The sequence below is a fragment of the Triticum urartu genome, chromosome 7 (assembly GCF_003073215.2).
Source record: "Triticum urartu cultivar G1812 chromosome 7, Tu2.1, whole genome shotgun sequence".
Classification (NCBI taxonomy): Eukaryota; Viridiplantae; Streptophyta; class Magnoliopsida; order Poales; family Poaceae; genus Triticum; species Triticum urartu.
Window position 1 is genome coordinate 649,539,564 of NC_053028.1, and position 72,089 is coordinate 649,611,652.

Below are 72,089 nucleotides of genomic sequence, written 5' to 3' on the forward strand. Positions count from 1 at the left end.
AATATCCTGGAATCCTCAAATGTCCTGTGATCAGGCACACATCCTAACCCTTATGCATATTGATGACTTAGATGTGCAACACATGAAGTAAAGTATATCTTCAATCAATGAAGACATACATTCTAAGTGTGAATACATTAATGTGGAATTTGACTTCGGAGCGCCACGATAATTGTGCGCCGTGTCTGGGTCTAATACTTCCTATACGGTGGGTAACGCCACCACCAAATGTTCTATTTTGAAGTGTTTCACTCATGGCGTTACCTTGCTATGTCTTCACATTTGGTTTGGCTTCAATCTCAACATGTCTTCATGATTATCTTCACTATGTTGATTATATATATATATATACTAGTGTTCTGTCCTCTACAGCATTCACTTATAGCTATGTCTTCTTGTTGAATCTTTTGAACTAAGTGAATGTGATCGGACCCTAACCTCTCTATGCTATCTATCTCAAACTCTATCTCTCCAAATCATATGCATTCTATTGAAACTGTCGAATGTCTTCTCTGCGTCCTTGTCAGCAGAAGATACAAAGACAAACCTTAAGTCCACTTTCAATGCTCATTCCTCCACATGAAACCCGGAGAAGTAGGAACGACCACCCGACAATCCAGGCGTGCGTGGGACGTGGAACAAACCCCAAAATTCTGCATGATGGCCACATGTTCCTCAGATGCGAATCGCCAGGGGCACCTGTGTAATAATGCAGTGTCGCCCCTGTACCTATAAATACACACTTCACGGCGGTCATTATCTCTTCTTCCACTCTCGCACGAACCCTAGCGCCACCGCTAGCCCTCGACGACGCCGGCGACGAAGCGCTTCGCTGCTGCAACCTCTCCGACGCCGTCTTCACGCCGACCGTGGACATCGTCCTCTCCGCCGTCGCCCTAGGTGTCCTCCGTCGCCAAGTTAGGGCACGGAAGATCGAACTGCTCGGCCTCATCTTCCACTCCGTCTAGCAGTTCTTAGTGTGGTAAATAAAACTTCCTTTTTACGACACCGTTGATCCTATGGCTTTGTCACTTTCTACCACAAGCAGTTTCTATTCACACAAGTTAGATCTCTCTCATACTGCATCTCATAACATGCCTAGTATATTCACTTATGCTTCACAAAGTAGTTAGATTCCTCACTTGTACTAATCTCTGGATTCGTACAAATCTAGAACCAACTCCTTATATATGAGTGAATGTCTTCGCACGATGAGGTCAATGTCTTCTAAACTGATTTATATTCAAAATCTTCTGAGAATGCATATGACCTCTTCCCCTTCCCTCGCACCTTAATGCTGTCACAGGTACATGTCCGTGGGAGAATCCCTTGGTTCTCATAGTCTGCATTCATTTGCAGAATTCTTACAGCATCATATAAATTCTCCCGAAGCAAGTTCCTGTTTGTCCAGCAAGCGAAAATCTTTGAAGCCTTTGAACGTGTTGAAGCCTTTCAGTTTAAAGTTCATGGCTTCAGAGAAATCAGCAAGGAAGGGTGGCAGAAAGCGTCATGGAGAAACATCTAGAGATCTGCCAGATGACCTCTCAGAACTGTACAAGACAGATCCTGAAGAGGATTACAATCAGCACAAGACCCGAATCCAATGGATTCGAAGATATTGGGCAGAACAATGGTTCAAATACCGATTTGTAACCCAGGAATATGCTGAGAAAAATGCCATCAAGAGACCGTGGGGAGACATCCTATACAAGAATCTTCAACCCAGGTCCAGAGATGAAGCCATTGAACAAGGCTTCTATCCATGCATGGTCCGTGGGCCACAGCCTGCTGATGCACACCCATCGTCACTACTATGGTGTCGTGACGACATTCTGTTCAAGCGCAACTTCCAGTTTGCCCAGAACTCAGCGAAGCAAAACAAGAAGACATTAGGACTAGACTTCAACCCTGGTCCCTCAGCTCCAAGGGCCGATGGCACACGAGATGCAGAACCCAATGTCATCGGTCCTTTCTACAACCTTGAAGGCCTCATCACCCATATCTTGGTTCAAGGGACTGCAGTGAATGAGCCTGCAGCTGACGCTAAATCAGATGAAGCGCCTGCAGCGCCGAAGCCAAAGAAGTTGAAGAAGCCTAAAGCTTCAAAGCCTGCCCCTTCACCAAAAATCTCACGAGCGAAGCCACTGGCAACTGCACCTCCTGAAGACAGTGTGCAGTCCGAAGATTTATCACGCATCTCCAAGCCCCAGAAGGTCAAGATGCCTCTGCCACACACCGGCCAAGAGCTAACAGCTGCTGCCATTCTGCGCAATGATGCCATTGATCTGTCAAGTGATGAAGATCTTGCAGATGACGCTCTTGAGCAACTCATCAAGAGCAAAGAAGAAGCAGAAATCGTCAATGATCTGCCTCTCTTTGATGTAACAGTCATTCACAACTTCATTGATGAATGGTTTGACACGCCAAACATCAGCTTCGACGATCTCCAACTACCCATTGGCCTCAGTGTCGCCTTCCATGGCGCCATTGCTTCAGAGTTAGCTATCGCCCAGCGCATTATCGAACTGAAGCAGAAGATTGACTTTGAGAAATCTCAGTTCAAGAAGCATATGGCCAAGCTCAGTGTGCAAGACGTGAAGAATTTCAAGATTATGCTGCACGAGCTCAAGGAAGCCTTTCTAAAGAAACGTGCAGAAGCTCAGGGTTCTCGTGAGCGCATGAAGGTCCTGGCTGATAGGTGTGTGCAAGCCTACAATGAGGCTGAGAAGCGCAAGGCCCTTGGGCGTCCTGGCATCGACCCTAGGATGGCTGCCAAGAAGCAGAAGAAGCCCGCTATGGCTGAACCTGAAGCACCAAGGCAGGAGGCAGATCCCCTTGTCTTCCCAACTAGCATGACTGGCCCGAAGCCAAAGGCCAGGTCAACCGCTTCAGAACTGAAGAAGACCAGGACTGCTGAGGCTGAAGCAAGGAAGAGAAAACATCCTGAAGCCTCTGCTACTGCCCCCGCCAAAAAGAAAAGAATGACCAAGAAGGAACGGGCTGCTCCCACAGAGCCCTTGATTGTTGAACCCATTTCCATGGTTCACCCCGACGCCGATCCACAAGAACGTCAACTGACTGTCCATGAGCCTGCTTTCACAGAGGCTCATGAAGCTGAAGACTTTCCAGTAGCTGATCCCCTCGCTGCTGAGGACATTGGTCACCATGACCATGTTGAAGATGATGCAGCCCTTCCTCAGCTAGAGCACCAACAGGTATCATCGCCTGTGCTCACGCACAGTGAACTCATCAGCATTGGTCATCCACTGACACCAATAGCACAGGATGCTTCGTGGGCGGATCGCCCACAAGAGGAAGAAGACTCTGAGGCCCAGCCAACACAAACTCCACAGGCGTCGCCCGCGTTGCGTAGGCTTCGCAAAGGTCCAAGGCCTCAAGTCTTTGCGTCTGAAGCTAAAACTGCTGAAGACATTCCGGCTGCATCAACCGATGAAGAAGAAGTACCACAAGCTGCTACTCCCCTGTCCCACCAAGAAGCAGTTCTCGAGGAGAACGTGATCATAAGCGACCCTCCAGCTCGTCAAGTGGAGGTTGAAAATCTTGCGGCTGCCACCACCAACACCACTGAAGCCACTGACGTTGTCATGGCTGAAGCAAATGTGGAGCCCTCACCAACAAAAGCACCAGAAGTTAGCGAAGCCACTAATCCCGCTGCTTCTGTTCCTGCGTCTGCTGCCGGTCCCCAATTCGACTATCATGTTGAGCACAGGCCTCGAGTACAGAAGTCAATCCCAAGATTGCTAAGGTTCCCAGGTCCTGCATCAGCACCTAGCTCCTTCAATATCAATGGCTTCAGAACAAACAACACATTCTTCAACAGCTCCAGGAACCCCTACTCCAGGGAAAGAATATCATCTGATCGGTTCTGGAGTTATCCGCAGCGAAGCTATTACTCATGCGTTCTTTACAACCAAGGTCGCATCTTCCCACACAAGTGCCTTGACATTGAAGCAATAGCTGGTCTGCCCTGTCTGGAAGAAGCTCTGGATTGCTTCAAAGAGGTTGGACTGCTGCCGTTCGTCACTAACCAAGAGCATTAGAATGAAGAGTTGCTGCTCCAATTCTATGCCACACTTCACATCCGCGGGTATAGCAGAGATCCGAAGACTTGGGTCCTGGAGTGGATGACAAGAAACGTTCATCACGAAGCCAAAGCCTTTGACATCATTGAGCTCACTGGTTTTCCCACTCCTGGCGATCTCTACGAGCATGGCTGTCAGCTTCATAGTGAAGCTATTGAGAGCATCTTTCAGAAGACTGAACCTAATATGAGTCAGATGCTCAGTATGATGAAGCCATTGCCCCAAGATGCTGCTTATCCCACGGAGTTCTTCGTTGAAGATCTTGAGTATCTGCCAAGAACCATTTATCACATCATAAGGCGAACTCTCTGGCCAATCAAAGGACATTCTCCCCATGCCAAGCTGGAAGGTGCAATGAAGACTTTGGTCTTCTACATTCTTCATGGAAAATGCTTCAATACACAGGATTTCTTCATTCGCCAACTTGCTGCATCTGGCTCTGATCTGTTTGGTTTGAAGTTCTACGCCCCTTGGGTGATGCGGCTGATCAAACTTCACTCCGCTATCTCATATCAGCCCTCGTCCTGCAACCATCGAATCTTTTTTCCTGATGTGGATATGTCTATTGAAGCCATCTATCCTGAGCCTGCCAAGGAACCTCTCAGTCTTCAGAATGCAGAGCATCAAAGTTTCACTCAGAACGTTGAAGGCGTTGAAGCCGTAACTCGTGTGTATCCTTTGGCTGGCACTACACGTGCACCGCATCCTGCTCTCACTGAAGCCACTGACAGTACAACGACTGCTCCACGACCCAAGAAGTGCACTCGTGTTCTCAACGACCGAGAGCTTCTTGTGGCTCTTCATCAGAAATAGGATAGGCATCATGACTGGCTGAAGCGTCAGATGCAAAGCCTCTTGGTGGATGTTAATCGCATTTGCAATCTTGCCACCAAGAATGCTTTTGTTACCCATGAAACCTCTCGCCGCACATGGAAAGGGCTAACACTGATGTGTTCTGAAGATGATCTTCAAGAGGATGGCTTCACTGAGCGATTCAAGTTTGACTCCACACCTCCTCAAAGGGCAGTGCTGCGACGAACTCCATCCCTTGAAGACTCTGAGTTCTCTTCCTCTGCTGCAACTGTGAATGCCAGAGTAATCGAGGATGAAGACGATGCTACTTCACCGCCACCTCCTTCAGCACGCTTTGACTCTGCTCCAAGCTCTTCAGCACCGCCAAACACAACCAACGACCCTGCTGCTTCACCTCCTCCTCATGGGAACGAGTAGATGCTCTATGTCTTCAAACCTTTTTGGTCCTTCCTGACAAAAGGGGGAGAAGCATATGAGGTTGATAGTCTTCAAGCGGGTCCATATGGGCGGGTGCTTTATATTTTGCTTCGTGCTTACAACTCTCGTTTTGCTACATTTGGTTCTTTGAGTTGTAACACTTAAACTCGATGGTCGTCTGCTGCTTATTTGCCACCTTGTGTTGCGATGATAAATTCCGCATGTGCGACGATAAATTCCGCACTTAGATCATTCTGCAGACATCCATTTTCCATTATGCATGTCATTATCTTCATATACTTTCACATGTATAGTGGATTGTCATCATAAGTTGAAGTGGATCTCCACAAGTACAACCTGCCATCTGGATTTGCATTCCAAAAGAAAATTACTTATATGCACATCTTCAGGGGGAGCCCTTGCAACTTATGAAGGCAATTCCTTATCCTTTACAATTTCACAGATTATATTCCCTGTTGAAAACTTCAACTAGTTTGTCATCAATCACCAAAAAGGGGGAGATTGTAAGTGCATCTAGTGCCACCCCTAGTTGGTTTTGGAGTATTGATGACAAACCTAGTTGAGGGACTAATGTGTTTGTGAGAATTGCAGGATAACACAGGTAGAAGTCCCTCATTGATTCGGTTTTCCTACCAGAGATGACCCCTAAAAATGTATGAAGACATTGAAGTCAAAGGTGGTATATGAAGATATTCACATTGAAGACTATGACAAGAGAAGACACCACATGAAGCCTATGGAGCTCGAAGAATTAGATCTTTCGTAGTTCTCTTTCTTCTGTGTTGAGTCATAGGAACCACCGTACTGTTAAGTGGGGTCCAAGAGAACCAGTCAGAATGACTGAAGTGATGCTTAAACAAAACCTATTTCTTCGAGTGAAGACTTTGAGAGCGAATCTTGTCCAGAGTCGGGCAAGTCAGCTTTGCTTGAAGCCCAAGTAAAGTTGCCGTGTGAGTTTGAAATCTGACCGTTGGAACACGTGTCAGTTCCTTAGTGACCCAGGGTCATTTCGGACAAATCAGGTCGGGTTGCCAAGTGGCTATAAATAGCCCACCCCCTACAACCATAAACGGTTGGCTGCTCAGATTCAGAGTACGGCTTTTGTCGTTTGAGAGCAACCCACCTCGAAGCCTTTGAGAGAGAATTCCTTGCGAGAATAAAGCCCTAACCACCCAGAGCCAAAGAGAATTAGGCATCACTTAAGTCTTCTTGTCTGTGTGATCTGAAGACTTATTACACTTGAGGACTGTGCATCCTCCAGCCGGTTAGGCGTCGCGTTCTGAGCATCCAAGAGACATTGTGGATTGCCGGTAAACGAAGTCTGTGAAGGTTTGGGAGTCTACCTTGAAGACTTACCAGAGTGATTGGGCGAGGTCTGTGTGACCTTAGCTCAAGGGGAATACGGTGAGGACTGGGTGTCCTGAGCTGTGTGTTCAGGACTGGGTGTCCGAGACTGTGTGTCCTAAGGTTTAAATACCTAGCCGCCCTAACCAGACGTACAGTTGTCACAGCAACTGGAACTGGTCCAACAAATCATTGTCTTCAGCGAGTCACTGGTTTCATCTTCCCTTCCCTTTACTTACTGTTACTCCTTGTGAAGTCATTGTATGTTCGCACTATCTTTTGTCTTCACTGAGTGACTGCATGTTCTGTGTGGCTTCACAATATCTTCCTACCTGATCCTTACTACATTGCTGCTATTAGTCATTGTGCTTTCACTCTATTGAATACTTGACTATGGCTTGCCTAGTGTAGTCTACCTTCCGCTGCAGGGTAATAGGTTTATTTCTATCGTTTTTCTTCATAACTTCCACGTTTTGAAGACTTCCATAAAAATGGCCTATTCACCCCCCCTCTAGTCGATATAATGCACTTTCAACACTCCTTGGCCGAAGTCGAGTCTAGACATTACAAAAACTTTTACTAACATGGTTGTGTGCCTTACGGGCCCACGTCGCCATCTGGGTGGTATTAGTATCTTTTACTCCTCGATCCTTACTCTAGGACTCTGAACTCTCTTCTACTCGGGTTAAACAATTTTACTAACTTTAACATTAGGATCCCATGAACACGTTCACCGCAAAGTTGGATTAGCCCTAGCTATTCTTTAGAGTAGTATATTGAACATTATCCACACTGTCAGTTGACTCCTTTGAGACATCTTTGTTTTCAGATGGAACCCACGAGACAGGTCGTGCGTCACACGACGGCCATTGGTGCCTCAGGATCACCTGCTGTGTTGGTTGAGACGATGACCTATCTGGGTTATCGCTGGCATCCTGAGTACACCGTCTATGAGGAGTATCAGGACTTCAACCAGGAGCAGTACCGTGCCATCGTCCACCTCTACTCCCGGGAGTATGACTCCATTACTGTGCTACACACTGCTCATGGTGTTGGATTGACTATCGACATGGCGGTCCACGATGCTGCTTATGCTGCTCTGACACGTCTTCGTGGAGAGTACCAGGAGTTGGACACCTCCCCCTTCAGGCACATTGCTATCGCCTCCGATGTTGGTGTGGAGGGATACTACACTGCTGCCTACTCCACTGTCACCCGAGAGCCCTTCTACCATCAGAACCTGGTTCTACATGCTGATGGGCTGGATAGAGCTAACCGAGCTCTTCGCCATGAGTTGTACACCACCCGTCAGCACCTGTATTGTGCTCTGACGCTGTTGCACCCCTCTGTCCGATCTGGTGATCTGTCGCGTTTTGTGATCTACCCTACCAGGATCGTGATGCCCAGTGCGTCGGCTGGCCAGATGTGGGAGGCTACCCTCCCGCACTTGGTCCTCTCCTATCACCTGTGCATCGGGTTCCGCACCAGAGTATCCGTGGACCCCAGGCTACTCGTGTGGAGGTCTTCCCTTTGTGATGTAGGCTTGCTTGTTAGTGTTAGATGCATTCGCCGCGAGCCTACGTGCCGCCTATGATGTTCTTAGTATGTGTACCGAACTCTATGCATGATCACTTTTGTAAGATGTGCCAACTACTATGCAGTATCTATCGTGTTCCTTTCATTATGCATGTTTCATCATGAATGATTCTTGTCCTCGCAATTTCTCAAATGTTGAACTACTCCTGTTATATATTAGCAGGATGGTTAGACCAGGTGGTCGTGGTCATGGTGGCAACGCCCCACCACCGCCTGAGTACATGGCTGGTATGATCCAACAACTTGAGATGAATCGCCAGTTCATGGAGAATATGATGGCTCAGTTTCCTCGCCCCAATATGAACCAGCAGCCAATCCTAGTAACTCTGCAGGATTTCATGCGCCTGAACCCAACTGTGTACCGCAGCTCAACTCAGCCTCTGGATGCTGATGACTGGCTCCGTGACATCACCTATGAGATGGAGTCTGCTGATGTAGCCCCTGCCAGCTATGTCACCTTTGCTTCCTTCTTCCTGAAGGGACCCGTAGCTCAATGGTAGGACAGCCACGGGCGTACTCTGCCAGTTGGAACAATCATTACCTGGCCAGACTTCCAAGCTGCTTTCCGTGCTCGCTTCATTCCTCAGGGAGTCATGGACCGGAAGAAGCGTGAGTTTCGCAACCTCACCCAAGGCAACAAAACTGTTGAAGCTTATCAGCGGGAGTTTCTTGACTTGTCCCGCTATGCTGAAGAAGACATTGCAACTGATGCACGCGGACAGGAGAAGTTCTGTGATGGCCTTCAAGCTGACATCAAGCTCGCACTTCTAGTGCATGACTTTGCTGATTTCGCCACCCTGGTGAATAAGGCCATCAATGTCGAAACTGGTCTGCAGGAATACCAAAGCTCTCACAGGCGCAACCGTGACACGGGCTCATCTTCGGGCCCACCCTCGTAGAAGCGTAAGATATGGATTCCCAACAGCATGTACCAGCCAGCTGCACCTGCCCCAAGGCAGTCCTATGCTGCACCTCGTCTGCCTACTCCTCCAACTAGGCAACCAAGGCTTCCAGCTCCACCACCCCAAGCTCTTGTTCCCACTCCCAATAATGGTTTGTGCTTCAGGTGTGGTCAACCAGGGCACCGTGCTAGGGAATGCAACCAGAACCAGAATCAACTGGCCCTCCCAACAACTAGCTGTGGAAGCAACCAGCCACGCAACAACAATGCCAAGTCTTATGGTCGTGTTCATGCCAACCACGTTGATCTCAATGAAGTTCTAGACCAGCCTGCTACCGTGATGGGTACACTCCTCGTAAATTCAGTACCAGCATATGTTTTATTTGATACAGGAGCGTCGCATTCATTTATATCAGCTGAGTTTGCATTCATGCATGGCATTAAATACGAAGAGATGAACACAGCGATTGTGGTACACACTCCTGCGGGCCAGTGTCAAACCTCTATGGTTAGTCACGACGTTCCCGTTGAAATTGAAGGACTGGAATTCCTTGCCTCTCCCATCGTACTGAAGTCCTGTAGCATCAACCTCATTCTGGGAATGGATTGGTTGAAAGCACATACTGCTTCTATAGTTTGCGCCACTAAGGTCGTCCATCTGCTACACCCTTCTGATGAAATAATTGCTTACCAAGCTCACCTAGTTCCGAACGTCGAGGCACGTCTTTATGCCTTGAATGCGTTGAACGCTGCACCACTCAAGGGCATTGAAAACATTCCCGTCGTTCATGAATTCCAAGACGTCTTCCCAGAAGATCTTCCAGGGATTCCCCCTGCTAGAGCTGTCGAATTCATCATCGACTTGAAACCCGGCACCACCCCTATAGCCAAACGACCCTACAAGATGCCGCCACATGAACTCACTGAGCTTAAGGAGGAAATCGACAAATCTCATGTCAAAGGTTTCATTCGCCCAAGTTGCTCTCCTTGGGGAGCACCTTCTCTCTTTGTTAAGAAGAAGGATGGGACAAACCGATTAGTCCAAGACTACCGTCCTATAAACCAAGCTACCATTCAGAATAAATATCCTCTTCCTCGGATCAATGATCTTTATGATCAACTGGCTGGTTCATCAGTGTTCTCCAAACTCGACTTGAGGTTGGGTTACCACCAGATCCGTGTTCGTGAAGAGGACATCCCAAAAACCGCCTTCGTGACTCGGTATGGGTCATACGAGTACACCGCCATGTCATTCGGCTTAACGAATGCTCCCGCCACCTTCTCTCATCTGATGAACTATATATTCATGGATTACCTCGACAAGTTCATCGTGGTTTATCTGGATGATATCCTTGTATTTTCCAAGAACAAAGAAGAGCATGTTGAACATCTTCGTCTTGTGCTGGCAAAGCTTCGAGAGCATCAACTGTATGCTAAGTATTCCAAGTGTGAATTCTGGCTCCCCGAAGTAACCTATCTTGGGCATGTCATCTCCAAGGATGGTATTGCCGTCAACCCTGAACAAGGTCAGGCTATTCTCGATTGGACTCCTCCGAAGAATGTCAAGCAGGTCCAAAGTTTTCTCGGTCTCGCCAGCTATTGCCGTCGATTCGTCGAGAACTTCTCCAAGATTGTCAGGCCTCTGACTAATCTGTTGCATAAGGGTGTCAAGTTCGAATGGACAGACAAGTGTCAGGAAAGTTTCCAGGCGCTCAAAGACAAGTTGACTTCTGCCCCAGTGCTTGCTCCACCTGATACTAAGAAGGACTTCGTCATTTACTGCGACGCCTCCCGTCAAGGATTAGGCTGTGTCCTAATGCAAGAGCGCAGAGTGATTGCTTATGCCTCTCATCAACTGCGCCCTCACGAAGAAAACTACCCAGTTTACGACCTCGAGCTTGTTGTTGTCATTCATGCACTGAAGCAGTGGCGACATTACCTTCTCGGTAATCGTTGCGAGATCTTCACCGACCACCAAAGTCTGAAGTATCTACTAACTCAGCCAGATCTGAACCTCCATCGTCAGAGATGGATGGAGACTGTTGCAGACTTTGACGTGGATATATCCTATACCCCCGGCAAGGCTAATGTAATGGCTGATGCCTTGAGCCGCAAGTCTTACTACAACCACCTCTAGGTTCACAAAGTTCAGCCCTCGCTTGTCGAAGAATTTAGGAAGCTGAACCTTCATATTGTTCCTCCTGGAGCACTCGCTCCCCCTCCCCCAGAGTTCCAAAAGATGAATCTTCTTGTTGTTACTAAGGGTTCTCTAAATACCCTGGCTGTCGTACCAGATCTCGTAGCTGGTATAAAGACTATTCAAGGTTATGACTCTGAAGTCCATAAGATTAAATGCCATCTAGCAGAAGGAAAGCCCTCATTCTTCACTATCGCCGATGATGGCGCCTTGTACTTCAAAGGCCGCCTAGTGGTACCATGTTCGAAGAAAAACCTAGATAAGACTAAAAGGGTTATGAAAGAAGCTCATGATACGCCTCTGTCCATCTATCCTGGTAGTACAAAGATGTACCGGGATATTCGTCAAAGATTCTGGTGGTCTAATATGAAGCAGGACATTGCTCGTTATGTTGCTGAGTGTGACGTTTGCCGCCGTATCAAAGCAGAGCATCAAAGGCCTGCTGGAACTCTGCAACCTATCTCTATTCCAGAATGGAAATGGGACCATGTTGAAATGGACTTCATCACTGGATTTCCCAAATCGCAGAAAGGTAATGATGCTATTCTTGTCGTCATTGACCGGCTTTCTAAAGTTGCACATTTTTTGGCGGTCAAAGAGACAATCACTGCTAGTCAGCTGGCTACTCTCTACATGTCCAGAATTGTTTCACTTCACGGTATTCCACTGGTTATCAGTTCAGACCGTGGCAACTTATTCACTTCAAGATTTTGGGCAAGTTTCCAAGAAGCTATGGGAACTCATCTGTCGTTCAGTACGACGTTTCATCCTCAGTCGCAAGGACAGGTTGAACGTGTCAACCAAGTTCTCGAAGACATGCTTCGAGCTTGTGTAATTTCCTTCGGCAAGAAATGGGAGTAATCTCTTCCATATGCCGAGTTCTCTTATAATAATAGCTATCAAGCTAGTCTGAAGATGTCCCCCTTCGAAGTGTTATATGGACGAAAGTGTCGAACCCCTCTGAACTGGTCAGAAACTGGGAACGTCCACTCTTCGGTCCGGATATTATCCAACAGGCCGAAGAACAAGTTCACATTATTTGCGAGAATCTCAAGACTGCTCAGTCACGTCAGAAAAGTCAGTATGACCGTCATCACCAAGACATGGTCTATCAACCTGGTGAAAAGGCTTATCTTCGAGTTACATCAATGAAGGGTGCTCACCGCTTCGGGATCAAGGGCAAGCTAGCTCCTCGCTATATCGGTCCCTTCACTATTATCGAAAGGCGTGGAAAAGTGGCATATCAACTGGAGCTTCCGCCGAACCTTTCTCAGGTTCACGATGTGTTCCACGTGTCACAACTCCGCCGTTGCTTCAAGGATCCAATCCGAGCAGTGGATCATGAAGTGCTCGAATTGCAACAGGACCTCTCCTATAAAGAGCATCCGGTCCGCATTGTCGACCAAGCTGAACGCCGCACACGTCAGAAGGCGATCAAGTTCCTCAAAGTCCAGTGGTCAAATCACTCTGAAGACGAAGCCACTTGGGAAAGTGAGGACCGCCTGCATGATGAATACCCCGCACTGTTTCCTTCTACCTCCTAAATCTCGTGACGAGATTTCTTGTAGTGGAGGAGATTTGTAACGCCCGGATAATCATGCTATAGTAATCCCACGCTAATCATGCCATGACACCTCGGTTACTGTTGCTAACCTCGCAATGATTCGAAACCTTTTCAAATTCAAATTCAAATTAATGTCAAACGACAAAGTTTTCAAAATATTAAACTAAAATGTTCGAGGTGTGCAGTTAAATGCCTGGGTAATTATAATAAAGCAAACACATTATTATAAAATTCCTAAATGATTTAAAATGAAATAAAACAGAAAATAAAATAAAAGAAAATGCAAAACAGAAAAGAGAAAAGAAAAACAAAAAGGAAAAGTGCCCCTGGCCCAACTGGGCCAACCGGCCCAGCTGGCCACTTCCGCCGGCCCGGTCGAACCGGCTCAACCGGCCACCCCTTATCCCCACTCCCCCAAACCCTAACCGTCACACCCCCCACTCCCCGAAAATATCCCCCTCTCTCCCCCGATTTGGATCGGGATCGAGGAGGAGGCGCCCGGCGCCGTCGCCCGTCGCCGCCTGGAGACCGCGCCGCCTCGGCGGACTTCCCCGCCGGCCTGCATCCTCTCCGCCGCTTGTCCCTGTCCCCCCCCCCCGACCTCCGTCGAGCCCACTGCCCCGTCTCTACATCCCCCCCGTGAGCTGCGCCCCTCCTCTCTCTCCCTCGTTCCCTGCTCGCCGCTCGGGGACGCGCCCGGACCACGCCCCGCCTCCCCATCGCGTTCGACCTCGCGCGCGTCCGTGCTCGCCGCGCCCGCACCGCGGCCGACGTCGCCCTTGCTCCTGGCCGCGCGGCCCGCAGCCCCCCCGCACGTGCCCCGTGCTGCTACGCCCCCGCGCCGCGTCCTGCATCGCCGTGTGCTGCTGCACGCTCCTGCTTGCTGCTAGCCTTGGCCGCAACGGCGCCCCACCGTGCTCGGCCACCTGCCGTTGCTCCCCGCCGACGCGCCGCCCTGCCTTCGCCCCGCTGCCGTCCTGGCTGCGCTTGGCCGTCCCCTTGCTCCGTCCCGCTCCTCTGACCACGCCGTCCGCGCCTTCCCCCTCACGCGCACGCGGCCGGCCCGCTATGCCCCACCACGGCGCCCCCTGCTGTTCTGCCACTGCGGCTCACCGCCGCCCCGCGCTCGTCCGCCCGATGGGCGCCTCGCCCGCAACGGCGCTCGCTGCCCAGCGCCCACTCGGGTGACACCCGCACCCGAGCGCCCGAACCCGTTAAGGCCCTGGGCCACTGGACAACGGGGCCCAGACCTAGAACGCATTTAAAAATAATAATTAATTAATTAAAGAAATAATTAACTTAATTAATTTTGATTAATTAAAATAAATAGCTAATTAAACTAATTACACATTAGCTACCTAATTAACCTGATCTGTTAATTAGATAATTAATTAGTATGGTAGTGGGGCTCACCCCTTAATTAATACTAATTAGGATAATTAATATGTCTAATTAAAATGTGTCACTGACTAGTGGGACCCAATGGTCAGGTTGACCAGTCAACCCTGTTGACTGCTGACGTCAGCATGACATCATGCTGATGTCATAAATCTAATTTCGAATTAAATTAAATAATTAATTAAATTCCAGAAATTAATAAAATCTTTAGAAAATCGTATCTTTTAATCTGTAACTCGGATTAAATTATTTTCAACATGAAAGTTGCTCAGAACGACGAGACGAATCCGGATACGCAGCCCGTTCGTCTGCCACGCATCCCTAGCATACCGAACACGCAACTTTCCCCCTCCGGCTCCTCTGCCTGAAAACACGAAACATCGGGGATACTTTCACGGATGTTTTCCCCCTTCGCCGGTATCACCTCATACCGCGTTATGGCACCCCTAGCACCGATACTTGTCATGTCATGCATCGCTATGCATCTGTTTGCTTAAATATTTGTTGTTTCTTCCCCCTCTTCTCTCACTAGAAACCAAGACCGACGCCGCTGCTACCCAGTACGACTACGGTGTTGACAACCCCTCTCTCTTGCCAGAGCAACCAGGCAAGCCCCTCCCCCCCTTGATCACCAGATATCGCCTACTCTTCTCTATACTGCTTGCATTAGAGTAGTGTAGCATGTTACTGCTTTCCATTAATCCTATCCTGATGCATAGCCTGTCCTTGCTACTACTGTTGTTACCTTTACCTGTAATCCTAATGCTTAGTATAGGATACTAGTTTATCATCAGTGGCCCTACATTCTTGTCCATCTGCCATGCTATACTATCGGGCCATGATCACTCGGGAGGTGATCACGAGTATATACTATATACTTTATACATGATACATGTGATGACTAAAGATGGGTCGGCTCGAGGAGTACCCGCGTTTGATTCACGAATTGGGGGCTGGAAGGACATACTTTCCCGACAGCCCTCTGTGTGGATCTTTGTGGCGAAGCGACAGGGCAGGTTGAGACCACCTAGGAGAGAAGTGGGCCTGGCCCTGGTCGGTGTTCGCGGTTATTTCAAGACAACACGTTTAATGAGATCTTGGTATTTGATCTGAGTTTGGCTACTGGCCTATACGCACTAACCATCTACGTGGGGACAGTTATGGGCACTCGACGTCGTGGTATCAGCTGAAGCCTTCGTGACGTCAGCGACTGAGCGGCGCGCGCCGGGTTGGACTGGAACGTCTGCTCTTGTATAAGGGAGGCTAGGTCTGCTCACCGGCCGCATTCGCAACGTGCAGGTGTGCAATGGGCGATGGGCCCAAACCCCTGCGCCATAGGATTTAGACCGGCGTGCTGACCTCTCTGTTGTGCCTAGGTAGGGCTGTGACGTGTTGATCTTCCGAGGCCGGGCATGACCCAGAAAAGTGTGTCCGGACAAAGGGGATCGAGCGTGTTGGGTTATGTGGTGCACCCCTGCAGGGAAGTTAATCTATTCGAATAGCCATGATCTTCGGTAACAGGACGACTTGGAGTTGTACCTTGACCTTATGACAACTAGAACCAGATACTTAATAAAACACACCCTTCCAAGTGCCAGATACAACGGGTGATCGCTCTCTCACAGGGCGACGAGGGGAGGATCATCGGTTAGGTTTATGCTATGCGAGGCTACTTGGTGAACTTACCACCTATTCTCTTCTCCTGCTGCAAGATGGACGTTACCAGAAGCGTAGTCTTCGAAAGGACTAGCTATCCCCCTCTTATTCCGGCATTCTGCACTTCAGTCCACATATGATACCCTTATTCCATTTGATACCAATGCATACATATGTAGTGTAGCTCCTTGCTTGCGAGTACTTTGGATGAGTACTCACGGTTGCTTTGCTCCCCCCTTTTCCCCCTTTCTATACTCAATTGTTACGACCAGACGTTGGAGCCCAGGAGCCAGACACCACCGTCGACGACGACTACTACTACTCGGGAGGTGCCTACTACTACGTGCAGCCCGCTGACGACGACTAGGAGTAGTTTAGGAGGATCCCAGGCAGGAGGCCTGCGCCTCTTTCAATCTGTATCCCAGTTTGTGCTAGCCTTCTTAAGGCAGACTTGTTTAACTTATGTCTGTACTCAGATATTGTTGCTTCTGCTGACTCGTCTATGATCGAGCTCTAGTATTCGAGCCCTCGAGGCCCCTGGCTTGTAATATGATGCTTGTATGACTTATTTTTATTTGTAGAGTTGTGTTGTGATATCTTCCCATGAGTCCCTGATCTTGATCGTACACGTTTGCGTGTATGATTAGTGTACAATTGAATCGGGGGCGTCACACGTTACCACTACTATCATATTGCTTTGCTACTAAATACTTTGCTGCAGATATTAATTTTCCAGGTATGGTTGAATTGACAACTCAGCTGCTAATACTTGAGAATATTCTTTGGCTCCCCTTGTGTCGAATCAATAAGTTTGGGTTGAATACTCTACCCTCGAAAACTGTTGCGACCGCCTATACTTGTGGGTAATCAAGACTATTTTCTGGCGCCATTGCCGGGGAGCATAGCTCTATTCTTTAAGTCACTTGGGATTTTTATCTTCTTATCATTATGAAGAACTTGAGAGATCCAAAAACCAAGATTTATCCCTCAACTACGAGGGGAGGTAAGGAACTGCCATCTAGCTCTGCACTTGATTCACCTTCTGTTTTGAGTAAGCTTGCGACACCTAGACCTGCTTCTGCTATTCGTTCTGATATGTCGCATGTTATTGATGATGCCACTTCTGCTATGCATGATACTTATGATGAAACTACTTCTATGCTTGATACTACTGTGCCACTTGGTGAATTTCTTGATGAACAACTTCCTAGGGAGAATGAAAATATTGAATCTGATAATACTGATGAAAGTGATGATGAAGATTCACCCGTTATTCCTAAGGGTTATGTTTTTGATAAAGAAGCTTCTTTAGCTATTTTAGCTTGTAAATATAGATATGAACTTAAGAGGTTATTAGCTAAATGGAATAAGCAATCTCTAAATGCTAGGATGAAACCTCACCCTGCTTTTGCTACTTCACCTATCTATGTTACCGATAAGGATTATGAATTCTCTGTTGATCCTGATATAATTACTTTGGTTGAATCTGATCCTTTTCATGGCTATGAATCTGAAACTGTTGTGGCACATCTTACTAAATTAAATGATATAGCCACCTTGTTCACTAAAGATGAGAGAACTCGCTACTTTTATATCCTTAAAATATTTTCATTCTCATTAAAGGGTGATGCTAAGATATGGTTTAATTATCTTGATCATGGTTGTGTGCGTAGTCCCCAGGATATGATTTATTACTTCTCTGCTAAATATTTCCCTGCTCATAAGAAACAAGCTGCTTTAAGGGATATATATAATTTTGTGCAAATTGAAGAAGAGAGTCTCCCACAAGCTTGGGGGAGGCTTCTCAAGTTACTTAATGCTTTGCCTGATCATCCTCTTAAGAAAAATGAAATACTTGATATCTTTTATAATGGACTAACCGATGCCTCCAGAGATTACCTGGATAGTTGTGCTGGTTCTGTTTTCAGGGAAAGAACGCCGGATGAAGCTGAAATTCTATTGAATAATATGTTGACAAATGAAAATAATTGGACACCTCCTGAACCAGTTCTGAACCAACTCCTGAGCCTATTCCTAAACCAACTCCGAAGAAAAGGGGTATTCTATTTCTCATTCCTGAAGATATGCAAGAGGTAAAGAAATCTATGAAAGAAAAAGGTATTAAAGTTGAAGATGTTAAGAATTTACCTCATATTGAAGAAATACATGGTCTTAATTTACCGCCTGTTGAAGAAACATATGACATTAATACATCTCCTATTGAAGAAACTCATGGTCCTAATAACCCGACACAGGTAGTAAAGGTAAATTCTCTCTATAGATATGATAAAGCTGAAATCCCGTTTACTAAATTTGCCAGCCCATGCTTAGATGAGTTTGATAAATTTATGGCTAAGCAAGAAGATTTTAATGCTTATTTTGGTAGACAATTGAAATACAATTCAAATATGCTTGAACACTTGGGTGATTATATAGCTAATGTCAAAGGTGAACTTAAACTTATTAGTAAACATGCTTCTATGATTACCACTCAAGTAGAACAAGTACTTAAAGCTCAAAATGATTTGCTCAATGAATTGAATAGTAAGAATAATGATAATGCTATTAGAGTTATGACTAGAGGTGGTAAAATGACTCAGGCAGAACCTTTGTATCTTGAAGGCCATCCTAAAAGGATTGAGAAATTCTCAAAGAAATAATATAGATGCACCTAGTCCTTCTAAAAGGAAGAAAAAGAAAAATGATAGGACTTTGCATGCTTCTAGTGAACCTATTACTGAAACACCTGAGAATCCAAATGATATTTCTATTTCTAACGCTGAAACACAATCTGGTAATGAACCTGAAACTAGTGATAATGTTAACGATAATGTTCATGATGATGCTCAACCTAGTAATGATAATGATATAGAAATAGAACCTGCTGTTGATCTTGATAACCCACAATCAAAGAATCAACGTTATGATAAGAAAGACTTTGTTGCTAGGAAACATGGTAAAGAAAGAGAACCATGGGTTCGGAAACCCATGCCTTTTCCTCCCAAACCATCCAAGAAAAAGGATGATGAGGATTTTGAGCGCTTTGCTGAAATGATTAGACCTTGCGTATGCGATTAACCGATATGCTTAAAATGAATCCTTATGCTAAGTATATGAAAGATATTGTTACTAATAAAAGAAAGATACCGGAAGCTGAAATTTCCACCATGCTTGCTAATTATACATTTAAAGGTGGAATACCTAAGAAACTAGGAGATCCCGGTGTACCAACTATACCATGCTCCATTAAAAGAAACTATGTTAAAACTGCTTTATGTGATCTTGGAGCCGGTGTTAGTGTTATGCCTCTCTCTTTATATCGTAGACTTGATTTGAGTAAGTTGACACCTACTGAAATATCTTTGCAAATGGCTGATAAAGAAACTGCTATACCTGTCGGTATTTGTGAGGATGTGCCTGTTGTAGTTGCAAACGTTACTATTTTAACGGACTTTGTTATTCTTGATATTCCCGAGGACGATAGTATGTCTATTATTCTTGGAAGACCCTTTTTGAATACTGCAGGGGCTGTTATTGATTGCACTAAAGGCAATGTCACTTTTCATGTTAATGGTAATGAGCATACGGTACACTTTCCGATGAAACAACCTCAAGTCCGCAGTATCAATTCTATTGGAAAAATTCCGTCGATTATATTTGGAGGTTTTCAATTTCCTCTTCCTACTGTCAAGAAGAAATATGATATTCTTATTATTGGGGATGTGCATATCCCCGTTGAGGTAACATAGTGTTATTCGAATCCGGTTCCATGTTATTCGGAATGAGTTCGTTAACAAGACGTGATCAACCTTGTTAGTGGATTCCTTTTGATGATCATGAGATGGATGAAACTAAAAGGCACAACCTTCTGTACCCTACTCTTACTTTCTGTTATTTATATTAAATAAAATAAAAATAGTATTTTCTGTCTGTTATCTGAATTATCCATGCAATATAAAAATATCCTGAAAATAAAAGTTCTCCAAATGCCCTGAAATTTAAATATGATTTTTTCTAGAATATTTGAGAATATTTGGCACTGAGAACACATCAGGAGGTGCTGGCACCTGGCCACGAGGGTCAAGGGCGTGCCCCCTGCCTCGTGGGCCCACGGTGGCCCTCCTCCACTTATTCCTGCACCCACACACTTCTTCTTCCTCCCGCAAACATGAATATCCAGCTCAAGCACGAGTTCTAGCTCATTTTGCTGCCATTTTTTATCTCCTTGCTCAAAGCACCTCTCACAAAACTGCTTGGGGAGATTGTTCCTTGGTATGTGACTCCTCCGTTGGTCCAATTAGTTTTTGTTCTAGTGATTTATTCATTGCAAATTTGTGCTGCCTAGGTGACCATGTTCTTGAGCTTGCATGTCAAATTTATATGGTTCCAAGTAGTTTTGATGCATGATATAGGCTCTAGGCACTTGTATGAGTAGTTGCTATCAATATTATTGAGTTTGGTTCACTTTTATTTTTGAAGTTACTAAAAATTTCAGAATTTTTCAGAAAATGATGAAGAGATTTTTGAGGGGCTCATCGAGCCGAAGCTCAAGGGAAAAGCAAAATGAAGAGGCACAGAAGCCTAAGTATAATATGCCTCGCACCGCGGAGGTTAGGCCGTGTGAATGGCCCTCCGATGATTTCTTAAGAGCCACCGGGATTTATGAGGATTTTTATGAATTGGCTAATAATGCAGGCCTCACTGACTTCCTCCACGACCAACGCGAACAGTATCTCTTACTCACCAATACTTTTGTGCAAAACTTCTACTATTACCTTGCCTGCTCCTTCCTTGTTTGATTTATCTGTAGGCCAGTACCTCATCTCGCCGGAGGACATTCATGCCTACCGGAACCCTGCACCAGCCACAGAGCCAGAGTCTGAACCACCAGTTGATCCTCCACGACAGTCTAATTACCAGTGGGATCCGGAGATGATTGCCAACCAGTGGCAATCAGAGTCTTCTTCATCGCAGTACGACCCCAACTACTATTATGGATATCTGCCAGGCCAACCGTGGCCATAGACCAACTTAGGCCAAAAGCCTAATCTTGGGGGAGTACGTATCTCTCACCGACATTACATTTATGTTCACACACTCATTGCTAAGATGTCGGTGCTCATACTTTTTCATTGTATCATCTCATTGTATCATCGATGCTAGTTTATCTCCTTTTTATGCTTTCTTCTTGTGTGTTTAATAAACCTTAAGAAAAACCAAAAAAATTAGTCATAGCTTTTAATTTGTTTAGTTTCCATGCTTGTAGTAGTAATTAAAAAGAAAACCCAAAAAGATTTCATGTTCTTCTTTTACTTGTTGGGAGCTTTCCTGTGTAAATAGTTTTATTTCTTTTCTTTTCTTTGGGGTTCGATAGGAGAAGACCATAATTAAATTGTTGAAGTGGCTCTTATATGCATAATTGTTGATCTGACAAAAGAGCCCATATTGCCTTGTATTCTCCTGTTTATTGAATGCTTGAAGATTCCAGCTTAGTCCAATGCACGCACACTATTATTATTATTCACATCGTTCGGTCGTGCAAGTGAAAGGCAATTATGACGATATATGATGGACTGACTGAGATGAGAAAGGTTGGTATGAACTCGACCTCTTTTGTTTTTGTAAATATGATTAGTTCATCGTTCCTGATTCAGCCTATTATGAATAAACATGTTTGCAATGACAACTAGAGATCATAGTTTCTTGTGCCATGCTTGATTAGCTATGAGTTATAATGGTTTACCTTGCGTGCCAACATGCTATTAAAATGGTTGTGATGTGGTATGATAGGGTGGTATCCTCCTCTGAATGATTTAAGTGACTTGACTTGGCGCATGTTCACGCATGTAGTTGAAACAAAATCAACATAGCCTTCATGATATTTATGTTGATGGTGGATTATATCCTACTCATGCTTGCATTCGGTGTTGATTAATTTTAATGCATGTTCATGACTGTTGTCGCTCTCTAGCTGGTCGCTTCCCAGTCTTTTGCTAGCCTTCACCTGTACTAAGCGGGAATACTGCTTGTGCATCCAATCCCTTAAACCCCCAAAGTTATTTCATATGAGTCCACCATACCTACCTATTTACGGTATCTACCTATCGTTCCAAGTAAATTTGTATGTGCCAAACTCTAAACCTTCAAATAAATATCATGTTTTGTATGCTCGAATAGCTCATGTATCAACTAGGGTTGTCCGTATCTTCCATGTTAGGCGGGTTATTCTCAAGAGGAGTGGACTCCGCTCCTCACTCACGAGAAAAATGGCTGGTCACCGGGATGCCCAGTCCCATGCTTTATGCAAACTAAATCAAAATAATTGCAAACAAAACTCCCCCTGGGACTCTTGTTAGTTGGAGGCACTCGTTGTTTCGAGCAAGCCATGGATTGATGCTTGTTGGTGGAAGGGGGAGTATAAACTTCACCATTCTGTTTGGGAACCGCCTATAATGTGTGTAGCATGGAAGATATTGCCATCTCTTGGTTGTTATGTTGACAATGAAAGTATACCGCTCAAAATATTATTCATCTCTATTTCAAAACCGAGCTCTGGCACCTCTACAAATCCCTGCTTCCCTCTGTGAAGGGCCTATCTATTTACTTTTATGCTGAGTCATCATCCTCTTATTAAAAAGCACCAGTTGGAGAGCACCACTGTCATTTGCATTTATTATAGTTAGTTTACATTGAGTATGACTTGACTGGATCTCTTTTACCATGAATTACAATGTTTAGTCAGTCCTTGATCTTTAAAGGTGCTCTACATTTATGTTTTGCGGCCTCAGAAAGGGCTAGCGAGATACCATCTTGTTATATCATATTATGATTGTTTTGAGAAAGTGTTGTCATCCGAGATTTATTATTATTGCTCGCTAGTTGATTATGCCATTGATATGAGTAAGCTTGAGACCTAAGTGTTATTCTGAATGTGGTTAGTCATAATCTTTGTTGAAAACTTGAATGCTGGCTTTACATATTTACAACAACAAGAGCAAACAGAGTTTGTAAAAGTTTTTCTTTATCACTTTCAGTTTGTTAACTGAATTGCTTGAGGACAAGCAAAGGTTTAAGCTTGGGGGAGTTGATACGTCTCCGTCGTATCTACTTTTCCAAACACTTTTGCCCTTGTTTTGGACTCTAACTTGCATGATTTGAATGGAACTAACCCGGGCTGACGCTGTTTTCAGCAGAATTATCATGGTGTTATTTATGTGCAGAAACAAAAGTTCTTGGAATGACCTAAAACTTCATGGAACATCTATTCGGAAAATATAAAAAATCCTTGCAAAAGATGAAGACCAGGTGGCCACCACCTGTCCACGAGGGTGGGGGGAGCGCCCCCCTACCTCGTGGGCCCCCTGGAGCTCCTCCGACCTCAACCCCAACTCTATGTATTTGCTTTCGGGGAGAAAAAAATCAGAGAAAAAGATTCATCGCGTTTTACGATATGGAGCCACTGCCAAGCCCTAAAACCTCTCGGGAGGGCTGATCTGGAGTTCATTTGGGCCTCCGGAGAGGGGAATCCGTCGCCATCGTCATCATCAACCATCCTCCATCACCAATTTCATGATGCTCACCACTGTGCGTGAGTAATTCCATCATAGGCTTGCTGGACGGTGATGGGTTGGATGAGATCTATCATGTAATCGAGTTAGTTTTGTTAGGGTTTGATCCCTAGTATCCACTATGTTCTGAGATTGATGTTGCTATGATTTTGCTATGCTTAATGCTTGTCACTAGGGCCCGAGTGCCATGATTTCAGATCTGAACCTAATATGTTTTCATCAATATATGAGAGTTTTTGATCCTATCTTGCAAGTCTATAGTCACCTACTATGTGTTATGATCCGTTAACCCCGAAGTGACAATAATAGGGATACTTACCGGTGATGATCGTAGTTTGAGGAGTTCATGTATTCACTAAGTGTTAATGCTTTGGTCCGGTACTCTATTAAAAGGAGGCCTTAATATCCCTTAGTTTCCGCTAGGACCCCGCTGCCATGGGAGGGTAGGACAAAAGATGTCATGCAAGTTCTTTTCCATAAGCACGTATGACTATATTCGGAATACATGCCTACATTACATCGATGAATTGGAGCTAGTTCTTTGTCACCCTAGGTTATGACTGTTACATGATGAACCACATCCGGCATAATTCTTCATCACTGATCCATTGCCTACGGGCTTTCCATATATTATTCTTCGCTTATTTACTTTTCCGTTGCTATTGCTATCATCACTACAAAATACCAAAAACATTACTTTTGCTATCATTACCTTTTGCTACCGTTACCACTACTATCATATTACTTTGCTACTAAATACTTTGCTGCAGATATTAAGTTTCCAGGTGTGGTTGAATTGACAACTCAGCTGCTAATACTTGAGAATATTCTTTGGCTCCCCTTGTGTCGAATCAGTAAAATTGGGTTGAATACTCTACCCTCGAAAACTGTTGCGATCCCCTATACTTCTGGGTTATCAAGAAGCTACTAAACTCCTAGATAATATTATGGTCAATTATTCTCAATGGCACACTGAAAGCTCTACTAGTAAAAATGTGCATGCAATAGAAGAAATTAATATTTTGAGTGGAAAGATGGATGAACTTATGAAATTGTTTGCTAATAAGAGTGTTCCTTCTAATCCTAATGATGTGCCTTTGTCTACATTGATTGAGAATAATAATGAATCTATGGATGTGAATTTTGTTGGTAGGAACAATTTTGGTAATAACGCATATAGAGGTAATTTTAATCCTAGGCCATTTCCTAGCAATTCCTCTAATAATTATGGTTATTCCTACAACAATTCTTATGGAAATTATAATAAGGTACCCTCTGATTTTGAATCTAATATTAAATAATTTATTAGTTCGTAAAAGAGTTTCAATGCTTTGATTGAAGAAAAATTGTCTAAGATTGATGAGTTGTCTAGGAACGTGGATGGGATTTCTCTTGATGTTGATTCTTTGAAACTTAGATCTATCCCACCTAAGCATGATATCAATGAGTCTCTCAAATCCATGAGAATTTCCATTGATGAGTGCAAAGAAAGAACCGCTAGGATGCGTGCTAAGAAAGATTGCTTTGTGAAAGCGTGTCCTTCTAGTTTCCATGATAATAATGATGAAGATCTAAAAGTTATTGATGTGTCTATTAAATCTTTGTTTTTCAATATGAATCTTGATAATGATGGGAGTGGAGATGATTCAACTTTAGTTAGAAGGCGTCCCAATGATTTGGAGTTTTTAGATCTTGATGCAGAAATTGATAAAAGTGGGATTGGAGAGGTCAAAACTTTGGATAGCAATAAACACACTATTTTGGATTTCAGGGAATTTAATTATGATAATTGCTATTTGATAGATTGTATTTCCTTGTTGCAATCCGTGCTAAATTCTCCGCATGCTTATAGTCAAAATAACGCTTTTACCAAACACATCGTTGATGCTTTGATGCAATCTTATGAAGAAAAACTTGAATTGGAAGTTTCTATCCCTAGAAAACTTTATGATGAGTGGGAACCTACTATTAAAATTAAAATTAAAGATCATGAATGCTTTGCTTTTGTGTGATTTGGGTGCTAGTGTTTCCACGATTCCAAAAACTTTGTGTGATTTGCTAGGTTTCCATGAATTTGATGATTGCTCTTTAAACTTGCATCTTGCGGATTCCACCATTAAGAAACCTATGGGAAGAACTAATGATGTTCTTATTGTTGCAAATAGGAATTATGTGCCTGTAGATTTCATTGTCCTTGATATAGATTTTAATTCTTCATGCCCTATTATTCTTGGTAGACCTTTCCTTAGAACGATTGGTGCAATTATTGATATGAAAGAAGGGAATATTAGATTCCAAATTCCGTTAAGGAAAGGCATGGAACACTTTCCTAGAAATAAAATAAAATTACCTTATGAATCTATTATGAGATCCACTTATGGATTGCCTACCAAAGATGGCAATACCTAGATCTATCCTTGCTTTTATGCCTAGCTAGGGGCGTTAAACGATAGCGCTTGTCGGGAGGTAACCCAATTTTATTTTTGTTCCTTGCTTTTTGATTCTGTTTAGTAATAAATAATTCATCTAGCCTCTGTTTAGATGTGGTTTTATGCTTTTAATTAGTGTTTGTTCCAATTAGAACCTTTCGGAAGACTTGGGGAAAGTCTTTGTGATCTTGTTGTAAAAAACAGAAACTTTAGCGCTCACGAGAATTGCTGCCATTTTTTATTGAAGAGTGCTACTTAGTTAATTATTTTTGAAGATGATTAATAGATAAATTCCTCACGTCAAGAAATTTATTTTAAAAAAAATTTGGGTTCCATAAGTAGTCGAAACCTACAGATTACTACAGATTGTTCTGTTTTTGACAGATTCTGTTTTTCGTGTGTTGTTTGCTTATTTTGATGAATCTATGGCTAGTAATAGAGTTTATGAACCATAGAGAAGTTGGAATACAGTAGGTTTAACACCAATATAAATAAAGAATGAGTTCATTATAGTACCTTGAAGTGGTAGTTTGTTTTCTTTTACTAACGGAGCTCATGAGATTTTCTATTTGAGTTTTGTGTTGTGAAGTTTTCAAGTTTTGGGTAAGATTTGATGGATTATGGAACAAGGAGCGGCAAGAGCCTAAGCTTGTGGATGCCCAAGGCATCCCAAGGTAAAATCAAAGGACAACCAAAAGCCTAAGCTTGGGGATGCCCCGGAAGGCATCCCCTCTTTTGTCTTCGTCCATCGGTAACTTTACTTGGAGCTATATTTTTATTCACCACATGATTTGTGTTTTGCTTGGAGCGTCTTATATGATTTGAGTCTTTTCTTTTTAGTTTAACACAATCATCCTTGCTGTACACAGCTTTTGGGAGAGACACACATAAATTGGAATTTGTTAGAATACTCTATGTGCTTCACTTATATTTTTTGAGCTAGATAATTTTGCTCTGGTGCTTCACTTATATCTTTTTAGAGCACGGTGGTGGTTCTATTTTATAGAAATAATTGATCTCTCATGCTTCACTTATATTATTTTGAGAGTCCTTTAGAACAGCATGGTAATTTGCTTTGGGTATGAATTTAGTCCTAATATAATAGGCATCCAAGATCGGTATAATGAAAACTATCATACAAAAAGTGCATTGGATATTATGAGAAGTTTGATACTTGGTAATTGTTTTGAGAGATGAAGATGGTGATATTAGAGTCGTGCTAGTTTAGTAGTTGTGTATTTGAGAAATACTTGTGTTCAAGTGTGTGATTCCCGTAGCATGCACGTATGGTGAACCGTTATGTGATGAAGTCGGAGCATGATTTATTTATTGATTGTCTTCCTTATGAGTGGCGGTCGGGGACGAGCGATGGTCTTTTCCTACCAATCTATCCCCCTAGGAGCATGCGCGTAGTACTTTGTTTCGATAACTAATAGGTTTTTGCAATAAGTATGTGAGTTCTTTATGACTAATGTTGAGTCCATGGATTATACGCACTCTCACCCTTCCACCATTGCTAGCCTCTCGAATACCGCGCACCTTTCGCCGGTATCACACCCACCATATACCTTCCTTAAAACAGCGACCATGCCTACCTATTATGGCATTTCCATAGCCATTCCGAGATATATTCCCATGCAACTTTCCACTGTTCCGTTATTATGACACGCTTCATCATTGGCATATTGCTTTGCATGATCATGTAGTTGACATCGTATTTGTGGCAAAGCCATCGTTCATAATTCTTTCATACATGTCACTCTTGATTCATTGTGTATCCCTGTACTCCGCCGGAGGCATTCACATAGAGTCATATTTTGTTCTAAGTATTGAGTTGTAATTCTTGAATTGTAAGTAAATAAAGTGTGATGATCATCATTATTAGAGCATTGTCCCAAGTGAGGAAAGGATGATGGAGACTATGATTCCCCCACAAGTCGGGATGAGACTCCGAACGAAAAAAATAGAAAAAGAGGCCACAAAAAAGAGAAAAGACCCAAATAAAAAAAGTGAGAGGAAAAGAGAGAAGGGGCAATGTTACTATCCTTTTACCACACTTGTGCTTCAAAGTAGCACCAAGATCTTCATGATAGAGAGTCTCCTATGTTGTCACCTTCATATACTAGTGGGGATTTCACATTACAGAACTTGGCTTGTATATTCCAATGATGGGCTTCCTCAAAATGCCCTAGGTCTTCATGAGCAAGCAAGTTGGATGCACACACACTTAGTTTCTTTTGTTGAGCTTTCATACACTTATAGCTCTAGTGCATCCGTTGCATGGCAATCCCTACTCACTCACATTGATATCTATTAATGGGCATCTCCATAGCCCGTTGATATGCCTAATTGATGTGAGACTATCTTCTCCTTTTTTGTCTTCTCCACAACCACCATTCTATTCCACCTATAGTGTTATATCCATGGCTCACGCTCATATATTGCGTGAAGATTGAAAAAGTTTGAGAACATCAAAAGTATGAAATAATTGCTTGGCTTGTCATCCGGGTTGTGCATGATTTAAATATTTTGTGTGGTGAAGATAGAACATAGCCAGCTTATATGATTTTGTAGGGATAACTTTCTTTGGCCATGTCATTTTGAGAAGACATGATTGCTTAGTTGGTATGCTTGAAGTATTACTATCTTTATGTCAATATTAAACTTTTATCTTGAATCTTTCGGATCTGGATATTCATGCCACAATAAAGAGATTTACATTGAGAATATGCTACAAAGCATTCCACATCAAAAATTTTGTTTTTATCATTTACCTACTCGAGGACGAGCAGGAATTAAGCTTGGGGATGCTGGTACTTCTCCAACGTATCTATAACTTTTGATTCTTCCATGCTATTATATATTCTGTTTTGGATGTTAATGGGCTTTATTTTACACTTTTATATTATTTTTGGGACTAACCTATTAACCCAAGGCCCAGTGCAAATTGCTGTTTTTTGCCTATTTCAATGTTTCGCAGAAAAGGAATATCAAATGGAATCCAAACGGAATGAAACCTTCGGGAGAGTTATTTTTGGAACAAACGTGATCCAGGGGACTTGGAGTGGACGTCAAGAAACAATCGAGGAGGCCATGAGGCAGGGGGTGCGCCTACCCCCCTAGGCACGCCCTCCACCCTCATGGGCCCCTCGTTGCTCCACCGACCTACTTCTTCCTCCTATATATATTCATATACCCCGAAAACATCCAGGAGCACCACGAAACCCTATTTCGACCGCCGCAACCTTCTGTAACCAAGGGGGCATCGATCACGGAGGGCCTCTACATCAACTCCATGGCCTCTCCGGTGATGTGTGAGTAGTTTACTTCAGACCTTCGGGTCCATAGCTAGTAGCTAGATGGCTTCTTCTCTCTCTCTCTTTGGATCTCAATACAATGTTCTCCTCGATCTTCTTGGAGATCTATTCGATGTAACCCTTTTTGCAGTGTGTTTGTCGAGATCCGATGAATTGTGGGTTTATGATCAAGTCTATCTATGAACAATATTTGAATCTTCTCTGAATTCTTTTATGCATGATTGGTTATCTTTGCAAGTCTCTTCGAATTATTAGTTTGGTTTGGCCTACTAGATTGATATTTCTTGCAATGGGAGAAGTGCTTAGCTTTGGATTCAATCTTGCGGTGCTCAATCCCAGTGATAGAAAGGGAAACGTCGTGTATTGTATTGTTGCCATCGAGGATAAAAAGATGGGGTTTATATCATATTGCTTGAGTTTATCCATCTACATCATGTCATCTTACCTAATGTGTTACTCTGTTCTTATGAACTTAATACTCTAGATGCATGCTGGATAACGGTCGATGTGTGGAGTAATAGTAGTAGACGCAGGCAGCAGTCCATCTACTTGTCACGAACGTGATGCCTATATTCATGATCATGCCTAGATATTCTCATAACTATGCTCAATTCTATCAATTGCTCGACAGTAATTTGTTCACCCACCGTAAAACTTATGCTATCTTGAGAGAAGCCACTAGTGAAACCTATGGCCCCCGGGTCTATTCTCCATCATATAAGTTTCCAATCTATTTTAGTTTGCAATTTTTACTTTCAATCTATATCATAAAAATACCAAAAATATTTATCTTATCATTATCATATCTATCAGATCTCACTCTCGTAAGTGACCGTGAAGGGATTAAAAACCCCTTTATCCCGTTGGTTGGAGGTTCTTATTTGTTTGTGTAGGTACGAGGGACTTGGGTGTGGCCTCCTACTGGAGTGATACCTTGGTTCTCAAAAACTGAGAGAAATACTTACGCTACTTTGTTGCATCACCCTTTCCTCTTCAAGGAAAAACCAACGCAGTGCTCAAGAGGTAGCAGCGCCGCGTCGTCTCCCCCTTGCCACGTGGCCTGGCGGGTGGGCCCGGCCCGTCAGCTTTCCTGTCAAAACGCGTTCAATCGACCAGTTAGTGCTTCCTGCAACAAAATTACTGAAAAACGGTGTTTTTCGCAAACTTTTATGAAAACGGTGGTCTTTCGCACCAAGTGACGCAATTGTGGTGGTTTTGGGCAATTTACTCCTTCAGGGAGGATGTCTTGACGTTGCAACACAAGGTTATCCTCCTCACTGTTAGCTATGGCCCACCTTATTACTCCTACCTTAGTTTTTCTTGCTCCCCTGCTTTGCTGGCAATTTGGCTGTTGCTTCTATGCAATGATGGTTGTAGGTTGCAGTCCACCTGAATAGATGCTTGCTATCTCCTTATTTTCTTCCTGGCAAGAACAAATTACTTAGCTTGGGTTTATTGCTGTGTTTGCATGTTTATGTTGCTCTAGCTGAAGGGTTAAAAATTGAAGTACCTTAGTGAAAGTCTGAGATATGCTTGCTACTTGCTTAATTTGATTTCCACTGCCATCTCACCCATCATCCCTTTATACTGATTGCGTAGATGCATGTAAATATATTGCTCTTATGATATATGTGTTGTATTTATTAAAAATAAGTTTTGCCTACTATATAAAAGGCCGAGGATAGATGTAGAAGGTGCAAGTCTTCTACTCTCTACTTCCTGAACTGGCCAAAGGATTCTTAAGTTGATTTCCACTACTAAATATTTCTTTATACATATTTCAACCTGATGTTCCTTCAAAGGTTATCATATTCCTTGCCTTTGGGGGAGGGGGTAGCTATTTTTGGTCATTCATTTGCCTTTATTGCTCTCCTATTACCATTTCCTTTCTGGCATATATTTTGTGAGTTTGGGCCCTCGCCTTAGATTTACTTAAGGAGCAGTTTCCATCATCAGTTTTGTTGTTCCGTTCCTATTTACTACTTCAGTGCTTTTTTCCTGCACCTGAGCTGGTGATTATGCCCAGCCTTTGTTTGTATTCCAATGGATTTGGTTTGTTAGTGATTTCCCCACTTACTGTTGTGGTGTTGTCGACTTCAGTCCGTCTGCTTGTCATCCAATTATGCTATAGGAATAAGGAATAAGTATAATGCTTATTCAAATCCACTTTGTAAACATCTCTATCCTGCTGGTACTACTACTTTTATGTGCTAGATTGCTTCCCATTTGTGTACCATTTTCATTCAATAAGCAAATTAATTTCTTGAACAAGTAATTCCTTTTCAAAAAAGTCCATGCGTGATTTTTTTTGGGTATCTGGTGATATTTCTTATGTGTGTAATGTAAGTCTGGTGATATTCCCATACAATGGTTAGAATGCCAGTAGACAGGACCATATTTCACATTTTGTGTAGTCCAACCAATAATACAGATGGAACCCGATGATGATTTTCAATATATTGTGATAGTAGTTTCCTGCATCGATTAGCTAATGAGCCATCCTTTCTTTTTCAACTCGAAGTTGTGCAATAGTTAAATAGATGTGTTCGTGCCATTTAGCCCCGACAACATTCAATTCAGTTAAGTTGTACATCTTTTGCCGACCCCTTTTTCTTGGTACTGATTGAGCTTTGAATGTTAATATTTTAATTTGACTGTGTTTTTTCCTTTAGTCCTTGCTCTTAATGTATAATGATCCTGATTGTGTGAGTTTATTTCCTGGCAGGGTAGTTATGATTCAGACCATTCCTTAACAAAATGTATATATGGCCTGACGGTATGAGTTCAGCTTGAGACTCTCAAGTTCGCGTCAAATTTATTGTTCCATTTTGGAACAGTGTACTTTCATGAGTATTTTTCTATTGAGTATATATAATACTTTCAGAAATAATCTTACAAAATGGAAGAATCGAGGAATTAATACATAGAAGTTACAACCATTGTTTTGAGTGATCTCTGAAGATGGATTGCAGGTAAGTGGATTAACAATTTTGTACTGATCCTGTTTTTGTTGAAGTGTTGATACTTCATTTTACTCAATCTTTCATATTAACCGTAAGTGTAAAGGATATCATGTTGGGTTGCATTTCCATGTGGGGAATGGATATCCTAAACCTGAGAAAGAACCAATGCAGATGGTAGTTTCTTAGGAATATGATCATGTTGTTACAGTAAAGATGGTTGTCTGTATTACCTGCTATAGTTCAGTTTACTACTGGGAATATCATTCAACCTCTGAACTATGTATTACAGCTACAAATTTTGCTAGGGAATCTGTCTCATTTTAATGTTGCAATGAAGTGGTTCAGATGGAGAGGCTTTTTTACTTCACTACTTTCTGACATATATAAGTCAATATTTGTTAGGTCTATTCCTGCCGAAAAATGTATGAAATGTTTGTTAGTGTCCTCTTCTGTAATTGGATTATATATTTAACTTCCATTTCTTAGCATTCGAATGGAGTGTACTAAATTGACTTTCATTTTTCTGTCCACTACTCACAAATTTCACTAGAAGCATCAATTTTTGCTGGTGCTGACCTGAAACTGCAGCCATGTGTTTGTCCAGTACATTATTTACAATGAAATATGGTAATTTGTGCCTAACCTTTTAGTAGTCGCTATAGTTCAGATGCATTTGGGTCGTAAGCAAATTATATGATTTGCAGCGGTGCTGCCTCCAACCCATATATGGAGAAGGTTCCGTAAACTGTGTATTTGAATATGCCTGATTTGGAAAGGAGATGGTCATTGGTTCATCTGCAAATGTGTGGATCTCCCTCCCTTTTGCTCGATTGCCCCACCTTGCTCCTTTGGCTGATTAATAGCTATTTCCGCAGCCCATGACGCTGGTTTAGGTTAGTCTTTCAGCATCTGTTTTCTTCATTACATGTCTTTTAAATTGTAGGATAGGCCCTTACAAATAACTTAATTAACTACATGTCTGCATTAATATATTTGCCTGATGGGTTTCCCTATTATGGCTCATGCATGGTCATAGATGTAGTTTGCCTTTCCTGTTGTTGTTTCTCTCAATATTTCTATCCCACTATAATGTATTTGTTATGAATGTACCTGTATATGAAAGATGATTATCTCCATTATTATTGTTCGTACTACCATTTTTATCCAAGATTTAAAACACCTAACGCATGCCCTTTTTGAAGTATCTTTAATGCAGTCTATTGGTTCTGAACATACTACCAACTACTAGCGGAGATAGCTATCTGAAATAAGCATGCTAAGCATGAACATTGTTCTACTTACGGGAAGAACCCTCAGGTGATGATAGGTCATGGTTCTTTGCCATTTCCTTTACAAAATCGGTTGAATCTTGTGATTCTAAGTTAATTAGTATCAAGTCCTATATACCTTTCTGTTTGTATAAATTCACAACTTTCATGGAAGCTCTTGAATTGCGAGTATTAATCTCAGGTTGCTGGGTATGTTTGCTGATAGTATGCTGTCATGCATCCACTGAGCAATTTTCTTGTGATTTTACTTGTGATGACACATTTCTAATCTTTCTTTGGGATACTGAAATATGGTTTGCCTTGGGAAATATCTGAGATATGATCCATGCTACTTTATTTGAATTGTTTTTATGTTTGCACCCTTGTTTTGATTTTAGTTATGATGTTCTCTTTCTTTTGGTTGCTCACCTGTGTTTTTTGTCGCCATTCTCCGTCTAGAGATCCAGGCAGCGTCCAGATTGCTGTGATCATCCTCCATCAAGAATGCCATGGGGTATTTTGGGCTCTCTTCTATGTCTCTGTTCCAGTGATAAACTACTGTTTGATCCTTTTTGTGTGTGGCATGTCTACTTATTTTGGGCCCTGTTAATTGATGCTAACTATGCTGGCCATTTGTGTGTGCCTAGGTCCTTGTGGGAGCTGCATACAAACCCGTGTGGATGTATTTGGTTGGTAGCTGCAACAGCCTGCCAATCGGATGAGAAGCCAAGGAGCCATTGGCGATGGTGTAGCTTCAGCATCCTGTCAATCGGAGGAGAGGCCAAGGAGTCATCGGCAAGAAGCAACCTTATCCTAGAACTTGAAGTGGAGTAATGGTTAATAATGTTTTATGGATCATATGTTTTCTTTTGTTCACACTTGAGAGCTACAAGCATTAAGTTGTTATGATAAATTATATATCAAAGTTTGCTCTGTCGGTGGCCATATATTATTATCCCTAGGAGTTGTCCCCTTTGTTCTATAGTAGCATAATTAGAGCGAGAAATGTAAATGTGATTGAATTATGGCATGGCTCTTACAGAAATATGTGAATGGGATCAGAATTGTGTATATATTATTGATTTAATATTTTGAAACTAAGCCATGTTGAGTGTGGAGTTTTATTTCATCTATGTTTGCACCAATGCAAATCATGAATTGTTTACTTGATGTTTGACACATGTCAAATATATATGTAGTCAGGAAAAGCCGTTAATCTTTTTGTCCCTGTAGCAGATAATTCTCCTGTTACTTGGACAAACAAGTGCAAAGGGAAGTGCAGGTGGAAGGGGTCATTGTTTGACACATCACAGGACAACAACATGCACGCCAGTGACCAATGAAACAAGGGACTTATGAATAAGATGAAAACCTTTCAGCCTTCTGTTCACACGAAAATACATTTTTGCTGATTTTGTGTTATTACCTATTTGAAAACAATCTTCCATGATTAAGAAAAAATATTTTCCTCTTTTTTACAATTGGAAAAGATTCAGTGTTGCTGCAGACCTGCAATAGCATACACCTCTTCGCAAACAACTCTTAAGTCAGCATCAAATGCTCCTAAATTAAGCAAAATAATTGGTTTTAGTTCCTAGTTTAAATTGGTCTTCGCGCCATTTGGCTATGATTACAGCTACTCTTTTTTTGAATGAAAGTTTACACCTACTCGGACTTCTAATTGCGGGCTCAACTATTTGGACCTCTTGATGATCTATTTTGTTGCATCCTTATGTTAAGCAAATTTTTGCATTTATTTCTTGGCTTGAATTAAAATTTAAAATTATGCCTTCATGTTACTCAAATAACATAAAAATTTATGCATGCTTCAGTATATATTTTGAAGATACGCCAATTTTATTTTTTATATATAAAAGGGTTATCCATGTTATCCTAGGTGTTTTTAATACCTAAGATTACTAACAAATGCAAATATTTTCAATGCGTACATGGTTTTAAATGGGTCTCTGCACCATTTGACGCACCGGGTCATCTAGTTGAATTAAACGCTAGATGGTCATGAGACCACATTGTGCACTGCAGAGTGCAGATATCAGGCAATAGCGGAAGGAACTAACTGGCATGCATTCAGTTAATTTGCGAATAACATCATACATGAGTAATAATGAACTAATTGTAGTATAAACTCCAAAACAAATCAAGTGAAACTCTCCCCGCCAAAAAAGAAAAAGAAATCAAGTGAAACTCCCTTTCTGTTTCGAAAATATTGTGATGCGAATTGGTGATGGTCTTCAAGGTTCTGCCTCTGTACCAACTTCAAACGGCAGTACAGATACTTCAACAATGGCAGCAACCAGTGTGCAATCCATCGTGACGAAACAAATGTCACCAAGGCATATAGGCGACGAAACAAATGTCACCGAGACTTCGATGATGGCAGCACAGAAGATAGAAGGAGAATAACGGTACACAAGAAGAATCTTGGCCTTTTTGGGGAGACTTGAGGCAGGTGCTTATCCTAAGATAGCAAATGTGCTTGTTTCATACTCCCTACTTGTCATCAAAATGAACAAAAACAGATGTATCTAGAATTAAAATATATCTAATACATCTTCTTTTATCCATTTTGATGACAAGTATTTCCAAACGGAGGGAGTACCTTGATGACGCTCCGGCACTTCACAAATGGTTATGGATAGTAACTAGCACTGATGTACAGATACTAAAATCATTTAATCCCCTGCAAAGAGAAGGTTGCATTATTGGAGTAGACAAGTTTAGATGCTTGCACTGCGGCTATATCATCTCTCTTTAAGCACCATATATCACTATCAGCATAGACACTATACATGGCTCCATAGTAGGCACTAGGCACTATATGTTTTAAATCCATTTCAAACGCTATGAAGATAAGCAACGCCACCTAAATAGGACGTGACAACCTATGTTCTACCTCTTATACATTTTGGAAGTTCAGTTTGAACTGCCAAAACATCTTACATTCAGGAATGGAAGGGGTATTACCCCTGTTGTCACAAATTACACCAACAACTAGAATGGCACGCCCAGAAAACATACCAGGATTCAATTAGCCAACAAACCTGTAATGCACAGATATGCTTAGAACAGACATGATGTTGCCAACCATTCAAATGACTGGAAGCCCATGGCAAAACAAACTCTTGTACGAGTTCAACAAAGAATTCAAGATACAATATATTAAAGGTTCCAGAACCAAAACATTATCTAGGGCAAAACATCATCCAAGGTAATCATCTAAATAAGAACACTCCCTTAAGATTCTGGAAATGGACCAACACAGTAGTAGCAAAGCTATGAGGAATCTTTGTGAAGCAGCTTATCGCTTCTTGGAGACACCAACAGTCTTTCCTCTCCTGCCGGTAGTCTTGGTGTGCTGACCGCGGACACGCACACCCCAGTAGTGACGCAGACCACGATGGTTCCTGGAAAAGAGCAGGGTTTCAAGCATAAGTGGTCGCTCACAATCTATGAGCTAGGACAATGCTACCGCACAGTGAAGTTTTAAGGAATCAGCCATCAGGCAAAAGCATACAGAACAGCTGGGTCACATACAAGGTACACTAGAAGGGTACACATGAATACTTTGACAGCCGGGTCACATACAAGGTACACTAGAAGGGTACACATGAATACTTTGACAGACGGGTCACATACAAGGTACACTAGAAGGGTACACATGAATACTTTGACAGCCATCAATACCAGATTGCAAGACATAACAATTATGAATCTAAGCAAGTCAACAAGGGCATAGGGCAGAATATAAAATCTAGATACAAGTAATAGACTGAATTGAACTGTTATAACATAGAGCTGGCAGAAGTTCCAGGTAATAACCATTCATACAAGCTAACATTCTGTATTTCTGTAGAAAGAAGCAACAACTGGCTATATAAAAAAAGCTAGTCCAAATTTGTATGTGCACAGGCACCGGAACGGCACGTCAGACACCCAACTGTCCTCCTCATAGTGCCAGCAACGCAATCACAAACTAAAATAAATAAATAAAAAATAGCACAGAAGCACATGTTCTCTCAGACAAATGCCTCGATTGTCCACATGGTTTGATAGAATGGATTATATCAGACTCATCATCTGTTTTCATCATCACAGAGTTCTAAGAACTACAAATTACAAAGGCAGGTGTTAAAAAAAGTGTTTTCAACAGAGCAACAGTCCTAACATGTTCTCTCAGACAAATGCCTCATTTTGTCCCCATGGTTTAATGGAATGGATTGGATCGGACATCTAATCAGTGTTGATCATCACTGAGAACAAAAGAACCAAATGATTGATGTAAATGGGGGTATAGTAACAGGAAGCTCCTGGTATGAGAGCAGCCAGTGTCGCAAAAACCCATTTCCTTCTCATTGTTAGCCAATCTAACGAGAAACAAGGCCATGAAAGAAGACCAAGCATCAGATACCTCATGGCATCCCTAATAACCCTATCCAAACAAAATTCAGTTCAGTGCTAAGATATGTATGGACAAGTTGAATGCAAAAGCCATCTCAAAGAATGGCTTGTGCCAGAATCTTAGCCCAAAGATATCTCGGCAACGTACAGCGCTGATTTACACTATTATAAGAAGCGCACCAGAGACTCTAATTTATTGCCTTCAGAAGTTTGAGATTGAATCAAATGAAAAACAAGAAACAGAAACTACTGAGCATTACTTGCTACCCAGACATTTCAGACATTCTAGTGTTTAGGAGATTTGACTTGAGCAGAAAACTACGTCAATCAACAACCCTAGCTAATAATAGCAAATTAAACTGTACACTACCAGGCAAGATACGAACGGTTAGCCCTGATATGTGAAGTGCAAGCATCACCAGTAGTCGAATCTAACACATAGCCACATATCAACCAATAGCAAGGGGCAAAAAGAAAAGGAGGGACCGGCGAGGTTATACCTGATCTTCTTGAGCCTCTCAAGGTCATCCCTGAGCTTCATGTCCACGGCGTTGGACACGACCTGGGAGAACCTCCCGTCCTTATAGTCCTTCTTCCTGTTGAGGAACCAGTCCGGCACCTTGAACTGGCGCGGGTTGTGCACCACCGCCATCAGGCGGTCCATCTCCTCCGCGGAAAGCTCTCCGGCCCTGCACACCACCCACACAGAACACAGCGCACGGCTCAGGCCCCCGACCCACCCACCACGGCGAGATCTGGCGAGAAAGGGGGGGCGGACGGTTCCTCACCTCTTGTTCATGTCGATGTCGGCCTTCTTGCAGACGATGTTGGAGAAGCGGCGGCCCACACCCTTGATGGAGGTGAGCGCGAACATGATCTTCTGCTTACCGTCGACGTTGGTGTTGAGCACACGCAGGATGTGCTGGAACTCCTCGCCCGCGATCAGCGACTGCGGCCGAAGAAGAGTCACGGACGTCAACACACGAGAGGAGGCGGGATCCGCGAGAGGAGGAGGAGGACGGAGATGGCGGGGGTAGAGGCTTACCATTGCTGCAGTCGGCGGCGGCGACGGCGTCGGCTGGGGCGCGAGGGGGCTGGAGGGGGAGGAGATTGGCGTTAGAGCGTTTTGGAGGTGGGGACGGGGACGAATTATATACCCGAGTGAAACCCTAGTGCGGACGGCTGTGATCTGCGGGCGGCTTTGTTGGGCTCTCTTTGAACGGGCCTTTTTCTGGACTTTCTCGGCCTCTTTTTGAACGGGCCGTAGGGTAGGGGGAGCTTCGAATTCTCTCAGGCCAACTCCACCGCGCGACCCCAAACGGACATCCGTTTTGTTCGGATTTTGTCCGTTTGGGTAGGGCGATGGGGTCGTGTTCGGGCCTGTCCTGGGATGCGGTGGCCGTGCGCCCAGCGCGCGGACGCATCCCGGCCGCATTATGTCCGCGTACATTTTTCTTTTCTAAGTCCTTAACTTTTTTTCATTATTCATTTTTGGTACATGAAAAATACATCATCACATTTTAAGCATACCAAGAGCTCCGCCTTGCCGATACCTACGCCCTCCTTGAGCCACGCTTGCTGGGAAGCCGCTGATCGACGGACTCCTCCCACTCTGGCCGCCGATTCCGCACACGAGCTCAATGCCATCGCTCCTCCTCTGGTTCCCCGAGCGGCTCAACAGCTCCAGGGTGATCTTCGGATCCTCCACATCACTTTTCCCCTGTCAATTGGTTGCTGGTTCGCCTGCCCGTGGTGGTCTGCCATTGGAGCTCGTCAGTAGCTCCTCCGGTGACCAAAAACCGGTGCCGCTGCCATTGGAGTATCATCCACGTTCGGGTGCGTGCATGCTCACCCACGCTGCATGCTTGCCGGTGGAGCTCGTGCTCATGCTGACCTGCTCTTCTTCGATGCTCATCTTCTCTGAAGAAGAAGAAGAAGAAGGTACAGTATAATCGCTGGTCTTTTGCTCTTCTTCCCCTGTCGATTGATCTGTAGCGACTGTCATTGTTGTAATATCTTCGTCATGTTGTTGCTTGCTGTATAAAAAATTAACTCATAAGATATGTGACCTAGATCAGGCATTCAAGATAACACTATTTATGCATGGCACATGTGTACATACGTGATAATTAAGTAACCGACTTGTGTTAAAAAATGCTACTGGTGTAACAGAAACTGCAAGACCAGTCTGTACATTTATCCTTACCAAAAGGGTCGGTGCTTCGTTCTTTTAGTTCCTTGTTCCTTCTCTTCTGTCGCAAAGCGAATAGTCCCACGAAAATGAGGGCAATCACAAGAACCCTACCGTCTACTGCGATTCCAGCAGCAACACCTGTACTGAACTTCGATATTTTGCTACCAGCAACTGACGCAGAATGTTTACACTCTTAGTTTCACACCGCCACGCTACAGAATGTTGAATGTTTAAACTGGCATAGAATGTTGGAATTTATTGCAATTTGTTCATCACATGGAGTATTTTCAGCAAAAAACTTGAGTATGGCAACATTTTCTGCAAAAAAACATCTTGAGCATGAAGTATTCTCACCAACTTGCAAAGAGTATATAAGGGGTATTTTCACCAACTTACAAAGAGTATTTGAAAATTTGGTCACTACAGGACCACTACACTACTCCATGTCACTACTGTTCAGAAACAAACTTGGCTGAAAATTCAGTCATTCTAAAATTCTAATGCATTAACAACATTTAAATTCAGTTAACTATTTTCTTTTCAGAAACACACACAACACAGGATGTGAAGATGACCCGACTATTTTTCAGAAACAGAATTCAGAGTGGTTCAAAAAGATCCATTCCACTGACAAAATTCAGTTAACTATTTCAAGCTAAGACTAGTTCACCGAAACCTGTGCACACCATTTAAAATGATTTGTCAATTTAACATTTAAATAAAAAACTACAGTACATCATGACTCAATAGCTAGACTAGTTCACTGAAAGAAAAAAGAAAATGCACAAGGGTCTCAAGCTGAGACTAGTTTCTGATTTACTCATGATTGAAAATGTCAAATTGCTTTGCTTTACAACCAATGAGGATGCCCACATCAAGGAGTACTTTACTCTTTGTTAATTACCGTTACTTTACTCTTTCTTAGTCCCAAACAAGCATGTAGAATGGTCTCGATTTGTTTACATGATGAGAGTAGCAGATAATTAAGCCGAACAAATAATTCAGGCAAGCTTAGCTTCTAGCTAGCTGCACCACAAGTGCTAGTGCAGCAGCAACTACAGTCACGAAGTTTCTATAGTAAGCCCGCCGTAGCACCGTCAAAAAAAAGAAATAAAGTGTCTATAGTCCCCTATTATGGAAAGCTACACTACAAACCAAATGAAAAAGACTTAGCAGCATTCACTTGAACCTGGTTTGATTTGCTTAATTACCAGACAGCATGCTGATAAACGAACTCTAACACCGAGACGTGATGTCACCGCCTTAATTTAACCCAACTAGAGGAGACCTCTGCATCAGCACTACAATGTAAGCTACCATGCCAGCATGACCTATGTCCCTAGTGAAGGAAATATGCCCTAGGGGCAACAATAAAGTTATTATTTATTTCCTTATATCATGATAAATATTTATTATTCATGCTAAAATTGTATTAACCGGAAACATAATACATGTGTGAATACATAGACAAACATAGTGTCACTAGTATGCGTCTACTTGACTAGCTCGTTGATCGAAGATGGTTAAGTTTCCTAACCATAGACATGAGTTGTCGTTTGATTAACGGGATCACATCATTAGGAGAATGATGTGATTGACTTGACACATTTCATTAGCTTAGCACTTGATCGTTTAGTTTGTTGCTATTGCTTTCTTCATGACTTATACATGTTCCTATGACTATGAGATTATGCAAGTCCCGTTTACCGGAGGAGCACTTTGTGTGCTACCAAACGTCACAACGTAACTGGGTGATTATAAAGGTGCTCTACAGGTGTCTCCGAAGGTACTTGTTGGGTTGGCGTATTTCAAGATTAGGATTTGTCACTCTGATTGTCGGAGAGGTATCTCTGGGCCCTCTCGGTAATGCACATCACATAAGCCTTGCAAGCATTGCAACTAATAAGTTAGTTGCAGGATGATGTATTACAGAACGAGTAAAGAGACTTGCCGGTAACGAGATTGAACTAGGTATTGAGATACCGACGATCAAATCTCGGGCAAGTAACATACCGATGACAAAAGGGAACAACGTATGTTGTTATGCGGTCTGACCGATAAAAGATCTTCGTAGAATATGTGGGAACCAATATGAGAATCCAGGTTCCGCTATTGGTTATTGACCGGAGACGTGTCTCGCTCATGTCTACATTGTTCTCGAACCCGTAGGGTCCGCACGCTTAACGTTACGATGATAGTTTCATTATGAGTTTATATATTTTGATGTATCGAAGGTTGTTCGGAGTCCCGGATATGATCACGAACATGACGAGGAGTCTCGAAATGGTCGAGACATAAAGATCAATATATTAGACGGCTATATTCGGACACCGGAAGTGTTTCGAGTGATTTCGGAGAAAACCGGAGTGTCGGAAGGGTTACCGAAACCCCCCGGGGAAGTATTGGGCCTTAGTGGGCCTGAGGGGAGAGAGAGGGAAGCAGCCCAGGAGGTGGCGCGCCCCCTCCCATGGGGAGTCCGAATTGGACTAGGGGAGGGGGGGGCGGCCCCTCTTTCCCTCTCCCTCTCCCTCTCTTTCCTTCCCCCTTCCCTCTTCCTAGTTGGACTAGGAAAGGGGAGTCCTACTCCTACTAGGAGGAGGACTCCCCCCTCCTTGGCGCGCCTCAAGGGCCGGCCGGCCTCCCCCCTTGCTCCTTTATATACAGGGGTAGGGGGCACCTCTAGACACACAAGTTGATCTTTGTGATCGTTCTCTTAGCCGTGTGCGGTGCCCCCCTCCACCATAATCCTCGATAATATTGTAGCGGTGCTTAGGCGAAGCCATGCGACGGTAGAACATCAAGATCGTCACCACGCCGTCGTGCTGACAGAACTCTTCCCCGACACTTTGCTGGATCGGAGTCCGGGGATCGTCATCGAGCTGAACGTGTGCTAGAACTCGGAGGTGCTGTAGTTTCGGTGCTTGATCGGTCGGGCTGTGAAAAAATACGACTACATCAACCGCGTTGTGCTAACGCTTCCGCTTCCGGTCTATGAGGTTACGTAGACAACACTCTCCCCTCTCGTTGCTATGCATCACCATGATCTTGCGTGTGCGTAGGAAATTTTTTGAAATTACTATGTTCCCCAACAGTGGTATCAAAGCCTAGGTTTTATACGTTGATGTTGTGCACGAGTATAATACAAGTGAGTTGTGGGCGATATAAGTCATACTGCTTACTAGCATGTCATACTTTGGTTCGGCGGTATTGTTGGATGAAGCGGCCCGGACCGACATTACGCGTACGCCTACGCGAGACTGGTTCTACCAACATGCTTTGCACACAGGTGGCTGGCGGGTGTCAGTTTCTCCAACTTTAGTTGAACCGAGTGTGGCTACGCCCGGTCCTTGCGAAGGTTAAAACAGCACCAACTTGACAAACTATCGTTGTGGTTTTGATGCGTAGGTAAGAACGGTTCTTGCTAAGCCCGTAGCAGCCACGTAAAATTTGCAACAACAAAGTAGAGGACGTCTAACTTGTTTTTGCAGGGCATGTTGTGATGTGATATGGTCAAGACATGATGCTAAATTTTATTGTATGAGATGATCATGTTTTGTAACCAAGTTATCGGCAACTGGCAGGAGCCATATGGTTGTTGCTTTATTGTATGCAATGCAATTGCACTGTAATGCTTTACTTTATCACTAAGCGGTAGCGATAGTCGTGGAAGCATAAGATTGGCGAGACGACAATGATGCTACGATGGTGATCAAGGTGTTGCGCCGGTGATGATGGTGATCATGACGGTGCTTCGAAGATGGAGATCACAAGCACAAGATGATGATGGCCATATCATATCACTTATATTGATTGCATGTGATGTTTATCTTTTATGCATCTTATCTTGCTTTGATTGACGGTAGCATTATAAGATGATCCCTCACTAAATTATCAAAGTATAAGTGTTCTCCCTGAGTATGCACCGTTGCGAAAGTTCTTCGTGCTGAGACACCACGTGATGATTGGGTGTGATAGGCTCTACGTTCAAATACAACGGGTGCAAAACAGTTGCACACGCGGAATACTCAGGTTTAACTTGATGAGCCTAGCATATAACAGATATGGCCTCGGAACATGGAGACCGAAAGGTCGAGCGTGAATCATATAGTAGATATGATCAACATATTGATGTTCACCATTGATATTACTCCATCTCACGTGATGATCTGACATGGTTTAGTTGATTTGGATCACGTGATCACCTAGAGGATTAGAGGGATATCTTTCTAAGTGGGAGTTCTTAAGTAATATGATTAATTGAACTTCAATTTATCATGAACTTAGTACCTGATAGTATCTTGCTTGTCTATGTTTGATTGTAGATAGATGGCTCGTGATGTTGTTCCGTTGAATTTTAATGCGTTCCTTGAGAAAGCAAAGTTGAAAGATGATGGTAGCAATTACACGGACTGGGTCCGTAACTTGAGGATTATCCTCATTGCTGCATAGAAGAATTATGTCCTGGAAGCACCGCTAAGTGCCAAGCCTGCTGCAGGAGCAACACCAGATGTTATGAACGTCTGGCAGAGCAAAGCTGATGACTACTCGATAGTTCAGTGTGCCATGCTTTACGGCTTAGAACCGGGTCTTCAACGACGTTTTGAACGTCATGGAGCATATGAGATGTTCGAGGAGTTGAAGTTAATATTTCAAGCAAATGCCCGGATTGAGAGATATGAAGTCTCCAATAAGTTCTATAGCTGCAAGATGGAGGAGAATAGTTCTGTCAATGAACATATACTCAAAATGTCAACTGGGGGTTAATCTTCCTGTTGATAGTGTCATTGACAGAGTTCTTCAATCACTGCCACCAAGCTACAAAAGCTTCGTGATGAACTATAATATGCAAGGGATGAATAAGACCATTCATGAGCTCTTCGCAATGCTAAAAGCCGCAGAGGTAGAAATCAAGAAGGAGCATCAAGTGTTGATGGTCAATAAGACCACCATTTTCAAGAAAAAGGGCAAAGGGAAGAAGAAAGGGAACTTCAAGAAGAACAGCAAACAAGTTGCTGCTCAGGAGAAGAAACCCAAGTCTGGACCTAAGCCTGAAACTGAGTGCTTCTACTGCAAGCAGACTGGTCACTGGAAGCGGAACTGCCCCAAGTATTTGGCGGATAAGAAGGATGGCAAAGTGAACAAAGGTATATGTGATATACATGTTATTGATGTGTACCTTACTAATGCTCGCAGTAGCACCTGGGTATTTGATACTGGTTCTGTTGCTAACATTTGCAACTCGAAATAGGGGCTACGGATCAAGCGAAGATTGGCTAAGGACGAGGTAACAATGAGCATGGGAAATGGTTCCAAAGTCGATGTGATCGCGGTCGGCACGCTACCTCTACATCTACCTTCGGGATTAGTATTAGACCTAAATAATTGTTATTTGGTGCCAGCGTTGAGCATGAACATTATATCTGGATCTTGTTTGATGCGAGACGGTTATTCATTTAAATCAGAGAATAATGGTTGTTCTATTTATATGAGTAATATCTTTTATGGTCATGCACCCTTGAAGAGTGGTCTATTTTTGATGAATCTTGATAGTAGTGATACACATATTCATAATGTTGAAATCAAAAGATGCAGAGTTGATAATGATAGTGCAACTTATTTGTGGCACTGCCGTTTAGGTCATATCGGTGTAAAGCGCATGAAGAAACTCCATACTGATGGACTTTTGGAACCACTTGATTATGAATCACTTGGTACTTGCGAACCGTGCCTCATGGGTAAGATGACTAAAACGCCGTTCTCCGGTACTATGGAGAGAGCAATGGATTTGTTGGAAATCATACATACAGATGTATGTGGTCCAATGAATGTTGAGGCTCGTGGCGGATATCGTTATTTTCTCACCTTCACAGATGATTTAAGCAGATATGGGTACATCTACTCAATGAAACATAAGTCTAAAACATTTGAAAAGTTCAAAGAATTTCAGAGTGAAGTTGAAAATCATCGTAACAAGAAAATAAAGTTTCTACGATCTGATCATGGAGAAGAATATTTGAGTTACGAGTTTGGTCTACATTTGAAACAATGCGGAATAGTTTCGCAACTCACGCCACCCGGAACACCACAACGTAATGGTGTGTCCGAACATCGTAATCGTACTTTATTAGATATGGTGCGATCTATGATGTCTCTTACTGATTTACTGTTATCATTTTGGGGTTATGCTTTAGAGACGGCTGCATTCACGTTAAATAGGACACCATCGAAATCCGTTGAGACGACGCCTTATGAACTGTGGTTTGGCAAGAAACCAAAGTTGTCGTTTCTAAAAGTTTGGGGCTGCGATGCTTATGTGAAAAGCTTCAACCTGATAAGCTCGAACCCAAATCGGAGAAATGTGTCTTCATAGGATACCCAAAGGAGACTGTTGGGTAGACCTTCTATCACAGATCCGAAGGCAAGACTTTTGTTGCTAAATTCGGAGTTTTTCTAGAGAAGGAGTTTCTCTCGAAAGAAGTGAGTGGGAGAAAAGTAGAACTTGATGAGGTAACTGTACCTACTCCCTTATTGGAAAGTATTACATCACAGAAACCGGTTTCTGTGACACCTACACCAATTAGTGAGGAAGCTAATGATACTGATCATGAAACTTCAGATCAAGTTACTACCGAACCTCGTAGATCAACCAGAGTAAGATCCGCACCAGAGTGGTACGGTAATCCTGTTCTGGAAGTCATGCTACTAGATCATGATGAACCTACGAACTATGAAGAAGCGATGGTGAGCCCAGATTCCGCAAAATGGCTAGAAGCCATGAAATCTGAGATGGGATCCATGTATGAGAACAAAGTGTGGACTTTGGTTGACTTGCCCGTTGATCGACAAGCAATTGAGAATAAATGGATCTTCAAGAAGAAGATGGACGTTGACGGTAATGTTACTGTCTATAAAGCTCGACTTGTTGCAAAAGGTTTTCGACAAGTTCAAGGGATTGACTACGATGAGACCTTCTCACCCGTAGCGATGCTTAAGTCTGTCTGAATCATGTTAGCAATTGCCGCATTTTATGATTATGAAATTTGGCAAATGGATGTCAAAACTGCATTCCTGAATGGATTTCTGGAAGAAGAGTTGTATATGATGCAACCAGAAGGTTTTGTCGATCCAAAGGGAGCTAACAAAGTGTGCAAACTCCAGCGATCCATTTATGGACTGGTGCAAGCCTCTCGGAGTTGGAATAAATGCTTTGATAGTGTGATCAAAGCATTTGGTTTTGTACAGACTTTTGGAGAAGCCTGTATTTACAAGAAAGTGAGTGGGAGCTCTGTAGCATTTCTGGTATTATATGTGGATGACATATTATTGATTGGAAATAATATAGAATTTCTGGATAGCATAAAGGGATACTTGAATAAGAGTTTTTCAATGAAAGACCTCGGTGAAGTTGCTTACATATTGGGCATTAAGATCTATAGAGATAGATCAAGACGCTTAATTGGACATTCACAAAGCACATACCTTGACAAGGTTTTGAAGTATTTCAAAATGGATCAAGCAAAGAAAGGGTTCTTGCCTGTATTACAAGGTGTGAAGTTGAGTAAGACTTAATGTCCGACCACCGCAGAAGATAGAGAGAAAATGAAAGATGTTCCCTATGCTTCAGCCATAGGCTCTATCATGTATGCAATGCTGTGTACCAGACCTGATGTGTGCCTTGCTATAAGTCTAGCAGGGAGGTACCAAAGTAATCCAGGAGTGGATCACTGGACAGCGGTCAAGAACATCCTGAAATACCTGAAAAGGACTAAGGATATGTTTCTCGTATATGGAGGTGACAAAGAGCTCATCATAAATGGTTACGTTGATGCAAGCTTTGACACTGATCCGGACGATTCTAAATCGCAAACCGGATACGTATTTTTACTAAACGGAGGAGCTGTCAGTTGGTGCAGTTCAAAACAAAGCGTCGTGGCGAGATCTACATGTGAAGCAGAGTACATAGCTGCTTCGGAAGCAGCAAATGAAGGAGTCTGGATGAAGGAGTTCATATCCGATCTAGGTGTCATACCTAGTGCATCGGGTCCAATGAAAATCTTTTGTGATAATACTGGTGCAATTGCCTTGCCAAAGGAATCCCGATTTCACAAGAGAACCAAGCACATCAAGAGATGCTTCAATTCCATTCGGGATTTAGTCCAAGTGGGAGACATAGAAATTTGCAAGATACATACGGATCTGAATGTTGCAAACCCGCTGACTAAGCCTTTTCCATGAGCAAAACATGATCAACACCAAGGCTCCATGAGTGTTAGAATCATTACTGTGTAATCTAGATTATTGACTGTAGTGCAAGTGGGAGACTGAAGGAAATATGCCCTAGAGGCAATAATAAAGTTATTATTTATTTCCTTATATCATGATAAATGTTTATTATTCATGCTAGAATTGTATTAACCGGAAACATAATACATGTGTGAATACATAGACAAACATAGTGTCACTAGTATGCCTCTACTTGACTAGCTCGTTGATCGAAGATGGTTAAGTTTCCTAACCATAGACATGAGTTGTTGTTTGATTAACGGGATCACATCATTAGGAGAATGATGTGATTGACTTGACCCATTTCATTAGCTTAGCACTTGATCGTTTAGTTTGTTGCTATTGCTTTCTTCATGACTTATACATGTTCCTATGACTATGAGATTATGCAAGTCCCGTTTACCGGGGGAACACTTTGTGTGCTACCAAACGTCATAACGTAACTGGGTGATTATAAAGGTGCTCTACAGGTGTCTCCGAAGGTACTTGTTGGGTTGGCGTATTTCGACATTAGGATTTGTCACTCCGATTGTCGGAGAGGTATCTCTGGGCCCTCTCAGGAATGCACATCACATAAGCCTTGCAAGCATTGCAACTAATAAGTTAGTTGCGGGATGATGTATTACGGAACGAGTAAAGAGACTTGCCGGTAACGAGATTGAACTAGGTATTGAGATACCGACGATCAAATCTCGGGCAAGTAACATACCGATGACAAAAGGGAACAACGTATGTTGTTATGCGGTCTGACCGATAAAAGATCTTCGTAGAATATGTGGGAACCAATATGAGCATCCAGGTTCCGCTATTGGTTATTGACCGGAGACGTGTCTCGGTCATGTCTACATTGTTCTTGAACCCGTAGGGTCCACACGCTTAACGTTACGATGACAGTTTCATTATGAGTTTATATATTTTGATGTACCGAAGGTTGTTCGGAGTCCCGGATATGATCACGGACATGACGAGGAGTCTCGAAATGGTCGAGACATAAAGATCAATATATTGGACGGCTATATTCGGACACCGGAAGTGTTTCGGGTGATTTTGGAGAAAACCGGAGTGCTGGAAGGGTTACCGGAACTCCCCGGGGAAGTATTGGGCCTTAGTGGGCCTGAGGGGAGAGAGAGGGCAGCAGCCCAGGAGGTGGCGCGCCCCCTCCCATGGGGAGTCCGAATTGGACTAGGGGAGGGGGGCGCGGCCCCTCTTTCCCTCTCCCTCTCCCTCTCTTTCCTTCCCCCTTCCCTCTTCCTAGTTGGACTAGGAAAGGGGAGTCCTACTCCTACTAGGAGGAGGACTCCCCCCTCCTTGGCGCGCCTCAAGGGCCGGCCGGCCTCCCCCCTTGCTCCTTTATATACAGGGGTAGGGGGCACCTCTAGACACACAAGTTGATCTTCGTGATCGTTCTCTTAGCCGTGTGCGGTGCCCCCCTCCACCATAATCCTCGATAATATTGTAGCGGTGCTTAGGCGAAGCCCTGCGACGGTAGAACATCAAGACCGTCACCACGCCGTCGTGCTGACAGAAATCTTCCCTGACACTTTGCTGGATCGAAGTCCGGGGATCGTCATCGAGCTGAACGTGTGCTAGAACTCGGAGGTGCCGTAGTTTCGGTGCTTGATCGGTCGGGCCGTGAAAACGTACGACTACATCAACCGCGTTGTGCTAACGCTTCTGCTTCCGGTCTACGAGGGTACGTAGACAACACTCTCCCCTCTCGTTGCTATGCATCACCATGATCTTGCGTGTGCGTAGGAATTTTTTTTGAAATTACTACGTTCCCCAACACCTAGATCTAAAGAAAAGGGTGTGAAACCAGATACAAGTTGTAGAAGAACTAGTTTCTATCTCATCTTGTTTTACATCTCTCTCTCTCTCCCAATCATGGCCAGATCGAAAGCATCAAACTTTAGCGGCAATCAGTAAACAAACGCCGATGAATTATTGACGCGTTACGTTGGCTCTAGATGTGCGAATGGGTCGCTTAATCTTCTGAAACTCTGGATCAAACTAGAAATGCCCACATCAAGGAGCAAATTGACAGTTTTGACAGTGAACTTTAGTCTGAATGTTAGCATCAAGTAGTTTCAGTACTCACCTCTGAATCTGAAATCTTGAAACAGGAGTGGACGGCCTTGGGGTGCTGGACGATGGTGCCGTGGCTGAACAGGAGTGGACGGCGTCGTCTACCTGCTGGCGACGATGATATGGGGTGGAAGGCGGCGTCGACTTGCTGGCGAAGGAGCTGCGGCGTGGCGGGGCCGCCGGCCGAAGATGACACGGGAGCGGCGGGGTGGGGCTGTGGGGGGAAGGGATGAGGTCGACGGAGGCTAGCCGGCGAGGAGGTGATCCACGACGCGCAGGTGAACCAGGCGGCAACAAAATCGAACCTTGCCGCTTGCTCTGTTTTGGCAGGGGAACGAGGCGGTGGCATGGGGGGAGGCGACGACTACATGGTGCGGCGGAGAGGTGGGTGGGGGAGCAAGGTGGCGTGGGGCGTGGGGCGGAGGGTCGGAGGCAGCGCCGTCGCCGGAGTGGGGGAGCGACAAAGAGAGCGAGGAAGGAGACGGGGTGGACTGCGAGTTTGGTCGGGAAAGTTTGAAGGACTAAATTGCGAAAAAGCCCTTGCGACAAGAAGGGAGTGCCACTACCGGACTCGCGGCCTAGGGCCGTCGGCATAGGTCATTTCCCGTCGGCATAGATATATGCCTACGGCTGCCGTCGGCATAGCCCCGTCGGCGTAGATTACGTCAGCGTAGTCTTGTGAGACCGGCAGCATAGGGGCCTATGCCGACGGCCGAGCGACAGTCGTCGGCAGTGTTTTTCGCCTGACGGCAACGGACGGCACCGTCAAAAGCGCTGACGATTCACGGGAAGCCACGTGGCAGAGGTATGCTGATGGCTTGGCCGTCGGCATAGTTGGAAATCTATGCCGACGGTAAAGCCGTCGGCATACCTCTGCCACGTGGCATTCCGTGGTGCCTCCTGGTGGTAGGGCTATGCCTACGGCTTTGCCGTAGGCATAGAAGGAATGCCACTTGGCAAGCCCTGGGAAGCCCTGGGCTCATCTATGCCGACGGCTTTGCTGTAGGCATAGTTTTCTTTTTTCCCCTGTTTTCTCTTTTTCCATTCATTTGACAACATTTCAAAGCAGAATAATATGGGATTATGCAGAAATATGACAGTTCATCATCTAAACATACTCAAGTTCATCATCATCATTTAAACATAGTCAAGTTCATCATCTAAAGATCATCACCGGCGAAAGTTCATAAACATAAAAGTAGTGCAAGACATGGAACATCATTTCAAAGCAGAAACTAACAAGTAGAAACATGAAAGGTATGACACGACAGCCACATGCACGGGTATCATCATCGACATCAAGCAAGACCACCTCCGCCAAAACCACCTGCGCCAAAATCACTACCATCAAGACCACCTCCGCCAAAACCATCACCGCCAAGACCACCTCCGCCAAAACCGCCACCGCGACCACCATCACTCTGCCAGATTGGAGTGACTAGGGTTGACGAAGGAGGAGTCGATCCACCGGTCCCCTACATGTTTGAGAGAAGGTTCTAACCGTAAATATGATATGATAGTGTTGAATGAACGAGAACTAGTTTGTTAGTAGTTAGGCAAATGTACTAACCGGACTATCACTGCCTAGTGCCACCCATTCATCAAACGTGGGCACGTGTGGGGGTTCTCCTGCAAGTGGTGGTGGGGGGTCCCATTTGTGGTGGTTCTGTGCGGTTACTCCAAGACGCTAACATAGACTGGATGTTAGTTAAACAAGCAAACTAGAAGGTCAAAGGAATGAAAGTGCAAAAAATTAGCTTGGTTTTAAGAGGGCAAAACTAACCATCATCATCTGACGGTTGTAATCATCGTTTGTCTTCACTCGTTGCAAGTACTCTCGCACCTCGAGATTCCTATTCTCGACAAAGGCCTTATATGCCTACGTAATTTAGGTTGTTTCTAAGTTTGCAATGCTGAAAATAAACTAAGAATGCTAGAGAGAAAGAAGATAAAGGGGAAGTACCTACAGCATGCTGGCGGGCTAAGGGAGACTGTGAATGCCCCGTACTCTCTAACTAGCTCGGGTTGGTAGCCCGAAGCCGTGTGTACGAGATCGAAGGAGTGATCAAGCCATCGAAACACGGATACCGGCCATGTGACTTCCCCTGGATGGCCACCACCGCCGTGTCATCGATCTGAGACTGGGCGACCTCAGGAACAGGAACATCCGGATGCAACTTTTTATAGTTCTGAGTGTAAGACTCGAGGTGCTCCTCGGTCTTGCCGTAGTACTGGCTCTCGCCGTCCTTGCGATCACTCCGCTCGTGGGCCAGCTTCCATGACTCAATGTCTGAGAGCGGCCTCTTCAACTTGTCATCCTGCAACGTCAAACATAAGTTAGCCATACATCAGAACATGACGGTAAAGAAGAACAAAAATGCATCATGCATATAGATATACCTTCATGGCCTTGAAGCCCCAGTGGTTCCTATTTCCTTGGTCGTGTGTTCCGTCTTTTCCATGGTTAGCCCGGGCCTTGATGCTCTTGGCAGCAAACTCTGCATCATCGCCGAGCCACCTATCCACCAAACTCGCCCATTCGTAATGCCTTCCATAGCACCAACAAGGAACAACCTATGCAAATTTTGGAAGCATGACATGTGAGCACGAAACATATAGTTGACTGCTTGAAACAATGAAAAGCCAGTAATAGTTACCATCATGAATTGCTCCCTGTTCAAGGTAAGTCGTTGCCTCTACACTTGAGTTTTGGTCATCTTTTGGTGTAGGTAGATGTGGTAGTACTGCGAGACAGCAACCCGGCGCACCTCGTACTGCAACTGACGAGCTTTCTTCTTCGCAGCCGCAAGTAAGACCACGTCGGCTCTGGCCTTGTGCTCGTCAAGAACTCTATAGAGTTGCCGCAATCATGCATAAACTAGAAGCAAACAAGGCATGAGTTGAGTGATTCAATGATAAACTATGAACGAAACTGAAGATAAGTGATTCAAAAGAGAACTTACCCAAAATTTGGTGATCACGGCCTTAGCGGTCGTCCCATACTCCGCGTTGCTGCAAGCCTTGTAGTGGGCCTAGCTCGTGGCCAAAACCCGCAGCTTCGGGTCCCTGTCTGGCCGCGGGCAGAATAGGCCAGGCCAAAACTCCTTCAACAGGACAGTGATAAGGCCGTTCGATTTACGGCCCTTTCCGCGAAGGATCCAGTTACTGCAAAAGAATCAAAGGATTGCCATGTGTACAATAAGAAAATGCCGTCATGTGTTGAAAATATGATTGAGAGGCACTTACTTTGTCCCCGCAGGTTCAATGAGACACTTGTGCACCTCGATAGAAGGTGGTGTAGGTACTCCGACATTACCATGCAGCCACCCCTGCGGAGCACCCACTACAAGAAATCAGTTAATACATGACGGATTTCTGGTGACATTCTAAGAATCCGTCATGAACTGGCCTAGTACGGCCCCAGAGCCCGCCGAAGCCCGCTGGAGCCCGTCTAACCCATTCCTCGTATAAAATCTAACCCTAAGCCTCTCCCTGCCCCCATCTCATTCTCCCTCCGCCGCCGCCCCCATCATCTCCTTCCTTCTCCCCGATCCACTCCTTTCCGTCATCCGCTCACCGACCGCTCCGACGGTCTCTCCTTCCTCCACCCAATCCCCACCTCCAGGCCACTCCCGTACTTCCTCCACTCGTAATCCTAGTGGAAACCATCACCCCTACACACCATCGTCTACTATCCCCTCCACACTATCTTCACGAGGATGGTTGATCTGCAGCATGTGTTGCTGATCTGCCTAGTTTGACGGCGGCAGCAGCCCGACTGATGAGATCCGCGTCTTGGGCGCGCATAGATCCAACATGGGCTCAACCCCCATTGTTGGCCTTGTTGGAGCGGAGCGACCGTGCGGTGGCCGGTCTATGACAATGGCTCGCGGGAGGCCGTAGCCCTCGCCGCCACTGGATTCTGGTATGGCTCCCGCCCCTTCTGTTGGCTTCCTCGATGCCATGGCCTCATTCTGCTGCTTCGACCACAAGTCAGTTTCATTTGCCTAAGCCGGTAGCCATAACAGCCGTTCGTGGGCATGGTGGTAAGCCTAAGGCTGGTGCGTGGCCTCCCTCTTCAATCGATTGCTTAAGCTTGGCTACTGCCTTCTCCAAATCTTAGGGTGTGTGTGTCCATGCTGACATGGCGGCGACAGCGTCTATCGAGGGCTACAACGTGTATATGAGTGAGATGTGTGTGCGTGCAGTAGCCGGTGTGTTGTGTTTGTGGGTTTCCTCTGAATCTTTAACACTGAATTTTCTCTGTATCTTTACACTGCAGGGTACCTAGTAGAGACAGGAGGCAGGTCGACCTCCTTGATTATGATCTCTGTTTTTTCGGATGTAGGTCTATGTGGTGCCGTAATTTTGCCGAGATACCCTGCCTGCACTGTAAAGATATAGAGAATTAATTTAGTTTAATTTTCTCTGAATTTATACGAGGCCTAGGTGGTTGGCCTGCCATAGTTTGTTGTACACACTGCCGGTGGTGTACTATTGCGGAGGTTGACCTGGCTTGTCTAATACTAGTAGGCTGGTCGACCTGCCATAGTTTCTCATACACGCTGTAGTTCACTGAATTAAACACGAGTTGAAGAAACTACAGTAGTTCATCAACCAGCTGCACTGGGCTATGTGGGCTTCTATCAAGATCTAATTTAGTTTAATTTTCTACCAAGATCTAATTCAGTTTATATTTTTTTGACAGTTTGACGTGTCTCCGTTCTGTAAATCAATATAATTAAATGTTCTATATGCATTCAGTTTAGTTTTCTATCAAAATATAATTCAGTATGTATAAATGTAATCAGGTGGTGAATAATTTCATCAAATAGGAGACATAATTTCTGTTACTGTATTAATATGGCGACATGTTCTGTTTAGAGGTTTCTCCATACACTTCTGTCCATATTGTCAACTGCAGCTCATTGAATATATATACCCAGAATTAAGTTTAATCTTAATCTAAGAAGAAAATTATGTTGGTACAGTGGCAGTCCTATAGCTGTAATGCAGAGGTTTAAACTTGTTCATTTGTGTACTAAGCACATGTAGTACTGCTACTATTAGTTGTGCGCCTACTAGTACTAGAACCAATGCCATGTAAGTTCACTCACCCTCAACCTGGAGGCACGCACCAAGCTAGCAGTTGCCAACACAGTGACACATATTTCTTCAACTCATGTGCTCCCTGCCAGGTCGACCTCCACAGTAGTTTTGTCGACAAGTAAGGATTGATGTCTACTCTCTGATCCTAAATCTTTTCCCTGATGTTTTCCCATCTTTTTTATGATCAATTAACACTGTAATCTCCTTGATTATGATTTCTGTTTTTCAGGATGTGCATAGGTCTAGGCGGTGCCATAGTAGCTGTGCCGCTGCATGGCGCAAAATAGAGCTCGAGAGGGCGGCCGTGATAACTGTGGTGGAGCTGCTCTGTGATCATCCAGGGGTTGGCTCTACTGCCACCCCTATGATTTCTCCGGTATTTACATTCCCCGGCTCAACTGCTACTAAACTGCACCTATTTAGTTGATTTAGTTCTGAGTTAGGCATTTTTCACCATGGTGTGATTTTTTACTAATTTGTTTGTGCCCCTTGGATCTTGGTGAAATTTATCATCTCATGCACTTGAATTAAAGTAACCCCAGCATGCATGTTTTTAAGAGCAATAGTTTATACATCTATCCAGTATCTCCTAAGAGAACCATTTGCCACTTAGTTCTATAGATTTATTAGTGGCCGCACCTTATAGTTATTTTGCATGCCATTTGAAGTTAACTTATCAAGCAGTTGTTTTTTACTAGTGTAAGTGCCTCGGATAAACATTTAGTTTCACGTGTATACATCTTGACACATGAAAATTTGAATGCCATATTGCCGTCGGGTTTATATGGCCTCAACTGCTACTGAGTACTTGTGTTCTCTGATGTATGTTCTATTACATTGTCACTTATATGTCAACTTGATTAGACTTTCATTTAACCCACTTTTATTTGGATTAATTTTAGGCAACCTCACTTGATTAGATACTTTGTTATTCTCGTATGTAGGCACAGTAAAATTTAAGAAATTTGGACAACTGTTAATTTATTTTTGAAGTTTGTTCTTATTCTCTTATTTCTATTGTCTACTACTATCTAATGTTGTTGTAAATATGTTAGGTATGATTGGGTAGCAGGCTTCTTGGTGCTGGCCATCACAATCCGCCATGACATGATACTTACCATTAGGAGGGCTGATGACAAGAACCTGAATAACAAGCTCAATAGTATCACATGTTCTGTTGTTGTAAATTGGATTGTATTGGTTCCTAACCTTGTTGTGTGATATATTTTGGCAATATATTTTGTAAATTATCATTTCATGGAGGATTTTGTAAGTTGATGTGGTATATATAAAAATGGATGGATGCATATTGAATATTTGTGTAATATATGATCATTCTTTGGAAATACTTGGTCTTGGCCCAGAGTTGGTATTATGATTTGTGTAATGCATTAGGCTAAAATATGTACTGGTTCAAAATTGGTGCAGCGAATGTGTGGTAACGAAATTTAAATTGTGCCAAATTCCACAACGATTTATGTGATGAAAAATAATGTCCACGTAGGCAGCCACGTCATTCCAATTGGTCGATCGAAAATCCTACGTGGCGTTGGTCCTGTGACAGCTTGTTCCGTCATGAATGGTTGGGCCTATTTTGGGCTGGGTGGGCTTTAGGGCAGATCCATGACGGTCAAGGACTGTCATGGAAGGCCTAATGTCAAATTATGACGCGATATACATGACGGATTTCAAATCCGTCATCGATGGGCACCCATGACAGTTTTGCACTGATCGTGACGGACAAGGACTGTCACGTATTAACAGGTTTCTTGGAGTGACCCGGTGGCAAGTCACCCCACAACTCGGGGTCAACCTCCCCTCCACCATCTTCCTCGCCCTCCTCCTCACCCTCCTCCTCGGCCTCCTCCACCTCGCCCTCTTCCTCCTCATCCTCCTCCTCCTCGCCATCAAGAACATACTCCTCCTCCTCAAACTCAGAAGGTGCCTCAGTATAGGAGGGCATCGAAGAAGACCCTCCTATTTCGGACACGGCCCGGAGTTTTTTGCCCCGGCTGCCTCTCCCCCACCTCCTCCTCCTCTAGGGGCTCTCCCCCACTCCCTCCTCCTCTAGGGTCTCCTCCCCCGACCCCTCCACCTCCATGTGAGGTGTCATCCTTGCGTAGTCGGGAGGGAACCTTGTGGGCTCGTCCACTCCGAGTAAGTCCTTTGAATTTACTAAGGAAACTAGCGCTGCTGGACTTGCCCATGATTAGCAAACCTGCATTGAGAAGAGAATAAACAATTAGTAAGGATATCAAATAAACAAGCATACATGAAAAACATTAATAACAAAAGAGCACATTAAGCATACTATTGTAATGATCATTAAAAGAACTTACATTTTCTAGAACCCATATGAATCATCACTATTGTAATCTATTTGTCGACCGGTCTCATCATCACTACCACGCATATCTTCTTCATTGTCTGACGGAGGTGGAGGCTCTTCCTCATCGTCAGCGTCTTCATTTAACTTTTCAAGCATAATTGTGTCTCTTTGATTCACAACTGCCTCACCATCAATCCATGCGTCGTCGTCGTTTGGGTCTAGGTCAACATAACCCAAGTAATCATCCTCGTTGTTTCAGATCACGTCATCATGTTCCTCTTGAAAGAACACTCCCTCGTATGTCATGGGGTTTATGTTGTAGTAATCATCATCGTCCGGGTCCGGTAGCTTACCATGTGGCGACACCTTGAACACAACTTCCCAACCCTTTAGGTACTCTTTCTGGCATGGGTAAGGCAGATAATATACTTGTGTGGCCTAGGTAGCGGCGATAAAGAGATCAGCTCCGGCATAGATGGTTGATGGTTTAACTTCAACTAAACCAACAGAAGGCATATGTCTCAGACCCTTTTTGGGGTCGAACCATCGGCATTTGAACACAGTGAGACTTAGGGGTTCGTGGCCACGTTTGAATGTAAGCTCGTATATTTTTCCTACCCTTCCGTAGTAATCTACTTTACTATCTCCTTCAGTGAAGACTCCGGTATTTATGGTTTTGGGATCAGGCCGACTGTTCTGATGCTCCTCTATATGGAAGCGATACCCATTCACATCATACTTTTGGCATGTCATGACGGTAGGGTCAAAACCCATGGAAACCCATCTCAATTCTTCATCCATTGATTCATTCGGATCATTTCCTACAAGTTTAATTGAAATTATAGGGTGCATGAGTTTAATTAAAATTATAGGGTGCATGAGTTTAATTGAAATAGGTAATAGGGAAGTGTGAAACATTACTTTCTCCATGAACCACACAACGAAATTTTTCCTTCCATCAGCACCCTAAGAGCAAGTGCCTCCGCTTCATTAGGAGGCAGCATTCCCGTCCACTCTTCATCAATGAATCGACTACAATAAGAAAAGTGGTATAAGAACTAGGCAAAGTGAACATAACGAATTGACCTAAAGAATGGTGCAAAGGTATTACCTCATCCACTCATCCTCAACTTCCTTGATGTTGTGCAAGATATAGAACATGACATCCTCCCACTCATCTCGTGGCATGAGATAAGGTGTCGAGCATCCAGCCCTGCCACCTTGCCCGATGAATAGAGGCAACTTGGGTTTATACTTGGGTTCTTATGTATTGTATCAAGACACCTTATTGTGCAACGTGGTCCGGATAGTAGGCTCTCCTGAGGTCTGCCACCTCCTCTAGGATAACTGCCTCAACTATGGAAGCTTCAATCTTAGCTTTGTTTCCACATTTCTGTCTCAGATGCTTGTTCTATCTCTCAGGGCCGTACTGCCAACGATTCTGCATAGGCCCCCCCAACAATACCTCGTTTGTGAGGTGCAAAATGAGATGCGTCATCGGAGTAAAGAATCCTGGCGGGAAGATCTTCTCTAGCTTGCATATCAACTCCGACACCTTCTTATGCATTTCCTTTATCTTCTCAGGACATACTTCTTTAGCACAAAGCGTGCGGAAGAAATGGCTTAACTCCGCAAGCACACGCCAGACACGCTCGGGAACATAGCCCCGAACCATCACCGGCATAATCCGCTCAATCCATACATGATAGTCATGACTCTTAAGCCCGGTCACTTTGCTCATTGAAAGATTGACCCCCTTACTTATATTCGACGCATAACCATCAGTGAACATCATGACGTGTTTCAGCCACTTCAGTGCCTCCATCTTATGATCCTTTTTAAGTACGAAATCAGCATCTGGCTTGAACCAAGATTTTCGACTGCTTGTGGGAGGCTGCATGTGTAGACGTGGTCTATCACAAATATTCTGTTGATCGACTCTAGCATTAACATTATCCTTTGTCTTATCAGGAATGTTGAGGATGGTGCAAAAAAGGGACTCTGCGACATTCTTTTTGGTGTGCATCACGTCGATGTTGTATGGAAGTTTGAGGTCCTTAAAATAGGGAAGCTGCGTTTAGGGGGTAATGTGAGTCCAGTTGTGCGTCTCACCATAAGCTTCAAAACATTTTTTTCCTTTACCTTTTCCTTTGCCCTCGCCCTCGTCTTCGCCTGTGGCTTTGCCTTTACCTTTCCCTTCGCTGGCAGGCTTAAGAGCTTTTAGCTGAGCAAGCACATCCGCACCAGAAAACGTTGGAATCTCGTTTACTTCATGGACAACTTTGCCTTTTGTGAAGTTCTTCTTGTCTTCCCCATCAGGATGGTCTGGAGGGAGGAACCGTCGATGCAGGTCAAAGGCAACATACTTGCCACCCTTCTTCAGCCAAATGAAAATCAAGGCCTGCATGCACACTAGGCAAGGCATCTTTCCACTTGTACACCATCCGCAGAACAGGGCATAGCCGGGAAAGTCATGCATGCAATACTGTAGCCAAACTTTCATTAAGAAATTTTTCTGCAGATGTCGGTCGTATGTCAACCTCGGGAAGTACCAAGAATGGTGCAAATCATCCACCAACGGCTGCATAAACACACTCAAATTCTTCCCCAGATATTCAGGACCCGGAATTATAAGAGACAGGAACATGGTCTTGCGTTGCATTAGGGCGTCGGGAGGGAGATTGAGCGGAATAACAAATACGGGCCAGTAGCTGTAGGATTAGACGACATACCATATGGATTGAACCCATCACCTGTTATAGCAATTCTGACATTCCCAGCCTCGGCTGCTTCCTCCGGGTACTCTATATCGAATGACTTCCATGCTTCACCTTCTGATGGATGTACAATTTTTTTTGGATTGTACCTTTTCCCTTCCTTGTGCCACTTCATCATTTTGGCAGACTTCTCGGTGATGAAAAGGCGCTGCAGTCTTTTTATAAAATCAAGATACCGAAGAACCTTCACAGGGATTTTTTGTTGCCGCTTCTGACCATGCTCATCGACCACCTCAATATACGAGAGGAATTGCACTTCCTACAGTAGTTGTCATCCGCATACTCATGCCTAAACAAAAGGCAATTCTTTGGACAAACATGTATTTTATCATAGTCCATGGAGAGCGCCTTCATGATTTTCTTCATAGCGTACATGGTTTTCGGCAGTTCATGGCCCTCAGGCAGGCTGTTAGCCCATACTCCCAGAAATGCTTTGAAGCAACCTCGGCTACAGCCGTACTCAGCCTTGACTGCCATCAGTTGCGAAATGGCATCCAGCACAGATAGCTTGGCACCCTCATAGAGAGGTTTCTTTGACGAGGCCAAGATATCCAGGAAGGCCTTTGCGGTTTCCTCCGGCTCCTCTGGTTCATTCGCTGAATTTGACGAAGGTGTCGGTTGTGCAGCAAAGACATCATCTAGCATGTCTCTAACCCCATCGTCCTCATAACCAGCGACGCATTGTCATATCACCTCCTCTCTACCACGGTCCCGCTGGGCAAAGTTTATCGGCATATTAAAGTTGGTCATAAATCCATGCGTGCGAAGGTGCTTAGTCATCTCACTCTTATCTCTGCAGATATGTCTCTTACATTTGGCACACGGGCATTCTGGCACCATCCTCATTGGACTACGGAATATCTCTTTCAAAAACACATCAGTTTTCTCGACCCACTCTGTTGTTACTTGATTCCGATGGAAAAACCCAATATACATCCACTGATTATCTGCCATCTCTGCTTTATTGGAAGCCCCACAACAAAATTAAGGATTCATTTAAATTACTCACATCAATATTTTATTTTTTAGAGTGTTGACGAGAAACGACATTTAATCCACCTACATCTCTAATAGGTAAAGATGGGTCCTAATCCCACCCGAGAATGTGTAGATTGAGTACGTTGTCCATGCTCTACCCCATTCCGAGACAAATTTTCGGCAGCACCTCCCCGTTGTCCTCCAAATACACGTCTCGGCAAAATGCGGAGAGAATGTGCATCCAGAGAACAACAGGGAGGCGCCGCCAAAATCATGTCTCGGAACAGGGTAGAGCATGAACAATGTACCCAATCTACACATCCTCGGGCTGTCCGTGCAAAGCGCTGGACAATCCGAAAGAGTTGCGGTGATAAATATGCAATTGAATGCATATTTATCGATGCAACCCTTTTGGACGGGAGACCTAGGTTATGCGACTTGATGTGAAAATTTAATCTAGTGACATGGAAAAAAAGTGGACGAGGTCATGGAACTGTTGCTCACCCTCCGATGTAGTCAATCAAAGGAGAGGGACGATCGTGGACCAACACCTCCAACATCGACGATCACTCCACGAAGATGGAACACCACAAATCCTGTTAATTACACCGAGTGAAAAAATAGGTCATCATCTCACATTAAGCATTAACACTTTAAACTATAAAGAAAAATCATATTTTGTCAACTGTCAAATTTGGAAGCACTTATCATATCGCAATTTAGGTCATCACCTCACATTAAGCATTGACACATCAATTTTTTTTAGCAAGATCATCATGATGAAATAACCACTTGTCATATCCCAAATTTGAAGCACATCTCACATAGCTACTTAACAACATCACAAACTGAAAATAAAATCTTCGTTAACAATTTTATAAACTAAGTGACTCAAGTTGCTTTTTTAACTATGATAATTCATTTTGCCGAGATTCATCCATCTAGCAACCTGTAGCAAAATAATTCATTTTGCCGAGATTCCTCCATCCATCTAAGTACAACATTCATCCATCTAGCAACCTAACAACATCCAACATCCATCCATGCATCCATACATACATCCAGCAGTAGCTAAATAATGCAAAAAAAATGAAAAAAGGAGTGTTAGCTCACCGGGCAGAGGGGCGTCGCGGTGGTGGAGTTGAAGGTAGGGGCCAGCGGTGGAGGGGACGGGGGGGCGGGGGCGGGCCGGGGAAGCCCGGCCAACACATTAGGGGCGTGGGCCGGCGAGAGCCGCGGCCAGCCGTGCTCGGGACCGCCGCTGGCGCTGCACAGGGTCTAGGAGGAGGGAGGAGTCCGGGACGGCGGGGAGACCGGCGGGGCGGTCGGGGCGCGGGGTTGGAGAGGGAAGGGGCGGGGTCGATCGAGGCGGCGGGGGGCTTGGAGAGGCAGGGGCGGGGCCGGGCCGGGGTGGAGGCTAGGCGGCGCGGGGTGGAGGCTAGGCGGCGCGGGGTTTGGCGGCGGCGGTAGGGGGGCTGTGCCAGGATGGATGCGGCGGCGGCGGCGCGGGTGTGGAGGAGGCAGTGGCGTGGGCGGGTGGAGGCAGGCGGCGGCGGTGATGCAGGATGGGAGGCGCAAGGGGTCGGGGAGAGATGAGGGGAACGAGTAGACTGGGCCGCTCCGGGATGGATAAGGTGAGATATGCCGACGGCTAAGCCGTCAGCATAGGAGAAGGCGCCACATGGCACCTATGCCGACTACTTAGCCGTAGGCATATATATATATATTGCAACAAATTTAAAATTTTAAAATAAATCTACTACTAATCCAGTAGTCTAACCCAGCACAAGACCCTACCCAAGGCTGCCGACACGGCCGTTTCCCCCTCTGGTGTGGTCCACGACCTTCGCAGACGTCTACTACTATGTCATTGCCGTCCGTGAGGGGGGGCACACCCCGGAGACGCGTGCCGCCTCTTCGGACATGCCACCCCGCATGTATGAGGGGCCGGTGCGACGCTCCGGTGGCATTGCTACCCCCAGGGCCCCCGTCCCGCCTAACCCTGGAGCGGTTGACCACGAGATCTAGCCCTTTGACTTCCCACGGGCGGGCTTTGACCAGTGGACCTCTCCACCCGGTTGTGCCAGGTCAGCACAGAGGGACATATGGGAGCAACATCTGGGCCAACACAGCTACATCCCCTCCGTGTAGACCCGACGCGTCCGTTTTCCTCCTCCAGGTGCCGGCGGCAGCGCCGTCCGTGAGCTGGGAGGCCACGCCCCTCAGAGATGCGTGCCGGGCACTTTGCAACCGCCACAACACTTTCAAACTTGTGAGAAGTCGTGTACGCAAGATTGGCGGCATGCTAGCCCACGGAGGCCGCCGACCATAGTCGTACACATGCGAAGGGCAATCCGCGTAGAGGGAAGTGTTCGGATACTTCTCCATCACCAAAAGTTATGAAAAATTACCATCATTCCTATAGCACATGTGCCCACGTCATGTAAAAAACTCATGATTTTATCATGATCCGAGTATTTAATAATATTCATGCCGCACCGTTACCGCAGAACATCTACTACTGTGTCATCGCCGTCCGTGAGGGGGGCCACACCCCGGAGACACGTGCCGCCTCTTCGGACATGCCACAACACCACCCCGCATGTACGAGGGGCCGGTGCGACGCACTGATGGCATTACTACCCCCCAGGGCCCTCGCCCCACCTAACCCTGGAGCGGTTGACCACGAGATCTAGCCCTTTGACTTCCCACGGACGGGCTTTGACCAGTGGACCTCTCCACCCGGTTGTGTCTGGTCAGCACAGAGGGACACCTGGGAGCAACATCCGGGCCAAACCAATAGCTACATCCCCTCCGTGTAGACCCGACGCGTCCGTTCCCCCCTCCAGGTGCCGCCGGCGGCGCCGTCCGTGAGGGGGGCCACGTCCTGGAGACGCGTGCCGCCTCTTCGGACATGCCACAACACCACCCCACATGTATGAGGGGCCGGTGCGACGCTCCGGTGGCATTGCTACCCCCTAGGGCCCCCGTCCCGCCTAACCCTAGAGCGATTGACCACGAGATCTAGCCCTTTGACTTCCCACGAAAGGGCTTTGACCAGTGGACTTCTCCACCCGGTTGTGTCTGGTCAGCACAGAGGGACACCTGGGAGCAACATCTGGGCCAAACCCACAGCTACATACCCTCCATGTAGACCCGACGCGTCCGTTTCCCGCCTCCAGGTGCCGCCGGCGGCGCCTTCCGTGAGGGGTGCCATGTCCTAGAGACGCGTGCCGCCTCTTCGGACATGCCACTGAAGGAAATATGCCCTAGAGGCAATAATAAAGTTATTATTTATTTCCTTATATCATGATAGATGGTTATTATTCATGCTAGAATTGTATTAACCGGAAACATAATACATGTGTGAATACATAGACAAACAGAGTGTCACTAGTATGCCTCTACTTGACTAGCTCGTTGATCAAAGATGGTTATGTTTCCTAACCATAGACATGAGTTGTCATTTGATTAACGGGATCACATCATTAGGGGAATGATGTTATTTACTTGACCCATTCCGTTAGCTTAGCACTTGATCGTTTAGTTTGTTGCTATTGCTTTCTTCATGACTTATACATGTTCCTATGGCTATGAGATTATGCAACTCCCGTTTACCGGAGGAACACCTTGTATGCCACCAAACATCACAACATAACTGGGTGATTATAAAGGTGCTGTACAGGTGTCTCCGAAGGTACTTGTTTGGTTGGCGTATTTCAAGATTAGGATTTGTCACTCCGATTGTCGGAGAGGTATCTCTGGGCCCACTCGGTAATGCACATCACTATAAGCCTTGCAAGCATTGCAAGTAATGAGTTAGTTGCGGGATGATGTATTACGGAACGAGTAAAGAGACTTGCCGGTAACGATATTGAACTAGGTATTGAGATACCGATGATCGAATCTCGGGCAAGTAACATACCGATGACAAAGGGAACAACGTATGTTGTTATGCGGTTTGACCGATAAAGATCTTCGTAGAATATGTAGGAGCCAATATGAGCATCCAGGTTCCGCTATTGGTTATTGACAGGAGACGTGTCTCGGTCATGTCTACATAGTTATCAAACCCGTAGGGTCCGCCCGCTTAAAGTCCGATGACGGTTATATTATGAGTTTATGTGTTTTGATGTACCGAAGGTAGTTCGGAGTCCTGATCAGTTTGGGGACATGACGAGGAGTCTCAAAATGGTCGAGATGTAAAGATCGATATATTGGACGACTATATTCGGACATCGGAAAGGTTCCGAGTGATTCGGGTATTTATTGGAGTACCGGTGAGTTACGGGAATTCGCCGGGGAGTGTATGGGTCTTATTGGGCTTTAGGGGAAAGAGAGAGAGGCAGGCTGCGCGCCCCCCTAAGGCCTAGTCCGAATGGGACTAGGGGGAAGGGCTGCGCCCCCTCCTTCCTTCTCTTCTCTTTTCCCTTTCCTTCTCTCCTACTCCTACTACTTGGAAGGGCTCCTAGTTCTACTAGGAAAGGGGGAATCCTACTCCCGGTGGGAGTAGGATTCCCCTAGGGCACGCCATAGAGGGGCTGGCCCCTCCCCTCCTCCACTCCTTTATATATGTGGCCAGGGGGCACCCTATAGACACAACAATTGATCTCTTGATCTCTTAGCCGTCTACGGTGCCCCCCTCCACCATAATCCACCTCGATCATATCGTAGCGGTGCTTAGGCGAAGCCCTGCGTCGGTAGAACATCATCATCGTCACCATGCCGTCGTGCTGACGAAACTCTCCCTCAACACTCGGCTGGATCGGAGTTCGAGGGACGTCATCGAGTTGAACGTGTGCAGAACTCGGAGGTGCCGTGCGTTCGGTACTTGATTGGTCGGATCGTGAAGACGTACAACTACATCAACCGCGTTGTGCTAACGCTTCCGCTTTCGGTCTACGAGGGTACGTGGACACACTCTCCCCTCTTGTTGCTATGCATCACCATGATCTTGCGTGTGCGTAGGAATTTTTTTGAAATTACTATGTTCCCCAACAGTGGTATCAGAGCCTAGTTTTATGCGTTGATGTAATATGCATGAGTAGAACACAAGTAAGTTGTGGGCGATATAAGTCATACTGCTTACCAGCATGTCACACTTTGGTTCGGCGGTATTGTTGGATGAAGCGGCCTGGACCGACATTACACGTACGCTTACGCGAGACTGGTTTTACCGCTGTGATATGCACACAGGTGGCTAGCGGGTGTCAGTTTCTCCAACTTTAGTTGAACCGAGTGTGGCTACGCCTGGTCCTTGAGAAGGTTAAAACAACACTAACTTGACAAACTATCGTTGTGGTTTTGATGCGTAGGTAAGAACGGTTCTTGCTCAGCCCATAGCAGCCACGTAAAACTTGCAACAACAAAGTAGATGACGTCTAACTTGTTTTTGCAGGGCATGGTGTGATGTGATATGGTCAAGATGTGATGAGATATAAGTTGTTGTATAAGATGATCATGTTTTGTTGAAGTTATCGACAACTGGCAGAAGCCTTATGGTTGTCTCTTTATTGCATAAGATGCAAGTGCCAAATAATTACTTTACTTTATCGCTATGCGATAGCAATAGTTGCAAGAGCAATAGTTGGCGAGACGACCATGTGACGACACATTGATATAGATCAAGATGATGGAGATCATGATGTCATGCCAGTGACGATGGAAATCCTGACGATGCTTTGGAGATGGAGATGAAAGGCACAAGATGATGATGGCCATATCATGTCACATATTTTGATTGCATGTGATGTTTATCTTTTATACATCTTATTTTGCTTAGTTCGACGGTAGCTTTATAAGATGATCTCTCACTAATTATCAAGGTACAAGTGTTCTCCCTGAGTATGCACCGTTGCGAAAGTTCTTCGTGCTGAGACACCACGTGATGATCGGGTGTGATAGGCTCTACGTTCAAATACAATGGGTGCAAAATAGTTGCACATGCGGAATACTCAGGTTAAACTTGACGAACCTAGCATATAATAGATATGGCCTCGGAACACTGAGACCGAAAGGTCGAGCGTGAATCATATAGTAGATATGATCAACATAGTGATGTTCACCATTGAAACTACTCCATCTCACGTGATGATCGGACATGGTTTAGTTGATATGGATCACGTGATCACTTAGAGGATTAGAGGGATGTCTATCTAAGTGGGGGTTCTTAAGTAATATGATTAATTGAACTTAAATTTATCGTGAACTTAGTCCTGGTAGTATTAGCATATCTATGTTGTAGATCAATAGCTCGCGTTTAGCTCCCCTATTTTATTTTTGATATATTCCTAGAGAAAACTAAGTTGAAATATGTTAGTAGCAATGATGCGGATTGGATCCGTGATCTGAGGTTTATCCTCATTACTGCACAGAAGAATTATGTCCTTGATGCACCGCTAGGTGACAAACCTATTGCAGGAGCAGATGCAGATGTTATGAACGTTTGGCTAGCTCAATATGATGACCACTTGATAGTTTAGTGCACCATACTTAAACGGCTTAGAATCGGGACTTCAAAGACATTTTGAACGTCATGGACCATATGAGATGTTCCAGGAGTTGATGGTAATATTTCAAAGAAATACCCGAGTTGAGAGATATGAAGTCTCCAACAAGTTCTATAGCTAAAAGATGGAGGAGAATAGCTCAAGCAGTGAGCATGTGCTCAGATTGTCTGGGTACTACAATCGCTTGAATCAGGTGGGAGTTAATCTTCCAGATAAAATAGTGATTGAAAGAATTCTCTAGTCGCCATCACCAAGTTAGTTGAACTTCGTGATGAACTATAATATGCAAGGGATAACGGAAACGATTCCCAAGCTCTTCGTGATGCTGAAATCGACGAAGGTAGAAATCAAGAAAAGCATCAAGTGTTGATGGTAAACAAAACCACTAGTTTCAAGTAAAGGGACAAAGGGAAGAAAGGGGAACTTCAAGAAGAATGGCTAGCAAGTTGCTGCTCAAGTGAAAAAACCCAAGTCTGGACCTAAGCCTGAAACTGAGTGCTTCTACTACAAAGGGGCTGGTCACTGGAAGCGGAACTACCCCAAGTAATTGGCGGATAAGAAGGATGGCAAAGTGAACATAGGTATATTTGATATACATGTTATTGATGTGTACTTTACTAGTGTTTATAGCAACCCCTCAGTATTTGATACTAGTTCAGTTGCTAAGAATAGTAACTTGAAATAGGAGTTGCAGAATGAACAAAGACTAGTTAAGGGTGAAGTGATGATGTGTATTGGAAATGGTTCCAAGATTGATATGATCATCATCGCACACTCCCTGTACTTTCGGGATTAGTGTTAAACCTAAAATAAATGTTATTTAGTGTTTGCGTTGAACATGAATATGATTGGATCATGTTTATTGCAATACGGTTATTCATGTAAGTTAGAGAATAATTGTTGTTCTGTTTACATGAATAAAACCTTCTATGGTCATACACCCAATGAAAATGGTTTGTTGGATCTCGATCGTGGTGATACACATTTTCATAATATTGAAGCCAAAAGGTGCAAAGTTAATAATGATAGTGCAACTTATTTGTGGCACATCCGTTTAGGTCATATTGGTGTAAAGCGCATGAAGAAAATCCATGCTGATGGGATTTTGGAATCACTTGATTATGAATCAGTTGATGCTTGCGAACCATGCCTCATGGGCAAGATGACTAAGACTCCGTTCTCCGGAACAATGGAGCGAGCAACAGATTTGTTGGAAATCATACATACTGATGTATGTGGTCCGATAAATATTGAGGCTCGCGGCAGGTATCATTATTTTCTGATCTTCACAGATGATTTGAGCAGATATGAGTATATCTACTTGATGAAACACAAGTCTGAAACATTTGAAAAGTTCAAAGAATTTCAGAGTGAAGTGGAGAATCATCGTAACAAAAACAAAAGTTTCTATGATATAATCGCAGAAGTAAAATATTTGAGTTACGAGTTTGGCCTTCAGTTAAAACAATGTGAAATAGTTTCACTACTCACGCCACCTGGAACACCACAGTGTAATGGTGTGTCTGAATGTCATAACCGTACTTTATTAGATATGGTGCAATCTATGATGTCTCTTACCAATTTACCACTATCGTTTTGGGGTTATGCATTAGAGACATCTACATTCACGTTAAATAGGGCACCATCTAAATCCGTTGAGACGACACCGTATGAACTATGGTTTGGCAAGAAACCTAAGCTGTCGTTTCTTAAAGTTTGAGATTGCAATGCTTATGTGAAAAAGTTTCAACCTGATAAGCTCAAACCCAAATCGGAGAAGTGCGTCTTCATAGGATACCCAAAAGAAAATGTTGGGTACACCTTCTATCACAGATCCGAAGGCAAGATATTCATTGCTAAGAATGGATCCTTTCTAGAGAAGGAGTTTCTCTCGAAAGAAGTGAGTGGGAGGAAAGTAGAACTTGATGAGGTAACTGTACCTGCTCCCTTATTGAAAAGTAGTTCATCACAGAAATCTGTTCCTGTGACTACTACACCAATTAGTGAGGAAGCTAATGATGATGATCATGTAACTTCAGATCAAGTTACTACCAAACCTCATAGGTAAACCAGAGTGAGATCCGCACCAGAGTGGTATGGTAATACTGTTCTGGAGGTCATGTTACTTTACCATGACGAACCTACGAACTATGAGGAAGCGATGATGAGCCCAGATTCCGTGAAATGGCTTGAGGCCATGAAATATGAGATGAGATCCATGTATAAGAACAAAGTATGGACTTTGATTGACTTGCCCAAAGATCGGCGAGCCATTGAGATTAAATGGATCTTCAAGAGGAAGACGGACGCTGATAGTAGTGTTACTATCTACAAAGCTAGAATTGTCGCAAAAGGTTTTTGACAAGTTCAAGGTGTTGACTACGATGAGAGTTTCTCACTCGTATCTATGCTTAAGTCTGTACGAATCATGTTAGCAATTGCCACATTTTATGAAATCTGGCAAATGGATAAACAAAACTACATTCCTTAATGGATTTATTAAAGAAGAGTTGTATATGATGCAACAAGAAAGTTTTGTCAATCCTAAAGGTGCTAACAAAATATGCAAGCTCCAGCGATTCATCTATGGATTGGTGCAAGCATCTCGGAGTTGGAATATACACTTTGATAAGTTGATCAAAGCATATAGTTTTATACAGACTTGCGGTGAAGCCTGTATTTACAAGAAAGTGAGTGGGAGCACTACAACATTTCTGATAAGTATATGTGAATGACATATTGTTGATCGGAGATAATGTAGAATTATTCTGCAAAGCATAAAGGAGTGTTTGAAAGGAGTTTTCAAAGAAAGACCTCGGTGAAGCTACTTACATATTGAGCATCAAGATCTATAGAGATAGATCAAGACGCTTGATAAGTTTTTCAATGAGTACATACCTTGACAAGATTTTGAAGTAGTTCAAAATGGAACAGTCAAAGAAAGAGTTCTTCCCTATGTTACAAGGTGTGAAACTGAGTAAGACTCAAAGCCCGACCACAGCAGAAGATAGAAAGAGAATGAAAGTCATTCCCTATGCCTTGACCATAGGTTCTATAAAATATGACATGCTGTGTACAAGATCTATTGTATACCCCACACTGATTTTGGCAAGGGGTACAATAGTGATCTAGGAGTAGATCACTGGACAACGGTAAAAATTATCCTTAGTGGAATAAGGATATGTTTCTCGATTATGGAGGTGACAAAAAGGTTCGTCATAAAGTGTTACGTCGATGCAAATTTTGACACTGATCCAGATGACTCTAAATCTCAATCTGGATACATATTGAAAGTGGGAGCAATTAGCTAGAGTAGCTCCGTGCAGAGCATTGTTGACATAGAAATTTGCAAAATACTTACGGATCTAAATGTGGCAGACCCGTTGACTAAACTTCTCTCACAAGCAAAACATGATCACACATTAGTACTCTTTGGGTGTTAATCACATAGCGATGTGAACTAGATTATTGACTCTAGTAAACCCTTTGGGTGTTGGTCACATGTCGATGTGAACTATGGGTGTTAATCACATGGTGATGTGAATTATTGGTATTAATTCACATGGCGATGTGACCTAGATTATTGACACTAGTGCAAGTGGGAGACTAAAGGAAATATGCCCTAGAGGCAATAATAAAGTTATTATTTATTTCCTTATATCATGATAAATGTTTATTATTCATGCTAGAATTTTATTAACCGGAAACATAATACATGTGAGAATACATAGACAAACAGAGTGTCACTAGTATGCCTCTACTTGACTAGCTTGTTGATCAAAGATGGTTATGTTTCCTAACCATAGACATGAGTTGTCATTTGATTAACGGGATCACATCATTAGGAGAAT

The 72,089-nt window shown here is 44.1% G+C and overlaps 1 protein-coding gene and 3 non-coding genes across 4 annotated transcripts; all 4 read right to left on the reverse strand.

The window, feature by feature from the left end:
* Nucleotides 1-36,653: 36,653 nt before the first annotated feature.
* On the reverse strand, nt 36,654-39,174 carry LOC125522148 (40S ribosomal protein S18). The gene is made up of 4 exons (XM_048687224.1): nt 39,020-39,174; nt 38,763-38,923; nt 38,475-38,663; nt 36,654-36,980 (listed from the first exon to the last, which is right to left on the reverse strand). Exons 1-4 carry the CDS (start codon nt 39,020-39,022, stop codon nt 36,875-36,877), a joined length of 459 nt encoding a protein of 152 aa, XP_048543181.1. The 5' UTR covers nt 39,023-39,174; the 3' UTR covers nt 36,654-36,874.
* On the reverse strand, nt 37,588-37,674 carry LOC125526214. The gene has a single exon (XR_007291626.1). It is a non-coding gene; the product is annotated as a small nucleolar RNA SNOR75 (small nucleolar RNA).
* LOC125526215 lies at nt 37,745-37,832 on the reverse strand. The gene has a single exon (XR_007291627.1). It is a non-coding gene; the product is annotated as a small nucleolar RNA SNOR75 (small nucleolar RNA).
* Nucleotides 37,851-37,996, reverse strand: LOC125526177. The gene has a single exon (XR_007291592.1). It is a non-coding gene; the product is annotated as a small nucleolar RNA F1/F2/snoR5a (small nucleolar RNA).
* Nucleotides 39,175-72,089: the final 32,915 nt, after the last annotated feature.

Excerpts from the sequence above, each read along its gene's own strand:
- LOC125522148 (XM_048687224.1), bottom strand. Across the intron at positions 38,664-38,762 it reads GACATCGACATGAACAAGAG|GGCCGGAGAGCTTTCCGCGG; the intron begins GTGAGGAACCGT and ends GGTGGTGTGCAG. Across the intron at positions 36,981-38,474 it reads GAGAGGCTCAAGAAGATCAG|GAACCATCGTGGTCTGCGTC; the intron begins GTATAACCTCGC and ends GCTCTTTTCCAG.